At 42.9% G+C, this 72,089-nt stretch overlaps 8 non-coding genes and 2 pseudogenes across 8 annotated transcripts; 4 read left to right on the top strand and 6 right to left on the bottom strand.

Moving 5' to 3' along the window:
* Window positions 1-24,839: 24,839 nt before the first annotated feature.
* LOC148809351 (5S ribosomal RNA) lies at window positions 24,840-24,958 on the bottom strand. The gene has a single exon (XR_016087541.1). It is a non-coding gene; the product is annotated as a 5S ribosomal RNA (ribosomal RNA).
* A 537-nt stretch (window positions 24,959-25,495) lies between these two features.
* Window positions 25,496-25,614, bottom strand: LOC148809350 (5S ribosomal RNA; annotated as a pseudogene).
* A 537-nt stretch (window positions 25,615-26,151) lies between these two features.
* On the bottom strand, window positions 26,152-26,270 carry LOC148809349 (5S ribosomal RNA). Its single transcript, XR_016087543.1, has one exon. It is a non-coding gene; the product is annotated as a 5S ribosomal RNA (ribosomal RNA).
* A 537-nt stretch (window positions 26,271-26,807) lies between these two features.
* Window positions 26,808-26,926, bottom strand: LOC148809348 (5S ribosomal RNA). Its single transcript, XR_016087542.1, has one exon. It is a non-coding gene; the product is annotated as a 5S ribosomal RNA (ribosomal RNA).
* A 537-nt stretch (window positions 26,927-27,463) lies between these two features.
* Window positions 27,464-27,582, bottom strand: LOC148809347 (5S ribosomal RNA; annotated as a pseudogene).
* A 17,886-nt stretch (window positions 27,583-45,468) lies between these two features.
* On the bottom strand, window positions 45,469-45,562 carry trnai-uau (transfer RNA isoleucine (anticodon UAU)). Its single transcript has 2 exons — window positions 45,525-45,562; window positions 45,469-45,504 (listed from the first exon to the last, which is right to left on the bottom strand). It is a non-coding gene; the product is annotated as a tRNA-Ile (tRNA).
* Window positions 45,563-51,349: 5,787 nt separating this feature from the next.
* On the top strand, window positions 51,350-51,421 carry trnaa-cgc (transfer RNA alanine (anticodon CGC)). Its single transcript has one exon. It is a non-coding gene; the product is annotated as a tRNA-Ala (tRNA).
* A 1,318-nt stretch (window positions 51,422-52,739) lies between these two features.
* On the top strand, window positions 52,740-52,812 carry trnak-uuu (transfer RNA lysine (anticodon UUU)). The gene has a single exon. It is a non-coding gene; the product is annotated as a tRNA-Lys (tRNA).
* A 2,672-nt stretch (window positions 52,813-55,484) lies between these two features.
* trnat-cgu (transfer RNA threonine (anticodon CGU)) lies at window positions 55,485-55,556 on the top strand. Its single transcript has one exon. It is a non-coding gene; the product is annotated as a tRNA-Thr (tRNA).
* A 3,968-nt stretch (window positions 55,557-59,524) lies between these two features.
* trnai-uau (transfer RNA isoleucine (anticodon UAU)) lies at window positions 59,525-59,618 on the top strand. The gene is made up of 2 exons: window positions 59,525-59,562; window positions 59,583-59,618. It is a non-coding gene; the product is annotated as a tRNA-Ile (tRNA).
* Window positions 59,619-72,089: the final 12,471 nt, after the last annotated feature.

Here is a 72,089-nt window from a genome sequence, read left to right as displayed (position 1 = left end):
AGACTCAGGGTCTGAGGGAGTCAACTGGGAGAGCTGCTGTCCAACAGGCTCAGTACAGACGGGACAATCACTGCTGAGCTTTTCTTTCTTTTTCATTTAAATTATTGATCACAGTCACACAGCCAGTTCTTATTCAGTCCACCTTGTCTCTGTATTCCTGTGCTGACCTGAGTGACCTCACTGCCACCTTGAGGACAGGCTTTTCTCACACTGTCCTTGACCAGAACCAGAAGACATAACTGTCTGGAGACACAACAACTCTGTGACTCACTGCAGGACACCAGTCACTGGACACTGCCTGACACAGACAGCAAGGCACACAGGACCATATTCAGGACACCAGTCACTGGACACTTCCTGAAACAGACAGCAAGAATCACAGGACCATATATAGATAATTGATTATCTTGATACTGATTTAAAAATATAATACTTATCTACAATTTTTTTTAGTTCAATATCTGATCTCTTCCTGACCCTGCAGCACCTGCAGCCCTGCTGTCTGTATCTGTATCTGTGTTTCCTCCAGTGAGACACAGAGCTGCTCCTGTCTCTCCTCCCGTCCGCACTGCTGGGAATGTCTTCAGGAGAGGAAACAGTGATGTGGCTCTGATATATTTGGAGAAGACTGAAAGGGCCCTGTCTGATTGGCTGTCCCGCCTGTTTGAGAGGTTCCTGCTGTCAGTTGTTACTGGGGGTCCGGGTTGCGGAGCAGCAGCTCAGTTGCCCTGTGGGTTCAGGGGTGAAGACAGGGGTCTCAGCTGCGCTCTGTCCTGATGACAATGGAGAGCTGCCTGTCCATCTTCTCTCTTGCTGTCCTGGTGCTGCAGAGCTCAGCCAGTAAGTGTTCACTCTTCTCCTGTCCAGCTCTTCAGATAAGGCCCTGATTTTTTTAGTGAATTGGAAACAGAATCAGGGGTGTTTAAAGTTTCTTACAGAGTGGATTGATAGTGTAGGATTGTGATTTTTGTTACTGTATGTCTGTGTGTTTCTGGGTGACACAGCAGAGCAGCAGATGTCAGTTGACAGACAGATGCTCCAGCTGTTCTCTCAGTCTTGAGTTCTGAGGGTTCAGTAGGAGAGAGAAGTAGAGAAAGGGCTAAGACTGAGGACCTCAGGTCCCTCCTGAACTCCTGGCATCTGGACCGAGGAATTAGGCAGAGAGCGTTCAGTGTATTTCTTACTGAATCGGGCACTGCTTTGCTGTACATGAGCAGAACATTTCAAAATCGTTTTCTTTTACAATACCTGACCCATAGCCAGGATTAAAAACATTGAACAGCAAGTAATAAAAATGATTAAAATAATGACGCTGGGAATTTTTAAAGGTCATCTCCGATGTTCTAGAACAGGGGTGGGGAACCTTTTTCTGCCAAGGGCCATTTGGATATTTATAACATCATTCGCGGGCCATACAAAATTATCAATTTAAAAATTAGCCTGCTATATTTGGTCAAACATTTAATTAACTCACCCCTAATGTGATGGCTGGAACTGCTTCTCTTTGGTGAGGCGTGTGATGTTAGCTGGTATTGATGATGTTGCTACTCGCAACTGCTTTTCCAGGTTTGGGTCGGTCAGTCTGGAGTGCAGTCGACTCTTTGTGATGGTAAGTTTTGAAAAAAACTGCTCGCAGAAGTAAGTTGTTCCGAACACAGATGCATATTTCAATGCACCTAGCCTTCAGCTCATCATCGCTTTGCAGCTGAATGATTTTGTGTTGTTGGTTATCAGGCACATCAGCTGGTTCCACATTGAGAGATGTAGCAAAGATGTTCAATTCCATTTGTTTACTTTTCACGTCCTTGAATCTTTCATTAAATGCCTCAATTAGTTTTGCACATTCACCAGCATATTCAAGTGAAGTAGAAGGCTTTTGTCCTTCCAGAGTGGGGAAATGCACCGTGTTATTCCTTTCGAGTTGCACTTTCCACAGTTTTTTTTCGGCTTTTTCATTACTGCTAACGCATCGCCACAAACTAGGCACACAGGTTTGCCTTTGACTTCAACAAAAAATAATAATTTGTCCATTTCTCTTGGAAAGAACGACAATCTGCATAAACTTTTCTTTTCTTTGTAGTCGCCATTTGTAGGATGTCACACCACTTACTGTAAGTTTTAATAACTATCCAGCGTGTGTGTCGCCAGCGACGCAATTATTTTGCTTTGATCGCTGTTCTAATCCTCCATCTTGGATTTGGAACATATCCAACATTCGTATCATCGACTCTTGAGGTCTTTTCTGTGTACTGTAATTTCCTTAATCTTCATCTGAGATTCAGTTTTTGCGAGGATTGTTGATCATAGACGTGTGGGTAAAGGTTGGATTGGAGTAATCGTCTGTGTCGACAAAGAAGTCGACAACATCGTTGTCAATCATCAGAGGCAAGGTCATCAAGGTCGCGAGGAATCATCTCATCGCATCTCGTCTCATCATCACCGGATCGCCGTAGTTTCGCCAGTGTGTTAACACTTTCGCAACGTGTACACTCCCAGCCTGACCAGACCAAATGATTTAGTGGGCCTTATACGGCCCGCAGGCCGGATGTTCCCCACCCCTGTTCTAGAAGATGGGTTAACTATTTATGACTGATTATCTTATATGAGTTTTCATTATTTGTTTTATTTCATATAAAATAGTTTATTTAGATATCTACTTTGCTGTTAACAATTAAGACCTAAAATGTCTTCAAATTCATTTCTGTAGTGCCTCACATACTACTATTAATGGTGTTCGTTGTAGCCTAGAGAAATGTAAGGAAACATTTAATAATTTTTTGGTTTAAGTTGTGACAGCTTTTCTTTTCCTAAAACACTTTTAGGTTTTATTCTCAAAACATTTTTCAAATATGACTGGTGTGCATTATATTTATGATACTGTTATATTTGTGAAAACACAACATGTTTTCTTTGCACAGTAGCATGTAACTGTGTGCATCTGTCTGGTTTAATTTAAGGCTACAGGTTACTGCTTAGCTGGTGTTTGTTGCCTTGTAGGCAAACAGAATTCTTGCACTCTTTGCACATATACCTCTGCTGTTATTTATTTAAAAGACTTGGTTTTGCCTTGTGGTTAGCACTGCTGCCTCTATATTCTGAAGGCTATGTGTTTGATTCCAAACTGCGTCCCATTCTTTGTGGAGTCAGAAAATATTTTCTGTTTTTTATTTTAAATTAATTTAGTAAAATGTCTGGATATTTCTTTTTCTTTTACATTATAGAGTACTTTGTGTTAATGAGGGGCAAACATTCTCAGTTAAATACATCATGGTTCCATGCTGTTACACAATAAAATGTGAAAAAGTCCAAGGTGGATGTAGACTTTCTTTAGGCATTGTATGTGGGTTTCAGATGTTCTTGTATCAGACTGGGTGTTCTTGACTTATGCACTTTCTGTGTGGAGTTTGCATGTTCTTCACATGTCTTACTGTTTTTTTGTTTCTGTGGCTGTTCCAGTTTCCTCCATAAAATCATCCAATTACATTAAGAACATGTACCAGTGCTGCAACCTGTAATCCAAATACAGTCCACACAATTCTGATTGATTATATACATGTACTATGCTAGTTTTGGAGTCTTAAAGTCAATTTGAGGTATAGAATTTAAGGGACTGGTCTGAATTATGTACAGTGTGACTATTAACACCAAACCTGGAGGCATTTATATTCTCACTTTGTCAAAGTTGCACTTCTTATTTCGATGGTGTATCGTTTTAATGGTATATTTTGTTTAAAAGTATAAAATTGTCTTTCATGGGAAAAAAAGAATCTGAATTTGGAATGGAATAAGAAATGCCTACTTCTTTAGAAATTTACATTCTAATTGAAACTAGTAATAACATCATCCCTTTGCAATTTTATGATAAGGTACAAAGGTACATTTGGAATACAGTGGCACTCTTAAAAATCAGAATTTACATTTGTGTACAATTTCACACATTCTTTAGAAATGCACGGTTTCATATTAATGATGTTAGTTTAGTCTATGAAAATACTGACTTCTGTAACACAAACAGCTCTGTAACAGCTCTGTTGCACCTGCAGCCCTGCTGTCTGTATTTGTGTGTTTCCTCCAGTGAGACACAGAGCTGTTCCTGTCTCTGGGAGTGTCTTCAGGGAGAGGAAACAGTGATGTGGCTCTGATATATATGGAGAAGACTGAAAGGGCTCTGTCTGATTGGCCGTCATGCCTGTGTGAGAGGTTCCTGCTGTCAGTCTGAAAAGGCGGAGCTGTGTGTGATTGGCGGGGCGGGGAGCTGTGTTGTTGCTGGGGGTCTGGCGAGCAGAACAGAATGTAATTCTTTTTAATAATTAAGACCTCCTAAACTATAATTAGAAGTAGTAGTACTACTACCCATTGCAGTCACTTCAGTAGTAGTAGTAATAGCAGCAGTGTAGTAGTAGTATCTAGTATAGTAGCTAGAGTCCAAATTCAGTGACCAAAACAATCATAAAGTTTACCTTGGTTTACCTTATTAAATAAAATTTGTGGTAAATGATTAATTGTCAACAGTCCAGGAACAAAGCTTAAAACAATTACAGAAGAAGATGGGGGTATAGACTGAAGAAGGAGTAAAAAAAAACAGGTGAAGAGGGAAGGCGAGAGCTCCTTGTCCAGATTAGACAAAAAGATCAGATTGGAATTAATAGTCAGCAATAATTGTGGTGTCTCACCTGTACCTCTACTTGGAAGAAGACGACGTTGTAGGAAGAGGGGTAAACAGGCAGGCGTTCTGGCTAGATTGAGACAGCACAGCAATCGTGGCTTGCTCCCAAGTATAATTCTTGCTACTGGACAATAAGATGGATGAACTGAGAGCAAGGCTTGCTTTCCAATGGGACATCAAGAACTGCAATATGCTGGCACTTACATATGCTGACTTACATTATTAGTCATATTATCACAGCTCCAACACACGGAACATGTGTAGTGGTATATGCACAATTACAGACTACAAAGCGCAACCCAGCTATATCAAACAATAGTCTGCCTCTCTTCCTGATGAGCTAAATTCATTCTATGCTCAGTTTGAGGTCAGTAATGCAGATCCAGCCAGGAGGATTCCAGAAATCCAGGGCGAACACCCACTGATCATACCTAGAGCGGATGTGTGTAAAGTTTTTAAAAAGACCAATCCACTCAAGGCTCCTGATGCTATCCCTGGCCGTGTTCTGAAGGCATGTGCAGACAGCTGGCAGGTGTCTTCTTGGACATATTCAGTCTCTCTCTAGCTCAGTCTATAGTTCTTTCCTGCTTTAAGAAAACCACCATTGTCCCTAAAAAACCAAGAGTCAGTAGCCTGAATGACTATTGCCCCATTGCAGTCACATCAGTTATCATGAAGTGCTTCGAGCGGTTGGTCAAAGCATATTTCACCTCATCACTGCCTGACACCCTAGACCCACTGCAATTTGCGTATCGCCAGAGCAGGTCAACAGAAGATGCTATTGCCACTGCCCTCCATACTGCCCTCTCACAACTGGATAAGAAAGGAACATATGTGAGAATGCTGTTTGCTGATTACAGCTCAGCATTCAATACCATAGTGCACTCAAAGCTTTTCATCCAGGTCCAGGACCTGGGACTGAACATCTCCCTCTGTAATTGGATCCTGGACTTCTTGATGGAATGTCCAAATGTGGTGAGGGTGGGCACCAACATATCCTATACCCTGTCTCTAAACAATGGAGCCCCTCAAGGCTATGTGCTTAGCCCTCTCCTCTACTCCTTATTTACCCATGATTATGTCGCTAGGCATAACTCAAACTCCATCATCAAGTTTGCGGATGATACAACAGTCATCGGCCTGATCACAGATGGTGAAGAGTCTGCGTACAGGGAGGAGGTTGAAACCCTGGCAGCATGGTGCCAGGAGAACAAACTATCTCTGAACATTAGTAAGACTAAGGAGATGATAGTGGATTATAGGAAGCACCAGATCACATACTGTACCTATTTATTTCACAGCTTCTACCTCCAGGCAATACAACTGCTAAAGAGCCAGTTCCTTCAGCAAATCACCGTAATGGCTACATGGTGTAGCTGCAATGGTTGTTAATAAGACAAAATTAAGTGTTGCTGTGCTTTCCCAAATAAGGCTCCATCTCTCTCTTTATCTCTGTGGTGCAGCCACAGAGAAGCTATTCATGCAGGCTGATTTAAAGATGTTTTCTTTTGATAAGGGACAGCTCCCAAAGGGGGATGCACTTAGCTAAGCCTGGCTATCATGATCAATGGTCATCCATTGGCGCCTATCTGTCTAGGGAGTGCCAGATGGACATCTGGACTGCATTCCTAGGTGTCAGGAGTAAGTGACCCATATCTCACCTTGATCAACCAATCAGGGACTGGTAGGGCTGAGTAACCCAGGTGGGACTCTGATGCCCAGGAAACTTTCAGCCAATGAACGAGCTGAAGTTCCTCCAGGTAAAAACAGGCAACACAGGAGAACTATTCGTAGGACTATTCTAAGGAGAATTCCAGGGGTGTGAGACAATTCCAGGGCAGGACGGCCCAGAAGCAGAAGGCTCCCAAGGGCAGGACATTCTCGTAGTGCGCCTCCTGACCATCCTGAGACTCAGCCCGGACCACCACGGAACGGCCAGTGTGTCTGAGTGCCAGAACTTTCAACTGTTCTAAGAGTCTAGAGCGGAGGTTGCCAGAGAGTAACCAGAGGATCCACCCGAGGTTAGCATCAGCAGCAAGCCTCATGAGCAGGTCGGAACTGTGGACAGCTGAATCACTATTCAGAACTAGCGCTTCATCAGGAACGAACCGGTCCTCTTCCTGACCTGCTGGGACCCACAGTCATCTTTTCTCCTGAGCACAACTTTGCTAGTTAAAGCCAACACTAACTAGCCGGTCTTCAGAGAGCATCAGCAGCGCACCGTCGCAAGCCGCACAGCACAGCCTGGCACCTAGCCAGACAGCGTGGATTGGACAGCAACAAGCCTGCAACTGTTTCTTTGAGTCCGCAGGAGATCTGAATCCCCAGAGATTGGATGAGTATTCAACTTCAATGCATTACAGCTAGAGAATTCAATTGTTATCCCAACCAGTTGATATCACTTTAATTCCTAAGAGTTATGTACTTGTTTTGAGCATCCAATGTAGAAGTTATAACCAAGTGCATTTACGAAATGGTCTAAATGAATGATATACTGAACGTATGTCCTCTTGATATATGTAACTCTTCGTAACTGACTGAATATATATCTTTTGTATTCTGATAACCCTCTCGATAAGATCTGTTAGTTTTACATGCATATTCTATGTATTAATAAATGTATCCTCGTGTATTAGTACCTGTGTGTGTGCGTTGTTTGAGTTATATCGCATGGTTGGATTCTAAGGCCATTAAAAGAATCAATTATGTGATTTACTGCTACAATTATTAATTGTCCCAGTAAATGCCCAAACCCTACAGAACTGGTGCCTCGTGAGAGCACACTACAGTACTCTGGGTGAGAGATTGTGTGATTGTGTCCTGTGAGTGTGCTTGTGTTATAGTACTCTGTGTGTGAGGTGGTACCCTGTGTGTGTGTTTGTGTCCTGTGTGTGAGATTGTGTGATTGTGTCCTGTGGGTGTGCTAGTGTTATAGTACTTTGTGTATGACGTGGTACCCTGTGTGTGTGATTGTGTCCTGTGTGAGATTGTGTGACTTGAGTCTTGTGTGTGTGAGGTTGTATGATTGTCCTGTCAGTGTGTGTAATAGTACCCTGTGTGTGTGCTGGTGTTATAGTACTCTGTGTGATTGTGTCCTGTGTGTTGAGATTGTGTGATTGTGTTGTGTGTGCATTACATTGTGCCTTGTGTGTGAGAGATTGTGTGACTGAGTCTTATGTGTGTGAGGTTGTATGATTGCGCCCTGTGTGTGTTTGCTTGATTGTGCCCTGTATGAGAGACTGTGCCCTGCCTATGTGCATGTGTAAGAGTATTAAATGTGCATGTAACAGTACCCTGTGTGTGCATGTGTCTGTGTGATTCTGCTATGTGTGTGTGTTTCTTAGATTGTGCCCTCTGTGTGTGATTGTGCCTTGTGTGCGCCTATTCCCTGTGTGCATGTGTCTGGAATTGTGCTGTCTGTCTGTGTTTGGATTGTGTCCTGTGAGTGCTTGTGGGATTGTGCCCTGTCTGTGTGTGTGATTCTATACAATGTCTATAGATATGTCTGTTTGTAATATTTAATATGCACTCTGTGTACATGTGTGATCCTATTACAGTGTTTGTAGGTGTTCATGAGTGCATATACATGTGTCTGATTGCAATGTATCCTGTGTGTGTGTCTGTGTGTGAAGTGTAATGGGGAGAGATGGAACAGAAAATGTAATATTAAGTACTTTATGTAAGTAACACACACACAACAAACACAGTGTCACAGTATCCCAACTCATTTTACTGTAGTTTGATTAAAAACAAAATCAGAAGCAGAAGCTGCAGGTAAAGAGAGTGCCAGCAGAGGGCGCTGACCCCAGGACTCAGCAGAACTATCAGACTCCACTGTTCTCCTGCGCCCAGGTCCTGTAGCTGGAGACCCGGGTGTAGACCCTAGGGGAGTTGTGCCAAGCGCAACCTCTTCCAGAGCTCACAGTCCCAGCCAAGGCCCGTAACTGGCTCAGTTCAGCCCCTAAGAGCCCCAGTCCTTCAGTGCTCTAGTGTCTCCAGTCAGGGGTTAAAGGTCACTGTGACTCTGGGCTCATGAAGACAGTAACTGGCTCAGTTCAGCCCCTGAGAACCCCAGTCCCCAGTGAGAGTGAGATAAGAATTATTGATTCCCTGAGGAGAGGGATTCACATCAGAAAAAATAATGCTACTGACAGGATAAAGGTCCTCTTGATATGAGCTTGTATTATCAGTCCACCTGGAGTCCTGATTTCTGTATCTGAGCTCTATTAACACAAACCACAGCAGGTGTGTTACGGGAGCCAGATTGGTCTCCCATGTAGAGGTCGGTTACACCTGATGGTTTTTCTGGAGAAAACACTAGACGGACTTCAGGGAAAGACACACTAGGTTTATTTGTGAGGACAGTTTGTGATCCAGTTCACAGGGGAACAGCCAAAGGCAACCGAGCCCAGGCAGATCCAGGTTGGTAGTCAGGGAACAGTCCATAATCCATAACAAGGTAATCCATCCGAGACGAGCACATGATAAAACCCCCAGAAGAGGGAAAACAAGACGAGGAACAGTCACGGAACAGGAACAGGACTGGAATCGCTGGGTCCCGTGCTCAGAGGACAGGACATCTGGGGATAAGGCCTATGTCCTCAGGCTCCTCCAGGTGGTGTCCCACCTGGAGTCCTGATCCCTGAGCTCCACTAACACACAACAGCTACCACTCTCCTCCCTCATGCCCCAACCTGTGGCTATTTCATCACTTACTTTTAGTGTCTAGGATCAGAATTAAAAACAGCAGCTGCAGGAGAAGCACCTTCAGTCTCTGATTCTCTCAAAGGACACAAGACTGTCTCTCCTTCACAGTGCTGGGCACTAGAATAGAGGACTGACCCTCCTCAACTACTGCTGGGCAAAGAGCACTGACCTTCCTCAACTACTGCTGGACACAGAGCACTGACCCTCCCCCAACTACTGCTGGACACAGTGCACTGACCCTCCCCAGCTACTGCTTGGCACAGAGCACTGACCCTCCCCAGCAACTGCTTGGCACAGAGCAGTGACCCTCCCCAACTACTGCTGGACACAGAGCACTGACCCTCCCCAAATAATGCCGGGCACAGAGCACTGACCTTCCTCAACTACTGCTGGAGACAGAACACTGACCCTCCCCAACTACTGCTGGACACAGAGCACTGACCCTCCCCAACTACTGCTGGGCACAGAGCACTGACCTTCCTCAACTACTGCTGGACACAGAGCACTGACCCTCCCCCAACTGCAGCTGAACACAGAGCACTGACCCTCCCCAACTACTGTTGGGCACAGAGCACTGACCTTCCTCAACTACTGCTGGACACAGAGCACTGACCCTCCCCCAACTGCAGCTGAACACAGAGCACTGACCCTCCCCAACTACTGTTGGGCACAGAGCACTGACCTTCCTCAACTACTGCTGGACACAGAGCACTGACCCTCCCCAACTACTGCTGGACACAGAGCACTGACCCTCCCCAGCTACTGCTTGGCACAGAGCACTGACCCTCCCCAACTACCGCTGGACACAGAGCACTGACCCTCCTAACTACTGCTGGACACAGAGCACTGACCCTCCCCAGCTACTGCTTGGCACAGAGCACTGACCCTCCCCAACTACTGATGGGCACAGAGAACTGACCCTCCCCAACTACTGCTGGACACAGAAGACGGACCCTCTCCATTTACTACTGGACACAGAGCACTGACCCTCCTAACTACTGCTGGACACAGAGCACTGACCCTCTTAACTACTGCTGGACACAGAGCACTGACCCACCCCCAGCTACTGCTGAACACAGAGCACTGACCCTCCCCAACTACTGCTGAACACAGAGCACTGACCCTCCTTACTACTGCTGGACACAGAGCACTGACCTTCTCCAGCTACTACTGGACACAGAGCACTGGCCCTCCTACTTACTGCTGGACACAGAGCACTGACCCTCCCCAACTACTGCTGGACACAGAGGACTGACCTTCTCCAGCTACTATTGGACACTGACCCATAGGACTGGGCCTTCACTTTCTATAGGCCTGGCTGCCACACAGTTTTGCAGAAAGACTCACCCCACTCACAGTGGGATTGCAGGTGCTCTGTGATCTAGAGCTCAGACTGCAAGCTTGCTGGAGCTCCCACCCACAGGCACGGTAGGGCTGTCATGAAAGAATGACTCTGGAGGGGCCCCAGAGAGAGACAGGGCCCCCCGCACCTCGTGCTCCAGTCGCACTCCAACCCGCTCCTGCCTGGAAGATCGGGGCAGGCTTTATAGCTGGAGCCATGGGGGTGATCCCGGCGAAGAGCCTTTTCACTTCATTGAGCCCAAGTCTCCGATTTTTCAATCCATTAGGTACTAGATCAGATATATAAGATCATTTATTGGCCATGAGACACACAGACAGGGAGAGAAGCTGGGGGTCAGAGCCCAGGGTTAGCCATTTACACGGCGCCCCTGGAGCAGCTGGGGTTAATGGCCTTGCTCAGGGTCCCAACGGAGTAGGATTCCTCTGCCGGCTGTGGGATTTCAACCGGCAACCTTCCAGACACAGGCGCAGATCCTGAGCCACAGAGCCAGCGCTCTGCCTGATGCCCAGTGGGGCCAGATGGGCTAAATGGCTCCCTGGTGTCTGCAAGCTGTCTGATTGTCTTACTCTCGTGATTGAGGCCAGTCTGGTGTCTCCCTCACTGACCAGCTGGCCCAGTTTCTTACTCAGTTGTAAAGTGTTTCCTGTGGGGCTGTAGAAGAGTGGGAGTACAGGAGTATTGCAGTATTGGAGAGCAGGAGTATGGCAGTATTGAAGTATAGAGTGTGGGAGAACAGAAGCATGAGATTATAGGAACATGGGATTATAGGAGTATGGGAATACTGGAGTCTAGGATTCAAAGAGAATAGGAATGTTAGAGTACAGGAGCAAAGGTGTCCGGGACAATGATGAGGTTAATTAGAGTAAAAAGTAAACCCACAGAAGCTCAGCAGGTGTGAGCCTGGTCAGTACCTGGATAGGAGACCTCCTGGGAAAAACTAAGGTTGCTGCTGGAAGAGGTGTTAGTGGGACGAGCAGAGGGCGCTCACCCTACGGTCTATGTGGGTCCTAATGCCCCAGTACAGTGACGGGGACACTATACTGTAAACAGGTGCCATCCTTCGGATGAGACATAAAAGGATGAGAGGTCCTGACTCTCTGTGGTCATTAAAAATCCCAGGCTGTTTCTTGAAAAGAGTAGGGGTGTTACCCCGGCATCCTGGCCAAATTTCCCATTGACTCTTACCAGTCATGGCCTCCTAACAATCCCCCTCTATGAATGGGCTTCATTACTCTGCTCTCCTCCCCACTGATAGCTGATGTGTTGAGAGTGTACTGATGCACTATGGCTGCTGTCGTATCATCCAGGTGGGGCTGCACACTGGTGGTGGAGGAGAGTCCCCATTACCTGTAAAGCACTTTGAGTGTCCAGAAAAACCCTATATAAATGCAAGCAATTATTAATTATTATTAATTCTAAAGAATTATAGGAGTATAGAAGTAATGGAGAATTGGAGGACAGGCATATGGGAGTATAGGTGTAGGGGAGTGTGGAAGTACACAATTATAGGAGTTTGGGAATATAGGAGTACTGGAGAATGAGAGTATGAGAGTATGGGATTAAAGCAGTATGGGAGTCTGATAGTATGGGAAAGCACACCCCTTTTTCATCCCTGAAGAAGAGTGGATCTCCCTGTCCGGTAATGAATGGGAGTCCTTTCTGTGTGCCCTGGTACCTCAGGGGGACCAGAACTACCACCCCATGGTGGTGGGAGGGGTCCAGGTGGCAGAAGTGCAGGTTGATGATGTAATTCTCAGCCTCAGCTCTGAGAAGTCCATAATCAGTGAAGGTCTGTTCGAGGACCTGTCGCGAAGCCGTCAGGTGACCCTGGTGATGCAATCACAGGTTCTGTGGTGGGCACCCCCACCTCATAGGTCCATTTGGAGCAAAGGAAGCTGTGCAGCTTCCATCTCCATCGGAAAAAGGAAGTTTGCTCACTACTTCCAGGTAGCACCTCAGCCACGGCTGGTCCTGACAGTGCTGTGGATCGCCTCGACACAGCCCCTTGAAGTTGTGGAACCCGGTCCTCCTACCGGCATAGTCCTGCAGGACGCTCCCGGATTGTTGTTAACAAATTGCAGAACATATACTCAGCGAGTGTATGTGCGGCTGGACCCAAGTGATGTGTTTCGGAAGCACATCAACATGAACAGTAGGGTGTCCTATCATGGCAGGCAGTGGGCTAAGGATGCTGTATGGCATGCCCAGCTAGACACTATACACATGCTCCGCCAGCTGAGGAAGGCAACAGTCAGCCAGGAGGAGATGACAGGCCTCAGCCGCCCCAAAAGGTTCTTGGGGGGTCTGATTGCTGCGGCCTCCGCTGTGGGTTCGCTATTTTCAGCTGGTCTGTTTGCTGCTAACACTGTCACCCTGACCACCCTGAGAAGGCAGGTGTCTGGGTTACGTAAGGAAATGCCAGAAATTTATGAAAGACTGTATCAACAGCAGCAGCGGCTGGAAAGCCTAGGGAAAACTTTACAGGGCACAATTTTAGCAGTAAACCTTCATGCAGCAGTGTTAAATAACACCCTCCACACTGTGGGCAGGATTGTCGACGTGTTACAGTGGGACTACGCTTATGTGCAACAGGTCAGAATGCTGATGCAGGATCTGCTTAGGGAGCTTAGTGCCACGGCAACTAGCCTAGCCATGGGACAGATTCCAACCTACTTGGTTCCACTGTCCTTAGTAGAAGAAGTACTGAAGACAACCACTTCCGAGATGGTGCAGCCATTGCAAGTACATCTTGCATACAGTCTAGGCAGTGCCATTCCCATACATGTCAACCCCGAAGCCAAGGAAATAGGTTTCCTGTTGAACCTTCCCATCGTGAGTAGCAAGGATATCTATAGACTCAAGTCTATATCAAACGTTGGCTTCTGGAGGGGGAACATGCATGTGAAGTTGACCACCCCACCGCTCGTAGCTTACCAGGAGGATGATCCAAATTTGTATCTTGTTCCAAACCTGGAACTGTGTATATCAACCAAGGATATCCACTGGGTATGCCCGAGTAAGCCATTCCTTAGGGACACAACTCAGAGGTTGTGTGGTATCAGAAAGGGGGCTGCCACTGAAAAGTGTAAAGCCACAGTGACGAGCAAAAGTGAGGTTAATGAACCCCAGGTTGAGCAGGTGGGAAAGAAATGGCTGGTCAGCACACCACAGTTAACGGTTACAATAACATATGACAGGCATGATACAGCTACTGAAGTGCAGCTACCCAACCAAACAGTTTATCTACAAGTTCCTGAAGGAGCTATAGTGCATCTCAACGATTTAGCACTGTATCACCTGGAGTCAGAACTGTATGAAACGGAACTCGAGATTGTGGACGCTTTCAGAGGACACAGCGTTGACTTGGATGAGAGAATCCAAGAGACAGTAAGTCTTGAGGGTGTACAGGTAGTCGAATTTGTTCTTAACGACACAAACTTAAAAACTACACTGGTAGGTCCCAAGCACAGTCGTTGTGGATCCTCTGGGGCGCTAGGAACAATAAACGTGGTCATCTTGACACTGCTGCTGGGTAGCTGGATCATGGCTGGGGTAATGTGTTGGATGCTGTTCTCTCGTATCAAAGCCTTGCGGGGTAGTTTGAATGAGACAAAGGGAGCAATGCTTTATCACCGAAATCAGGTAACCACTCCCAAACGTCTGCCTGCTGCAGATCTATCCGATACTGATAGTGAACTGCCGGAAGTTTAAGGTCTAGGGCTAATGATGATGCCCAATGCCTCATTCCTAGGTACCTTATAACTGAGAGCAGGTATACGCAATGTTCTTTCCAACACTATTTCCTGTACAAATTCTCGAGAGGTAATGTGAATATTGGGTGGTAGAATCCACCGTGGTACAACAAACATCACTTAACTCTGTTTTTGTTTTGAAGGCAACAACGCCTCAGGACCTCGTGACCTTCAAAAAGGGGGGATATGTAGCGGCAATGCTTGTTAATAAGACAGAATTAAGCGTTGGTATGCTCCTAAAGGAGGCCCCATCTCACCCTCCATCTCTGTGGTGCAACCACAGAGAAAGAATTCATGCAGGCTGATTTAAGATGTTTTCTTTTGATAAGAAGCAAGCTCCCAGACGGGGATGCAATTAGCTAAGCCTGGCTATCATGATCAATGATCATCCATTGGCGCCTATCTAGGGAGTGCCGAATGGACATCTGGACTGCATTCCTAAGTGTCAAGAGTAAGTGACTTATATCTCACCTTGACCAACCAATCAGGGACTGGCAGGGCGTGGTAATACCACGTTGGTCTCCAATGCCCGCCAAACTCTCAACCAATCAGCACACATCTGGGTCTTGATCAAAAAGGGAGCGCAAGCTCAGTTCTGAGCTCTCCTTGGCCATTTTCGCGCATCCTCAGAGACAATCACGTGACAACTGCTGTTGTCTGCAAAAGGACTTGGACTTTGTTCAAAGCGCGAGGCCGAGGATCCCGTACGTACTCAGAATTCTACCAACGTGAATGCTCCGCTTGATCAACGGCAGCCTACAGTTGGACCCTCGTCGACAACCTGAATAGCTTATTCAGAAGCAGCGCTGGACCGGGAACGAACCAGTTTCTTCCCAGGCAAAAGAGTGACTTGTGAGGACTCGCGGTCACACTCTGTGCATAGAGACTTTCTACTAGCCAGCCGGACTGCTGGTGGATCCCCTCAGAGCAACGACTGCCCTGTGCGCCACAGTCAGATTCCTCCGCCCGTCCTACTCCGAGCTGCACCTCGACTGGTTGGCCGGTAGCCAGAGGACGCCGACACAACGCCCATTGGACAACCTCTGGAACAGAGGCTGCAACAGAGCCTGTCAGCTGGCTTGGTGTTCGTGCCGGGAAATTCCAAATCCAAACACAGTGGATAAGTAAACCCCATGTTCTTCATTGCGTCTTGAGAATTTAATTGTACCTCAACACAAGTTGTTATCAATTTAATTCATGAGTAATGTATTTACTTCCGAGTTTAGAGTAACAGTGGGTAATAACACTGATTAGCGATTTGGTAACCGAACGATATATATTGACATATATTCTCTGTTGTGTATCTCTTTGTGTTTGCATCTCTTCGAGATTATATACCTTGTATATTGATAACCCTCACAGTAAGGTCTGCTGCTCGTATCCAGGCAGACTAGTATATGTTTGGTGCACAGTTTATATTAATAAATGTATCTCGTGTATTGAACCCGTGTGTGTGCGTTGTTAGTTGTTCTGACGATTGATTTTCTAAAAGCCCCAACGAACAACCTCGTGATTACTGCTACAATTGATAATTGTCTCAGTAAACCCATCAAACCACTACAGGCTCCTTATCCAGGAGGCAGGCTCAGTGTTTTTCACGAGCATCAATGCACAGTTTTTGTGCAGGTTCATCTGAAAAGAAAAGACATCTCATGTCTCCCTCTGTCATCTGTGAGCTTCAGCAGTTGTCTTTGTGATGACCTTGCCGTTGTAATCACACACCACCTCTCCCTTCTGGAAACACCTGGAAGTCACAAACTTCTTCCCCTTCACAGGATCGTCAGTGATGCTCAGGCCTTCCCAGATTTGATACTTTATCAACTTTTTAATTTGCATGCCATTTGGTGGCAGTCCTGTGTTGGGCTTCCACTTCTCAAGCACTTCAGACGCTGTTGATACATTGGCTGACCAGTCCATCTTCTCCGTCTCCTTTCACAGCTGCTGACCTGGGCATTACAGCGCAGTTTAGTGAAGTAAAGATGAAATGGCTGATAAAACACAAATAAAATGCAATTAAGGTACATTCCAGATTTTCTTAAATACTGTACATGATTGGAGCTATGCAGGTGGAGGTCTTTTGTTCGGTATTAACATGGATTTTAATTGGCTTCTATGAAAATTGGCCATGGTGTGAGTGAGTCCTGTGATGGACTGGTGTCACATTATGGGTGATACAGTACTTTGCATCCACTGCTTGCCAGGATGGTTCCAGTTCTACCACAACCCTGAATTGAGTGGATGGGTATATCAATGTAGCCATCAACTTGCATGTTCCTCTTCTTCACTCAATGCAAAGGAAGCCAGCTGTTGTTTGAGGTTTTGTGCTCTTTAATAGGAATTATGAACATTTTTGTGCCCACTTGTTGAAACAACACTTTCTTTGCACCCATTCCTCAACCTGTAATAATGAGAAAATAAAAATGAATACACCAAACTGTAAAAATCCCATATATGTAATTTCTTACTTTTGTTGTATGAAAGTATTCTTACTGTCATGTTCTTTACCACCCCGGGATGCTACAGGTGCTTCAGCTGGAGAAAGGCCTGCAGGTAATACAGTACAAGAAGCTGCTCAGGCAAGGTGATGTCTTGCCCAGTCTGTGCAACACATCTCTCTTTGCAACCATCAACACCTTCCAGCAATCCTTCGTACTTGGTTCTGGACTCTGCAACTGTCTATATCTGTGGGAGAAATTAATACTCATCAACTTTTTTTGTATTCAAATTAAAAGTACAACTGAAAGAAGTTTTAAAATGAAAATGACCTATTTTTAGTAATCTCTTGGCAACATTCTTACTGTTCTTCTTCTGAATATCCTTTAGGATACTTTGGAAGTTGATGATGAGGTTAGCCAGGCTGGGATCCTCTACTTTCACACTGATATCATTTAGGATGTAGCCCGGAAAATGGTTTATGTTCTTAATATAATTAGCAATGATTTGGTGAGACAGTCCAGTGGTCTTCATTTGGTTACAATAATTGTTGTTTTGGATAGGCCCTTTACAAAGTTTAAGGAAGATGCAGATGGATCCATAAAAACAGGAATCTGGAAACATTTTCTACCTGACAAATGTAGAGTCACTATGTTTATGGCTGAGATTTCACATGGGTGAATTTTAAGCTAAGGAGTAAAAACATGTGCTATGGAAAGATCACTGCTCAATTTTAAATGCCTTTAAAAAATAAATACCTCCTGAGAGCAATCTGCCACTTCAAGATCCTTGGTAAGGTCCTGTTTAAACCCAGCCAGGTGAGGAGCATCCAGGGAGTGCGTTCTGTCCAGTCCAGCCTGGGTCACCGTCTTCCTGAGAGCCTGCTGATGGCTTTTAAGAACTGGGGGACAGTAGGAATACAAAATACACATTTAACATTTTTACTTCTAAGACAAACTAGAATACAAGTATAAAACAAAAGATACATTTGGAAAAAATAGAAAGTTCTCCAGAACTCACATCTTCCCCTTCCTCTTCCACTTCAGTCTCTGGCATCTCTTCCTCCTGGACAGCAGCCTCTTGCTCAGGGCATCTGGACCACTGGTATATCATTTTAACATACCCTTACATAAAGGTAAAGGTTAGAAATGAAACAGAAGAACCCTTATAAATTATAAATATCTTACCTTGCTGATGTGTCTTCAGGATTCCACATAAAACAGTCCATGGACTCCCCCAGTCTCACATTCTCACCACACATGAGCCCTATGCTCTTGCAATCCCCGACCTGCCCATTCCTCAGGTGATTCAACAAGTCCTTCCTGGCCTGGAGAAGGAACTTGCTGATCTCCTCTGCTGAGGCTCATTTCATACACACCCTCTTTAGGTGAAGAGGAAACTGGTCAAATGTCTTCAGGCAGGTCTTGCACACCAGAGGACTCCTCATGGGTCTCTCTTGAAAATAAATAACTTTTGTGTAAAGGAACAAGTCAAGACTGTTTCAGTTTCTTAACCGAGCCTTAATTTTCTCTCCAATAGCTTCACCATATTGTTTATTGTATTTTTATCAGAATTATACCTTGCTCTAAAATAATGACTTTATAAAACAACTTAACTCTTACTTGGTCTTGTTCGCAGTCTTTCCAGTAGAAGTCGTTGTAGAATTTAAAAACTGCTGTGATAATTTGATCTGCCCGAGTGTCCTTCCCTAACCCAGTATTGATAGCTTGTGTACTGTAGGGTCCAAAGGTGGTGTTCTGCAATTTCCTCCCATAATGTTTCTTTGATCAGTTGGAAGCAAGTGTGAAAGCTTCCTCCCAGTGGGGAAGCTCAAGATCCTCTAGTTGTATGACAGATTTTGCTCTTCGAGGATCTGCAGTGTGGTGTGAAGCCAATTTTTGGCATTGCTTACCAGCTTCAAATATGTGAGTTTGGGTGGCTTGGCAGGTTTTATGAGTTCCTCGGTCTTCCGTCGTAGGCTGGCAGGTGCTCGGTTCTCCCGTCCAATAGAACTGCTGTGTTTTGTAAATGGTGGACTGTTTGGATCATTTTGTAGATGATCCTGGTTCCTTGTTGGAAGGTATCCTGTCTGTTTGACATGTTTGTTGTGTAGGCAGTGTGGAGGGTGACCGTATGGTTGCGTGCGTTGTCAACTCTGGATTGATCCATACTTACCATTTAAATGCCTAAAGCTTCGTTGACACCGTTAGGTTTCCACTGTTAGTGTGTTGTAGTTCCTCCTAGGGGGCTAGTTTGTATCCTATGGTCTGTGTTCCTTCTGTACGTTTCTGTATGAGTAGGTGCAGTTTCAGTTGGTAAATGGGTTTCTGCTTTCCCTGGTGGGGATTATGCATGGACCATTAACACCTCAATAGGCAATCAGGGTCTTTTGTTTTCCTCCCTAGTAGGACTGTGGAAGCTGTGCGAGTTTCCATAGCTGATTGGTTTCAGTTACTCTTCTGTTTGTTGCGTGTTAGTATGGTGAAGAGTTCCAGTCCCTGTAGGATCTGGCTAGTTAGGAGAGGGGAACAAAGCTCCTTCTCCCAGATTTTATCCGAGAGGGGACCATCTGGGACAAGGAGAGCACTCTCCTTCCAACGACTAAAACCCTCCCGGTTTTTCTGATGTTCAGGTCTTGTGTAAAGATAGTATTAAGTCTTTTGATCCACTCCCTTTCCTTTTTCTTTCTTTCTATCTCTGTCCAGTTGGGGTTGCTTTCCAGTCCCGTGGTTCCTGATGTACCTGTGTTGTGTCAGCTGGGTTCGGATGGAGTTACCCGTTCCCCCCACATAGGTCACCCCGCACTTTTTGCACTGGATGCTGTAGATGGCGTTATTGATGTTTTCTGAGAGTGCCCTTTGCAACTGGAAGATTTCTTTAGTTTCTTTGTTTTGGATCATTGTTTTCTGTTATGAAATGTTTGGCTCTTGGTGTATATGATCTGTTTTGTACAGGTTTTAGCCTTCTTTGGACTAATTAATGCTGAAGGTTTTTGTTTTTTTCTGTGTGCAGATTTTGTGCTCCCTTAGTATGTTTGTGTTTTCTAATATCATGGTTTTTGGTTGGTTTTTATGCCGAGTTGAGAATATGATGTGTTGAGGGGTATTTTTCTGTCATCTGGAGTTTTTCTATTTAGAAATGTTTGTGCCACATTTTTGAGGAAACTTTGTGTGTATCTTCTCTGGCATAAAGCTTGGAAGAGTGTGTATTTGGCTTCCTCAAAGTCTTGTTGTTGTGTACAGATTTTGTGGAAGTGTAGGAGTTGTGATTTTACCAGTCCTTTTAAAGTATGTTTTGGGTGGAAGCTATCCTTGTGCAGTAACCCGTGTGAATGTGTCTTTGAAAAATACCTTGATGTCCAGTTTGTCTGTGTTGTTGAAGGAAGAAACCTTGTATGTGGTGGTGTCTAGGAAGTCTATCAGGCTACCATGCTTGGTGTATTTGAGTTTAATGGACCTGTGGTGTGTGTTGAGGGTGTTAATGATTTCTTGTAAGGCTTGATATGTGCTGCCTATATGTTTATTTTTTATATCTTTGCCCTGGGATGGACTGGTGTCCTTTCCAGGGTGTAGCCTGCCATGTGTCTATTTCTTGCCACGTTTTAAAGTGGAGTTACAATCTTACTATTTTTACACTTTTAAATTGACATTTACAAATGTATATTGAAGCAGCTACCCACCTGAACTAAACTATGTCAGCATGTGTAGTCTGCAAAGGAACAAGTAATAGGTTTATTCCATACTGAAAAGAGAAGAGAGAAAACTCAATGTTTCGGCTGTGAAGCCTTCTTCAGGTGTGAGAAAGACAGGGCAGTTTACAAAGATTAAATAGCACAGAAGAACAAAAGCTGGGAGAGGGGAGTAGGCAGGAGCAGCAGAGAGGCCACACAGGAAGTGCAAAATGGAGAGAGGTGAAGAAAGGTGTGAAGTCAAAACCTGCAAGAGAATAAAGAAGATTACATTAAAATAAGTCAGTCATTGAGAGATCCTGGCTATTTGAGGTGAAAAGAAAAACTATGGCCTTGGAGAAATCTTTAACCTTCCCAGCCCTAATATGTTCTCTGAAGCATTCTCCTAGTCTCCTTTCGGTTTCCCAAATGTAGATAGCTGGGCATTTTTTGCAAGAGATACAGTAAATGAGATACAGGATGTTGTCAGGGTTATCTGGAATTGTCCTGTGATGCCCTGAATGTCGTTAGATATGTATTTGCCAGTGATGCAGCGAGTGCTATTGCAGGGGAAGGTGCTGAGTGTGAGGGAGCTGTGAACAAGAAGCTTATGTGGTGGTCAGCGATAAGAGATGATTGGGCGGTCGGAAAAAAGAGTACCAATGGAGGGATCGTCCTGTAAAATGTAGTCATTGTTAATGATGGTCCTGGGGATAGAAATTGGGTTAGGGTGGTAGGGAAGCACCGAGGGAATGCAGTTGTGAGACTGGGAGTTCCTGATTGAGTTGATGATCCGAGGGCTGTTTTTGGCCCGGGAGTAGAATAAAGCGACACCTTTCATCAAACATTTTGACAGGTACCACGCCCCCTTTTTCAGCCAATGGGAGGCCGCCATGGGCAGATGTCCTGCCTCCTTATCGGCCAATGGTGCAATGTTATGGGCGGATGTCCCGCCCCCTCGAGAGCCAATGGTGTGTCATAATGAGTGTTGTTGTCCCGCCTTCCACCCCTAGCAGCCCCAGGCCTCAGGGTCCAAATGCCCACCACCGCATCCCCTTCGATTTATAAATAAGTGTGTGAAAGAGCGTATTAGCAACGAGGGATGGAAGGTGATCATGTCTGCTGCAGGTTTGAATGCAATCTATTATAACCCTAGGGAATCGGCGGTGTGGGAAGTCTGGTGAGTGCCGCGAGTTTCTGGGATGTGAGCGCACGCACGCACGCACACACGCACACTGACTGACTGACTGACTGAGTAAAGTGTCACAGAAAGAACTCGCAGGACAAATAGCATGTGAAATGTGAACCACTTTATTTCATCAGTAGGTTTTAAATTACAGAAACATCCCAGTATACACTTTTAAACTTTTCACACACATTACAGACTACTGCTTGCAATCGCCAATTAAATGTTGGTGCAGAAAATTAGTTGTAGCTATCGCCCCAACATTGTTCAGAAACTCAGCAGCATCTGAAAAAGCATTCATAACGCCCTTTCTCTCGCCATTTCTATAGCCGTGAACACCGAACTGGGCGACCCTAACAGAGCAAATAAATTAGCCTGAGTGATCAGAGGGACGGTGTTACCACAGGTTCTATGTAAAATACGTTGTAGTTTTGGAATACACACCGCTGAATCCGCCAGGCTTCAGTTTCTGATCTGAAAACATCAGAATCGCAGTAATTTCACTCATGTTCTTTACATGCACATCTATCTCTTTAACAAATTCAAGGACATTAGCATTCAGTTAATTGATTTTTATTTCAAGCTTTGCAGAAAGAAGAGTGTAAAGCACTTTTTGTAAGAATTCTTACATATACATTCGAAATTTTTCATTCTTCTCACGATGGCACACCTGTGTCTGTAAAACAGAGTGAAAGCTCTATTCACATTGCGAGTATTTCACAGCCCTGGTTTTACATAGATCTTTTTTCTTTTCTGTAAAAATAAGTATAAATAAGTATAAAATAAGTTTTGCAACGCACCAAAAGTCACGTGTAGTATTTTTCCATCTACCTTTACAAGTAAGGAGCGTACATACTCATATGGCGAGCGGTCGTCAATTATTTTTCTCAGCAAGTGCATTATACTCCGCTCAGTATCATCTGTAAAAGTATAGGCACCCAGGCCACTGGCGATGTACAGAACAGCCGATAAAATTCGGGCTAAACTGAGACACTTATAAATTTCTAATGCGGCAAACAACACATCTTTGTACTGTAACATGACCAGGGGAAGGGTCATTCATAACAGGTATTTTCGGAATGACCTACTTAAAATACTAGATATGGACCTTAGCAAAATGGCTGCCAAAAAGAATCAGCTGACCGGTACATGGAAAGGGTCTACCCTGAGAAACAATGAGACACAGCTGAGCCGCATCAGGAACCAAAATATAAGTGCCCCGGAGGCAGTGAACAGGGCGGAAGCCGATAAGGTGAATGCGGTTTGGAGGAAAAGAGAGGAAAGAGGTGTATGTTAAAGATCGGGCTAAAGAATAACGGACTACTGAAAGGAGAAAAGGTTTATGGTTTTTGGATTACGGACACTGGATAAGGATACATCGCGGATTGGCTTTATTACGGACTTTTGGAACTCGGATAGGATCAGGATTAAGGGAACGGATTACGGACTGTATTTGGAAGATAGTTGGAGGAAGAAAAGCCACGAAACTCAGGAAAGAAAAGTGTGGTGTGAGTACTACTTTCATTTACATAAACTTTCCCCCGGAGACACCACAGTACCCATCCGCGCACCCGACAACTAGGCATGTGTGACCCCGTTGACCTGGATGATTAATCAAACGGGCCGCGCATTCGTCAACCACAACCCCCTTTAAACAATGGTTGAAGGTGCAAAATACCACCGACTTTACAATCTGATCCATAGCATCGGGCTCATTAGAGCCATCGTTAGCTAAACTAGGTTGAACATCATCATTAATCACATTTTGGCGAACACACATGAACAGACACGAAACATTCAAGCTTGATGGTAGTTTGAAGATTGATGCGTCGACCTCTTCGTTATTCTATTAAAGGAAAAAAGAAAAGGAAGGCTTAACAAAATAAATAGGCATGCTTTTTACCTAAAATATTTACAATTGTAATGCCTCTTTTGTGTTAGTTTTTCATTTGCTTCGAACTTGCTGTGGTTTAATATTTACCATTTGTAGCAACTCTTCATCAGTCGTTGACGGACCCCCAACACCTGAATCACCGTCAGAGTTCACATGACAGCCACTGTCACACACCACTGAGTGCTGGGTCAGCTTTTGCTAAAAAGAAGACAAAGTGTTGAAAACGAAATACGCTAAACGCAGATTGAAACGACAATTCCACTATCAGAAAAAATATTTTAGCAACCTACTTCTTCAGTTTGCATAGCAGAGGAATCCGATGATTCACTACTCAAAGAAGCCATCTTCGCAGCAGTCAATATCGGGGCCTGACAGCTCAGGTGTCACACTTCAAAACCGGCAAGTCGGCTAATTTAAGCATAAACTCCACATTTGTAACCATGCCTACATAGCTCAAGACATTTTTCAAATGGTTGTGATGTTTTAGAACGCCCCACCATATCCCTCCGCCCCAAAATCACACGTGTTTTATCGAGAGTGAAAAGTAATCACTTTGAATTAAAATATGTAAGCTTATTTCAATGACAAATTCTCAACAACTTTTCAAAAGTTTGAAATGATTTTCCACGTACCGTGAACGTAAAGTCTTTAAACCTTAAAAATATTAACATGCAACCCAAGCCTCAAATGATGTGTTTCTCTAGAAAAGAAATTACATTGAATCAAAAAATGTAAAACTTATTTTATCTTTTGAGAAGAGCGTTGTAGGGCAGGTTTTTATATTTTAGTGGATAGGTCATAAAAGTGTTAAAATAATTGAATAAGACACATTTAGCAGCGATAAATTATAAGCACAAGCAAAAATTGATATTTATAACGCTTATAGATTTTAACAATATAACAGACTTTACTAAAATGTTTACTTATTTAATAAATTAAAAATTAAATATTACATCAGAACATGTCCACACCCAGGCACCTGCCGTTAAAGGTTATGGGATGTAGAGATACAGTATATAAGGTTCATGATGAGAATAAAAAACGCTCACGCTAATACACAAGCACCCGTGTCTCGCCAAAGCTGACAAATAAACAGACGGACAAGCCGCACTGCACGTGTGAACAGGGGAATGAGCGAGCGAGCGGGGATAGGGCGCCTCCTGCGCTTAAAAGCTTACAGCACCTGGTATTCCCAGGCGGTCTCCCATCCAAGTACTAACCAGGCCCGTCCCTGTTTAGCTTCCGAGATCAGACGAGATCAGGCGTGCTCAAGGGGGTGTGGCCGTAAGCGAGTGCAAGGCTCGCTGGCACCCTTCTTATAGAGAGGACAGCTCCGTCACCTCTTTTACGACGCTGCTTTATTTCCCTTGCGTTTTTCTCTTCTTCCCACGTTCTCTCTCTTCACTGCCTTCGTCCCCGCTCTATTTCACTTCAGCCTTTCACTCTTGCTTCCTTCCAATGAGGACGGAGCTGCGGGAGAAAGGGCGCTATAGAGGATCGCTGTAGAGAGCTGCTGCTGTGCTTTGACATCTGAGCTCTGTGGAAAACGATCTCAATACAATTCTGAAAAACGCGACTCCCCGAACGCCAGCCGAACAAGTCTCCACAGCCGAAGCGCTGTGTCTCTTTTCAGCTGGCGATAAACCTTTCCTCGATCCTTTGCGGACTTGTAAAACTGTTCACGATCAGAATAAAAAACGCTCACGCTAATACACAAGCACCCGTGTCTCGCCAAAGCTGACAAATAAACAGACGGACAAGCCGCACTGCACGTGTGAACAGGGGAATGAGCGAGCGAGCGGGGATAGGGCGCCTCCTGCGCTTAAAAGCTTGCAGCACCTGGTATTCCCAGGCTGTCTCCCATCCAAGTACTAACCAGGCCCGTCCCTGTTTAGCTTCCGAAATCAGACGAGATCAGGCGTGCTCAAGGGGGTGTGGCCGTAAGCGAGTGCAAGGCTCGCTGGCACCCTTCTTATAGAGAGGACAGCTCCGTCACCTCTTTTACGACGCTGCTTTATTTCCCTTGCGTTTTTCTCTTCTTCCCACGTTCTCTCTCTTCACTGCCTTCGTCCCCGCTCTATTTCACTTCAGCCTTTCACTCTTGCTTCCTTCCAATGAGGACGGAGCTGCGGGAGAAAGGGCGCTATAGAGGATCGCTGTGGAGAGCTGCTGCTGTGCTTTGACATCTGAGCTCTGTGGAAAACGATCTCAATACAATTCTGAAAAACGCGACTCCCCGAACGCCAGCCGAACAAGTCTCCACAGCCGAAGCGCCGTGTCTCTTTTCAGCTGGCGATAAACCTTTCCTCGATCCTTTGCGGACTTGTAAAACTGTTCACGATCAGAATAAAAAACGCTCACGCTAATACACAAGCACCCGTGTCTCGCCAAAGCTGACAAATAAACAGACGGACAAGACGCACTGCACGTGTGAACAGGGGAATGAGCGAGCGAGCGGGGATAGGGCGCCTCCTGCGCTTAAAAGCTTACAGCACCTGGTATTCCCAGGCGGTCTCCCATCCAAGTACTAACCAGGCCCGTCCCTGTTTAGCTTCCGAGATCAAACGAGATCAGGCGTGCTCAAGGGGGTGTGGCCGTAAGCGAGTGCAAGGCTCGCTGGCACCCTTCTTATAGAGAGGACAGCTCCTTCACCTCTTTTACGACGCTGCTTTATTTCCCTTGCGTTTTTCTCTTCTTCCCACGTTCTCTCTCTTCACTGCCTTCGTCCCCGCTCTATTTCACTTCAGCCTTTCACTCTTGCTTCCTTCCAATGAGGACGGAGCTGCAGGAGAAAGGGCGCTATAGAGGATCGCTGTGGAGAGCTGCTGCTGTGCTTTGACATCTGAGCTCTGTGGAAAACGATCTCAATACAATTCTGAAAAACGCAACTCCCCGAACGCCAGCCGAACAAGTCTCCACAGTCGAAGCGCCGTGTCTCTTTTCAGCTGGCGATAAACCTTTCCTCGATCCTTTGCGGACTTGTAAAACTGTTCACGATCAGAATAAAAAACGCTCACGCTAATACACAAGCAACCGTGTCTCGCCAAAGCTGACAAATAAACAGACGGACAAGCCGCACTGCACGTGTGAACAGGGGAATGAGCGAGCGAGCGGGGATAGGGCGCCTCCTGCGCTTGAAAGCTTACAGCACCTGGTATTCCCAGGCGGTTTCCCATCCAAGTACTAACCAGGCCCGTCCCTGTTTAGCTTCCGAGATCAGATGAGATCAGGCGTGCTCAAGGGGGTGTGGCCGTAAGCGAGTGCAAGGCTCGCTGGCACCCTTCTTATAGAGAGGACAGCTCCGTCACCTCTTTTACGACGCTGCTTTATTTCCCTTGCGTTTTTCTCTTCTTCCCACGTTCTCTCTCTTCACTGCCTTCGTCCCCGCTCTATTTCACTTCAGCCTTTCACTCTTGCTTCCTTCCAATGAGGACGGAGCTGCGGGAGAAAGGGCGCTATAGAGGATCGCTGTGGAGAGCTGCTGCTGTGCTTTGACATCTGAGCTCTGTGGAAAACGATCTCAATACAATTCTGAAAAACGCGACTCCCCGAACGCCAGCCGAACAAGTCTCCACAGCCGAAGCGCTGTGTCTCTTTTCAGCTGGCGATAAACCTTTCCTCGATCCTTTGCGGACTTGTAAAACTGTTCACGATCAGAATAAAAAACGCTCACGCTAATACACAAGCACCCGTGTCTCGCCAAAGCTGACAAATAAACAGACGGACAAGCCGCACTGCACGTGTGAACAGGGGAATGAGCAAGCGAGCAGGGATAGGGCGCCTCCTGCGCTTAAAAGCTTACAGCAGCTGGTATTCCCAGGCGGTCTCCCATCCAAGTACTAACCAGGCCCATCCCTGTTTAGCTTCCGAGATCAGACAAGATCAGGTGTGCTCAAGGGGGTGTGGCCGTAAGCAAGAACAAGGCTCGCTGGCACCCTTTTTATAGAAAGGGACAGCTCCGTCACCTCTCTTACGACGCTGCTTTTTGTCCCTTGCGTTTTTCTCTTCTTCCCACGTTCTCTCTCTTCACTGCTTTCGTCCCCGCTCTATTTCACTGCAGCCTTTCACTTGTAGCGGCAATGGTTGTTAATAAGACAGAATTAAGTGTTGCTGTTCTTTTTCTAATGAGGCCCCATCTCTCTGTTCATCTCTGTGGTGCAGCCACAGAGAAACTATTCATGCAGGCTGATTTAAAGATGTTTTCTTTTGATAAGGGACAGCTCCCAAATGGGGATGCACTTAGCTAAGCCTGGCTATCATGATCAATGGTCATCCATTGGCGCCTATCTGTCTAGGGTGTGCCAGATGGACATCTGGACTGCATTCCTAAGTGTCAGGAGTAAGTGACTCACATCTCACCTTGATCAACCAATCAGGGACTGGTAGGGCCGAGTAACCCACGTGGGACTCTGATGCCCATGGAACTTTCAGCCAATGAACGAGCTGAAGTTCCTCCAGGTAAAAACAGGCAACACAGAGGGCCTGAGAGACTATTTCCTGGACTTTTCTAAAGGGAATTCAAAGGAGAATTCCAGGGCAGGACGGCCCAGGAGCAAAAGGCTCCCAAGGGCAGGACATTCTCGCAGTGCGCCTCCTGACCATCCTAAGACTCAGCCCGGACAACCACGGAGCGGCCAGTGTGTCTGAGTGCCAGAACTTTCCTTTGTTCTTAGAGTCTAGAGCGGAGGTTACCAGAGAGTAACCAGAGGATCCACCTGAGGTAAGCACCAGCAGCAAGCCTTGTGAACAGGTCGGAACTGTGGACAGCTGAATCACTATTCAGAACTAGCGCTTCATCAGGAATGAACCGGTCCTCTTCCTGACTTGCTGGGACCCACAGTCATCTTTTCTCCTGTGCACAAACTTTGCTAGTTAAAGCCAACACTAACTAGCCGGTCAGTGAGCATCTGCAGCACAGCACAGCCTGGCACGGAGCCAGAGAGCCCGCAGGAGATCTGAATCCCCAGAGATTGGATGAGTATTCAACTTCAATGCATTACAGCTTGAGAATTCAATTGTTATCCCAACCAGTTGATATCAATTTAATTCCTAAGAGTTATGTACTTGTTTTCAGTATCTAATGTAGAAGTTGTAACCAAGTTCACTTTATGAAACGATCTAAATGAATGATATACTGAACGTATGTCCTCTTGATATATGTAACTCTTTGTAACTGATTGTATATATACCTTTTGTATTCTGATAACCCTCTCGATAAGATCTGTTAGGTTTATATGCATATTTTATGTATTAATAAATGTATCCTCGTGTATTAGTACCCGTGTGTGTGTGCGTTGTTTGAGTTATATCGCATGGTTGGATTCTAAGGCCATCAAAAGAATCATTTTGTGATTTACGGCTACAATTAATAAATGTCCCCGTACATGCCCAAACCCTACAGAACTGGTGCCTTCAGAGAGCACACTACATTTATTGGCGTCCCTGGACGGGCTATGGTAAGACTGAAATGAGACAACCAAGCGGAATAATTCAATATAAAACACCGCGGGTTTCATACTCGACAATACAGTGTGCTGAAAGCCGAAAGGAAAAAAGTTCCCCTTGCTCTTTAAGCAGTGCTTGATTGTTTTGTGATCTTTTGCAATCTACTGGGTTGATTGCATACTTGATCTTGTGGTTTTCTGTGGTAGAACTGTGATTTCGTACTGAAAAGTAATACTCTTTAAGTTTAACGATGGTTGCTAAAAGGTCTGAATTCAAGTCGCTATTAAGCACTCTCTCTAGCAGTGACAGGTCTGACCACGATCTCCGTCATATCTCCGTCAGCGGAGAAGCTAGGAGAATAAACCTCCATTCTCTGAGAGAGCTAGCGAAGGACATGGAGAGATTTGACCCTGCAGTGTCAGAGAATAATATCGAGAGTTATATTCAAGACCTCAGGTATACCCTGCAGTACCTGCCAAACGCTACAGAACAGGAAAAAGTGTTTCTGGTCAGGAAAACTAGCAGCAGAGCTGTACATGAGTGGATGGCTAGGCAGATGAAGAAAGTCTGTGATGACTTTGAAGAGTTGTGTCAAGCACTTATCAGAATACAGTGCGTTTATTGACCCGACTGCCGCGATAGCCGCCGCCCTTAACATTAAGCACGAGAGAGCAGAGTCCCCTCGCGAATATTACGAGAGACTTAGATGAACTTATTTTGCAGGGCGAAATGATGAGGGTTGTGAAGAGAACACACATTTCAAGGGTTAATTCATTGCGAATCTCCACCCGTCAGTCAGAAAGATGATCTTAATGCATACAGATGCACAGACCATGAAAATGACTGATATTAAGAGATTCGTGCAGAAAGCCTGGGAGTATGATGTCCAAAGTCGCTCTGAGCAAAAAGCTGTTAAAGCGACTGTGTTCGCCGTCAGAGCCAGCAGGGTTAATTCCCCCCTGCTCGAAGGAGCACAGGCTCCTGAGCTGGCTAAGCCCCGTTCCAAAGCAGGCACACAGGACCGCACCCAGCGTCCTAAGTTCCATGAGAACACCGGGGAAGAGAAAGGGCTAGATAAAGCTGAACAAAAGGATTCATTAGCCGCCCGCCTGGCCAGGCTTGAACAAGTTTTATTAGGACAGAGACAACCGCTCCCCAAGGCTGCCGGAAGCGTGAATGAGCTGATACTCTCCACTGGAGGAGGCGGAGACCCGCCCCCTCTCCCTCCCTCAGTCTATCTGATTGAATGGAAGGGTTCCTGCCTGGATGAGGTCAGCCACTCCCAAGCGAGTGCTGACTCCACCCCTGAAGTCACAGAGCAGGCAGTAAAACAGAGAGGAAAAGCAGGAAGCTTTTACCTCAAGGCTGCCATGGGAGATGTCTTACACAGTGAGACATTGATTGACACTGAGGTTGAAAGGTGTTTGATGTCATACAGCAAGCTCAAACGGGTAGAAAAAGAAAAGGGCATGCGACTCAGAGAGGAACCTTTGGTGGATCACCAGAAAGGCAAGGTGTGGAAACAGGTCAAGGCTCCTAAGCCTTTTGTACAGGAGGAAGGGGGGCAAAGAGGCAGACTGTGCTCACACAGTGCCCACCGAACACAGAAGCCTATGTGGAGATTTCTTCTGTTCCCTCTGGACAAGAAATAAAAATATTTTCTTGTTCCCCGGATATACAGGGAAGTCGTGTCCCGGCTGAGGTCACAACAGCCTCCCTGCCACAGGAGCGGTGCTCCAAGCAGCCGCCTGATCCACCAGGTAAAGCACACACCTTTTACACCCCTAAAGAGGAGCAGATCTCCCCACCTGGTGATGAAAAGGAGCTTTCCCTGTGCACCCTGGCACCCAAGAGGGGTCAGGACCACCACCCCGCAGTGGTGGAAGGGATCCAGATGGCAGGAGAGCAGGTTGGTGAGGTAGCCCTCACCCTTAGCCCTGAGAGATCCTCTATTAATGAGGATCTGCTTGAGCAGCTGTCGCAGGGCCACCGCCAGGTGCCCCTGGTGCAACATTCACAGGTTAGTCAGGAGGTCCAGCTGGACGCTGAGACTACTGCGCTGTGGACACACCTGATCCCAGATGCCGATTCCCTCTGCTGTGACCCAGGGAACCTGCAGTCAGGTAACATTATTTCTCACAACTACCAGGTAGTGAGTGAGACTGACCTGATTGTTCCTGCCTCAACGGCAGGGTTGCCAACACACCCAGTCCCCCAGAAGGGACAGGGAATGAAAGCCGAGCCGGTTTTCTTACAGCCACCAGCTCAGTCTGTCAGTCTGAGTCTGACCAACAGTGGTTCAGCCAGACTGGAGCTGGATGGTCAAGTCACTCGCCTGCCAGTGCAGGACATCGCAAAGAGGGGTGTCAGAATCCCCGCCTGCACTGACATGGGCCTGGTGGGTGATAGTAAGTTCAAAGACAATTAACTAGCTATCCCAGTGCTGGGGCAGCTCCCTGAACCCCTAGCGAGGGAAGGGGGGAGCGAGCACGTGTCCTACACCTACCCAGCGTACGATTGTAAACATGCCGATAGAGGGATTCCTCAATCAGGAAGTGTGCAGGGTGGACCTGAACAGTGAGAATGGGATAACAATCCCAGATCACTCAGGTGCTCCAGATGACCACTCAGCCGAGGGTCAGGCATGCTCCACCGCTGCACCACCCCCTGCAGGGTTCCTAGAGCACAGGCATGAACAAATCGAAAAAGCAGATGCCCTGGAAAAGGAGGAGCAGCATCAGCAGCTGCGTCAGATCTCCCCAGATTTCCAGGATGTTGGTGCCCAAGATGCCACATGGCATACTGAGAAAGACACCATGTACACGCTGCGCCAGCTTAGAAAGACAACAGTCACTCAGAAGGAGATGACTGGGGTCAGCCACCCGAAAAGACTTTTGGGAGGACTTATTGCTGCCGCCACTGTTGCACGTTTGCTTTTTCTGGTAGGTTTGTGTGCTACTGGCACTCTCACCCTGACTGCCCCAAGAAGACAGGTGTCAGAGATGCCAGAGGGTAGTGACAGACTGTATCAACAGCAGCAAAAGTTGGAAAGCTTAGGGAAAACCCTACAGGCAACTTTCTATGCAACAGGGTTAAACCTTATTCCCCAACCAGTGGACATGATTGTTGGTGTTATACAGTGGGTTTATGCTTGTGTGCAACAGGCCAGAATGCTGACACAAGACCTGTTAAGGGAGTTTAGTGCCACTGTAGCTAGTCTAGCCACGGCACAATTCCCAACCCACTTGATTCCACTCTTCTTAGTAGAGGAGTATGTGACATTAACCCCATCGCTCATAGCTCACCCAGAAGGCAATCCAAGATTGAATTCGGTTCCAAATCTTGAGATGGGTATGGCTACCAAAGCTATCCATTGGCTGTGTCTAAACAATTCACCAATGAAGGGTGTAAAGCTACTAACGAGCAGAGGGAGGTTAATGAACCCCATGAAGAGCAGGTGGGAAGTAAATGGCTGGTCAGCACACCACATTTAACTGTCACCATGATTTGTGACAGGCATGATACAGCTACCACAATGCAGCTACCTAACCAATAGTTTTCCTGCAAGTTCCCGAGGAGGCCATAGTACAGCTTGAACTTAAAACTGTACGGTCTAGAACCAGACAACATAAGACCAAACTTGAGGTCTTGGATGCCTTCAGGTGCCACACTATTGAATTGGATAGAAATCCAAGAAACAGTAAGCCCTGAAGAGGTACAGGTAGTTAGTTTGCTTTAATGGAACAAACCTCCAAACCAACCTAGCAGATACCCAACACAGGTGTTGTGGTTTATCGGGGGGGCTGGGAACAGGAACTGTTGTTATTGTAACACTGCTGCCGGGTAGTTGGATCATGACTGACAGTGTACTCTGAATGCTGTACTCTCACATCAAGATGTACTCCGAGTAGCACGAATGAGTCAAAGGTAGCATGTCAAAAGAAAGGAAGTTACTTCTTCCCAAATATCTACTACAGAAGTATCAGATATTGACAGTGAACTTCCTGATGTGTAACTCCTAGACTTAGATAATGTCTCCTACCGTGTTTATACATACTCCAGATGTTATTCATCCTGTTTGCATCCAATGCTGGTTCTGGTATGAATTCTCGAGGAGTAATGTGGACATTTAAGGTTAATGTTCTAATGACAAGGGACATCACTTAACTCTGTTTTTGTTTTGAAGGCAACAACGCCTCAGGACCTCGTGACCTTCAAAAAGGGGGGATATGTAGCGGCAATGCTTGTTAATAAGACAGAATTAAGCGTTGGTATGCTGTCCTAAAGGAGGCCCCATCTCACCCTCCATCTCTGTGGTGCAGCCACAGAGAAAGTATTCATGCAGGCTGATTTAAGATGTTTTCTTTTGATAAGGAACAAGCCCCCAAAGGGGGATGCACTTAGCTAAGCCTGGCTATCATGATCAATGGTCATCTATTGGCGCCTATCTGTCTAGGGAGTGCCAGATTGACATCTGGACTGCATTCCTAATTGTCAGGAGTAAGTGACTCATATCTCACCTTGATCATCCAATCAGGGACTGGTAGGGCTGAGTAACCCACGTGGGACTCTGATACCCATGGAACTTTCAGCCAATCAACGAGCTGAAGTTCCTCCAGGTAAAAACAGGCAACACAGAGAGCCTGTGAGATTCAGAAGAGACTTCGGTGAGAATTCTGTGAACTTTTTCGAAGGGAATTCTTAAGGAGAATTCCAGGGCAGGACAGCCCAGGAGCAGAAGGCTCCCAAGGGCAGGACATTCTCGCAGCGCGCCTCCTGACCATCCTGAGACTCAGCACGGTCAGTGTGTCCGAGTGCCAGAACTTTCCTTTGTTCTAAGAGTCTAGAGCGGAGGTTGCCAGAGAGTAACCAGAGGATCCACCTGAGGTAAGCACCAGCAGCAAGCCTTGTGAACAGGTCGGAACTGTGGACAGCTGAATCACTATTCAGAACTAGCTCTTCATCAGGAACGAACCGGTCCTCTTCCTGACTTGCTGGGACCCACAGTCATCTTTTCTCCTGTGCACAAACTTTGCTAGTTAAAGCCGACACTAACTACCCGGTCAGTGAGCATCAGCAGCGCACCGTTGCAAGCCGCACAGCACAGCCTGGCATGGAGCCAGAGAGCGCGGATTGGACAGCAACAAGCCTGCAGCTGATTGTTTGTGCCTGCAGGAGATATGTATCCCCAGAAATTGGATGAGTATTCAACTTCACTGCATTACGGCTCGAGAATTCAATTGTTATCCAAACCAGTTGATATGAATTTAATTCCTAAGAGTTACGTACTTGTTTTGAGTATCTAATGTAGAAGTTATAAACAAGTTCATTTACGAAACGGTCTAAATGAATGATATACTGAACGTATGTCCTCTTGATATATGTAACTCTTCGTAACTGATTGAATATATACCTTTTGTATTCTGATAACCCTCTCGATAAGATCTGTTACGTTTATATGCATATTCTATGTATTAATAAATGTATCCTCGTGTATTAGTACCTGTGTGTGTGCGTTGTTTGAGTTCTGTCACATGGTTGGATTCTAAAGCCATCAAAAGAATTAACTTTGTGATTTACTTCTACAATTAATAATTGTCACAGTAAATGCCCAAACCCTACAGAACTGGTGCCTTCAGAGAGCCACTACATTTAGGCTATGGCAACGTTACAGGGTGCTGTTCTGTTCTTGCTAATTGTTTCCTGCCCGTCGCAGGCAGGAGTCCATGCGAGGAAGATGCGCTGGACAGAGCTCAGAGGGCGCAGCTGGGTGGCTTTCCTTCTGAGTGACGTTCCTGCAACACTCTCCCGCTCCTCTGGGTGCGCTCATGCCGCAACACAGGAAGGCTGGAGCAGGTGGCTGGGGGCTTTGTGCACCGCCGAAATAGGTCAGTTGGGAGAGCGTTAGACTGAAGATCTAAAGGTCCCTGGTTCGATCCCGGGCTTCGGCATTTTGTTTCATCGCGCCCTTTGTTCCTCTCTCCAGCGCCCCCTTCCTAAAGTGACGCTTCCCTTTCTCAGCCCGAAACGCAAGCGAGACACCAGCAGCGGTCCCTGCAGGTTTCCGTAGTGTAGCGGCTATCACGTTCGCCTAACACGCGAAAGGTCCCCGGTTCAAGACCGGGCGGAAACAGCCTCTTTTTGCACGCTCCTGTACTTCACAGAGGTCTTGAGCGACCGGTCATTTGTTCCCAATGTATTTCCAGTGCCTTCATGCACTCTTGTACCAAACGCACGTTCCTTCTGTACGTGGAGCCGATCATTTGCAATTGGGCTGTGCCGACAGACCAGGACGAGCTCTGTCGGCTCAAAAGCAGCGCAGGACCTGCAAGAACAACAGAAAGATTAGCATCCAGTGGGGGCCTCTTAGTGAGCCCAAGATCTCATCAAGAATCGGCTCCAGCAACAGGGCTGGGCGCATTGTTCCATTCTCCGACCACTCTCGGTGTAAACAAGTCCCTCCTGGTCTCTGCTTGAAATGCACTTTCCTGCGTTTGCTTTGGTGTAACTGGCTTACCCTGCATGGGCGAATGTGAAGAAGATCCTTAGTAAGTCATTGAAGAAAACCGAGAAGAGGTCGGAGTGGCCTCTGTCGTTCATCAACGATCCAGTCAGGAAGTACTCCTCTGTAAAGCGCCGTTCGTTCACATCGATTGGCTTTTTTTTGCCTTCATTCGCGCAAGTAGTAAAAGCAGACGCCCCTATTCTGCCATGACCCGGATTCGAACCGGGGTTGTTGCAGCCACAACACAAAGTACTGACCACTATACGATCACGGCGAGTTACCGAGACACACCTGGCAGGGCGGAAAAGGCTGTGCTCTCTTCGTGTGACCCAATTCGGAAAAGTCCTGACGTTGCATTTCAACTGAGCCCCAGTATACATCGACCCTTCGACACCCTGAGTGACAACTCTTTTGCGTCTTTTCTCATATTTATGTAGTTTGCCCCACTCCTCCTCACTGTGCTGCTGTTCAAGAGGAGCCCTTTCCCCAGCATCAGGGAGAGCATTGGCCTCTGAGCCTGTAAACACAGGACAAGAAAACAAGACCTTTATAATAATAATAATAATAAACTTCTCAAAGTGCTTTACATAATGCCAACAACAACAAAAAAAACACAATATTAGCATGATGGGAATACACTGTTTGAGGAGACATCAGATTGTGGTACATAATACAGTAGGAGCAGATGGGTAAAGAACAGGTAAATAAAGGCTCTTCTAAAGAAGAAAGTTTTGAGTCTGGATTTAAAGGAGTTTAGAGAAGGTGACTCTCTGATATCCGTGGGGATAAAGATCCAGAGCTCTGGGGCAAAACAGGAGAAGGCCCTGTCCCCCATAGAGTGTAGATGGACGGGGGGACAGATAGGAGACCAGAATTAAAAGAGCGAAGGTTGTGAGGTGGGGAGTAGGGCGATAACCCAGACAGGTACTGAGGTGCCAAGCCATGGAGAGCCTTATAGGTGAGCATGAGGATTTTGAAGTTGACAGGAAGCCAGTGCAAGGACTCCAGGACAGGAGTAAAGTGATCACAATCCAGCACTAATTTCTTTCTTGTGGCTGCTGGTTCATTTTCAACTGTGGACTCTTAAGAAGTCCTTTATTTGACTTGATCAACACTAATCCCTAGAGGATTTTGAAAGGTTGAATCAAAATGATACATGACTCTGGTGGGACTCGAACCCACAACCTTTAAATGACTTCATTCTATCAAGGCCTAGAAGTCCAATGCACTCACCATTGCACAGCGATGTAAAACAGCTACAGAAAGCTGTAACTCATGCTTCTCCCGTTGTCTTTAAATTAAGCTCCATAAATATTGACAATGAGTGGCTTGTTGTCTACGAATAGATACCGCTGGGATTCGCACCCAGGGTCTCCTGGTTTTTAGTGAGGCGTCTTAACCAGCTAAGCCTCGGCGCCAAACCTGCTAAATGTTATCCACAACTTCAAACACCTGTGAGAAACGGGCACCTGCAGTGTTACGTCTGCTGGCTCAACAGATAATCCTTTTCGAAGTTTAAGGAGAGGATTTCTTTGTCAATTCAATTAAACATTTTAGAAATGCTGAACGATTGATGTGTTTAACGCGCAGAAATATTTTATCGTTACGTACTTTTTCTGTGCAGTTAGTTCTCCTTCAACTCCGCCCAACAACAGAGGTCGTTTTTAATACAGGAGTAAAGGCACATTGCACATCTGCAAAACATCACGTACAGGTTTAGGGAGAGCGACATCAGTGATTGGAAGGTTGGACATTTGGGGTCACTTTTTTATTATAGATTCAAGCAGCCCTGAATACCTTTTCAAGAAACATTTCAGAATCCCAGTCACGTCCAGTATGATTGCTACACAGGTCTACAGTATACAATCAGAATACTGTTTGTGCATTATATAAAACACACCGCCCAAAGCATTTCTAAAACAGGAATTACATGTTTCTGAATGCGCCCTCCTTTATAAATAAAATAAAAGGTCTGAAGCCTGCTCCAAAGAAGCACTATATTCAGAGCTGACAAAGATGTGATAGGAAACATCTCGGAAAACGAAGATGCAGTCATTTCCACGCATCGCACAACAAGAGCTGAACCCACCCGACGTTCTCCAAAAGAGTAAGGTGTTGGGAGTGTGGCTGGGTGGTCTAAGTGCTGGGTTTGTGCTCCATTTTCTTCGCTGGGTTAGGTTTGAATCTTGCCGCTGCTAAGTGTTGGTGGGTTAAGACCTTCCTTCTATTGCGACTTCAATGGGTAAAAGCTTTGCTTGACAGTCTGTCGAGAGACTGAACTAGGTGTTTCAAGATAGTCTTTGTCAGCTTAACATCAAGGCATAAAAAAGCCTCATTTTGTGTTCCCAACAGCAATGCTCTTTGGTCCCTTCAGCATTATGCAGGGAACAACATCTGCCGTGATCACTTTTGAGTCAGTGTGAATCGTAGTGTGCCGCAATTGTTTTTAAAATTGGTTTTGTAGGCATGGTGCATTTGTCTGTGAAACTTGAATGCTGTGCTTTTTCACGCAGAATCATCGGCAGGAGCAAAGCTTATTCAATCTTTGCGCACAGCGCTCCATCAGAAATACTTTGTCCAAGTTTTGAAGAGATTGTGGGATTCTCTGCACACGTTCACATCTCGTACCTCAGACAACACCACCATTCGATGGGAAATTGATTCTGCTTCTTGCAGTTGTTCCTGTGGTTGCAGTAGTTACAAAGTTGCACTTTCCTCCACCTTCTGCTATAGTATTCACTGGGTGAGCTTCATCATTTGGCTCAGAAAGGTCAACTGTGCTTCGGAAAAAATCAGCTACAGTGTCGTTATTTTGTCGGTGAGTATGGTTCTCTTTTAAAACACATGTAAAACACGAGTTTGTGGATTTCTCCAAATAGCAACGAATTCAGTTGTGCAGTGCTTTACTGCTTTCAGAGGGTCTTTTATCGACGAGTATTAAGCTTTTTCAACTATCACATGATTTTAACTAATTTAACATCATCTCCAGGAGAGCACCTCGCACTGCTCACTGAGCTGATGTACAGTATGTGCCCATTTCTCAAAAATTAAATATCATCTGAACTGATTTTTTCTATTTTAAATGCTTTCCTACTCTTTTAATATTTCAGTTAAATCTTGAAGTACTTTCCATTGATATTAATCCTAGTCCCGATGAACGATTCTGGGACATGGTGTACCTTGAATAATGTTCTTATAGGTTTCAGTTTGGAAAAGTGCGCTCTCCAGAAGCTACCGAAACCTCTAATGGTCGCACAAAGCTTAATGCAATAGCAACGTTTGGGGTTGAAAAAGAATATTACTTGCTATGAATACGAACACTGTTACAGGAGGCGCGTAAGGACTATTTTAGCTCAGATCATCAATTTATCTTACATTTCTACTCTATTAATATCGCTATTGAGTGCTAAAGGTAGGTCCTGGCAATACTTCATGAGATCTTCTTAAGAAAACTTAAAAAAATATATTTCCAGTGCTGAACAAAAAGTAAAAAATACTGATTATGTGCAACTGATAAAATCTCTCTTCCAGGGATGTTGTAGCCACATGCAAATTACTTTATCAGCTTTAAAAGTTTCTTTTGCATTTATATATTTATATTTATATCAGCATGACACTCAAAACATACCTGTATTCAGTAAGCGCTGAGCAAGTTGCCTCCTCACGCACAATAGCAGCCCCGAAGCTAATATAAATGAAGAGAAATTGCTTTTATTGGCACTTTTCATATCCGATGAGCTTGACATCTCCCAAGGGTGACGGAGTTCTTTTGCGACACTGCTTTTCCCTTTTTTCTTCTTTCTGTACTCTGATGGAAAAAAAACGAGAAAGCATGTAAGGGAAAAATGTATTTTTCTCATGGAGAAAACGTGCACCAGGAAATGTTTTGTTTTGAAGAAGTGATTTAACATGATACATGACCTAATTTACTGTAGCAAATGCTCACACTGCAAGGTCTGCTTTACTACAAGAGAGAAGTAGAGTGAAGATGTCATAATTTCACTGCCTTGTTGAAGAAAACATTTTTTCTTTGAATTCTAAATCAATCAGAATTTCAGAGTGACACACAAACCCTTTGTCTGTTTTAAAGATATGATATTTTAAAACTGATAAAAATGTAGAAAACACGTTTCTCACTTAGAAATTTTAGATGGGGTGGTGTATTACTAGTTGCAGCGCTAAACTCACTATGGTGCAATTCAGTTACATGATTGGCCAGTGGTTTAATGGATAACGCATCTGATTTTGCATCATGAGATTGTAGGATTGACTTCTACCGGATTCGTGCGATTTTAAAACAGGCTCCTCAGAAATAGATGTCCATTATGTGAATGAACCGCACCTGAAAGCAAACGTTGGGTCGGGTTTTCTTGCATGAAATAGCAAATCGTTACAAAAAGCACCAGCCAATGTCCAATAGCGTTGGTCATTTTAATTAACATGAATATACTGTAAGGTCTTGGTACATGGGAGTGGATTTCATCCACAATTTAAAAAAGGGCAAATAATATTTATTTTATTTAATACAAAAGTGACCTAAAACTCTGTAACTTTCAGGTTAGCTTGAACCTGTAATAAAAAAGGGGCCTGAAACTTCCATTCTGTGATGTAACTGTCTTTAAAGTCGGATGTGATGTTTCACGGATGTGCAGTGTGCCTTTTCTCTTGTCGTGTTCAAAATGCTTTGCTGTGTAATTTCCTGAATGCGTGTTCTGTACTGCTCTGTTATTTCATTTAGATTATCTATGTGGTGTACAGATAAAACTGGATACCACCAGCTGAACCTGAAAATACATCAGCCAATCTCAACATGATTTGAACACACAGCCTTTTGATGTGGTGTCAGATGCGCTACCGTTGCACCACAAGGTCACTCCCTAGAAGTGCTTTTAATTCCCCCAAGGAGAAAAATCAGCGTCCCTGAAAAAGTTTTTTTTTCATTCTCTCCTGTGAGGAATGCCGCTCTTCCAACGAGGGTCTCTTCTTCCCAGACCACAGATTATTCCTCCTGTCCGGCTCTCACACAGAGAACAGACACACCGTCTCCACTAATGTGTTTACTACATCTATAGATCTGACCCCCTACAGCCCTGATATTCCTGGACAGGATCCCATATTGAGCAGTATTTCTCGCTTTGTGAACTTACAGTGTGTACACAATGCACTTTATACACAAAGTAAGTGTTTTTGTAACTCTAGGACGTTTTGTGAAAATGTTACTGGCATGCCAAAATCACCCCCTCAACTGAACAGTTCCACCCCCCTCAGTTTTGGATAAAAGGTTTGGATAAAAAGTTTTTGAACACTTTCACTTACTTAACTTGCGCCGTAAAAAATAGTTGTACTTTGTCAATGGTCAGATAACTACACTAACCCCGAATTCGCAGTTACTACATCGGACTGTTTGATGTGCACGAGGGCTATCTGTCCAGGAGCAGCATGTTACATAGTGTCTGTGTTTTGGGATGTCAACATTATTACGACCTTATTTGCTCAGGTGGACCAATGGCTTGCAGTAGTTTATCCTTATACTTACAATCGTTATATAACTAGGACTGTAGTTATAGAAGTTTGTACTTTCTGTTGGTTTTACAATGATTTCTTAATGATTCAGAACCTCGTTACTGTTGATGTTGTTGCAAAAATGAACACATATGGTTGGTGCTCCAGGCAAAAATAATCACGTGAGTTCTGATGAACGTGGAACTGTTCTTCATCGCTAAATACCAGATTGCTTGTCGTTATCTTCTGACATGAAATACTAATCAGTGGCATGCTTGCGAGAATTCACTTGGATGCTTGCAACGGCTCTGTTTAAACCAAAATATCACTGCCCCCCTCAGGATTTCAGATGCCCCCCTACAGATCATTCACCTGGCGCCAGTCCTGGGTATAATGATGAACATAGCTGCCTTGAAAGCAGTGAATCCGGGTGTGATTCCCACCTAATCAATCGACAAACCTTTTCCAATGAATCTTCGATCGATTTAAAAAAGTCTTGAAGCTGGTAGGCTAGGGAATAAGCACTGAGGAAAATGTGCTACTGTGCTGTGTTGCTCCAGTAGCGCGATTGGCCAGGTTGGGGTGCTTTTAAAGCGGAGTTATGCTGAGGTTGTGAGTTCACTCCTGACGTGAAGTAGTTTCTGTTTTCAGCTACAGAAACTCGCTGTTGAATTTAAGTCGGTTCTTGTGTTACTTTTTCGGCTCGATGGAGCTGTGTTAATGCAGGCACACCTGCTTCCACGTCAAGTTATTTTATTGTTGCTCACAAACCAACACACTGCAGACACCTCTGATATTGTCACTGCTTCCTGCTGTTCCTGCTGTCAGCCTACCATGGTCATGCACATCTAGAAATATTACTGTTACAGTATAGGAGCGAATAAATGATACGAAAGCACACCAAGTTTAAAAAGGTCAAAATGTGTCAAAGCCCTTCCTCGACAAGGATGGGGTTCAAACCTACTTGTGCAGAGCATAATGTATTAAGAAGTTATTGCTTTAACCACTAGGCCACCTCCATACACACTTTAGCCCCTTCCAGACATGAGTTGGCTTCTTTCCCCATACTCAAGGGTAATTTTCCTCTTCCACCTACAATTTCAACATTTACCTTGGGAGATGTCAAACCACAGAGCCTGTGCTGCGCTTCAGTGCCGGCTGTAGTGGACACCCCATTGAACATAAAAAGCAAATTGAGCTCCTTGGACATAAGCCATTTCTCGTCACTTGCTCAGCAAGCAGGCTCAGCGCACACTGAATGCAGGTGTCTCAGAGCAATTGAGATGTGTCCAAGTGGCTGTAAAAGGGATATTTGATGCCAGTGCCGTGGCTTAGTTCTCCGACAGCAGGCAAAGCAGCGCGCCGGTTGGAGTATTCTCGGTCGCATTTAATGGGAACGTCATGGCAGCGTCAGCTCAAACCACCAAATGGAGACAGGCGTGCCGACAAGCTGACCCTGCTGATGCGGGATTAACAGTAGGGTGAGAGAATGCTGTGGCTTAGTTGGTTAAAGCACCTCCTACTAAACAGGAGATTGTGGGTTTGAATCCCACTGGTGCCTTTCTTCCTCTTTTGCCGCACAGTTTATCATTATGGACAGCAACATGGTTCTACATTAAATTTAATGGAAGTGTTCATTTAATTTTTGGAACAACTTGTTTTTAAAAAAATCCATACAAATTGTGAAAGATAAAATACTCATCTGTTTTGTCAGTGCAGAGGAATTACTGCCAGCTGGCAAGGAAACGAAAACGATTTTTTTGTCCTTAGCCAAAAACCTGTGAATGTAGAAAAAAGGTGATGTGCGTTAGTTTCTATGGCACAGTCAGTCAGCGTATCCTTCAGTTAAACGTAACGTTGGTAAATCAAAAGTCCCCAGAGACGCATTTCAAATTAATCCGACCTCAACACCGTCTCCCCTAAATGTGATGGGGTTTCTTTGGATGTCCTTAAGCATCCTGATAGTTGCACAGATTTCAAACTTTTGGCACAAGTCAAACTACAAGAAGTTAATAGTTGAGCGCCTAAGTCAATATCACCGAGAATGTGACTATGTAAACTTAAATAGTATTCAAAATATTGCAATTTTATTGTAGTTTAAAAAGATATTTTAGCTGGGGATCCTCAAATGATGAGGGTAGAAAAGAGAACTATTCAACACCATCAGGAGTGCTTAACGTGTGATAAAAGTGTTTTTTAATCACAAAGTGAAAATAGTGAATTTGTCTTTCACTTAGGCGTTCATCAAAAGCTCGTTAAACAATGAAGGAGAGGCTCGTGTTCCGAATTCTCTTCGTGTCTCATTGTCTTGCTTTGATTTTTAAAATGTACACTGTTGGCTATTCACTTTTCCTAACACGATTAAAGAGCCGAGTTTAGTTCAGAGGTAAAGCATCTCATGCATCGTATGAAGCTCTGTTTTCTATCACCAGCGTCTCCACTCTGGATTTCTTTTTAAGCGCGATATCTTTTCTGTGATTTCTTTCGTTTGAATTCCCTCATGTGTGAATTTCAGCACGACACATAAACTCGTTTGTCTGTTTTAAAGAGATGCAATTTTTAAAACAGACAAAATGAAAGACTTATTAACTAAATACACATAGAAAACGTGCACCTAATTGAGAAAATTTGCACCGGGGCGATGTATTATTGTAGCGGCGCAAGCTCACAGTGGTGCACTTGAGGAATGCGGTACAAGGGCCAGTGGCGCATTGGATAACGCATCTGATTACGGATGAGGAGACTGTAGGATCGTAATGCTCTTAAACCCAATACCATAACCGCAGTGTGTTGAGTCCTACACAACCTTTCTATCGACTGAATAAGCCTCCTGTTCCATCTCCATCTTCTTCCCGCACATTCCGGCTATTTCAGCACCGTTATTGTTGGACCACAGTCACAGATACGTAAGGGACACTATTCCGAAGAACCGTCTTAAATAAATAACATTGCAAAAGGTAACAAAAAGGGTTTCTTAACGTAACCTTACATTTGGCCATACAATACAATTTCTGTACCCTCAAATAAAAAAAAAATCGTACTGCTTTCTCCTGAGAAGTGTAGTGTAGTGTCAAATACAAGTGTAGTGTCAAATCACAATAAATAATACATCAAATATACTAAATTAACACCCAGATATGACAGATGTGATAACACACAGCTATGACAGAACACATTGAAGACTTAAGCCCTTAAAATTTTTATTTCCTTAATTTCCATTCTCTTCCCTCCCCAGGATAACTGAAAACTAACTGTAATAAAGACTGTATATGCATTACTTGTAATACAGCTACTAATAAAGATATACATGGAACTTAATTATTAATAAATAACACTTGTATTACTAAAAATGTGTTATGATAACATTCATTGTGAATATTTGTGGTGTCTGGAAAGCAATTTTAGTTAAATATAATAATAATTTTCAAGCAAGTGGTGCATAAGCTTGTTAATTAATGAGTACATTATTTCCATTACATTCAAGACAGTTCTAATGTGATCAATTGTTCTGCTTAGTCCGCTACCGAGTTGCTTAAAACCTATGAAGAGGTGGTTTAAGCTAGACTCCTAATGGCGTAACATCTAGTGGGCAGCAGCTGTTATTTTAGGTTTGTTGCAATCGAGAACAGGTTTAGTACAGAGCTGCTGACAAATTTCAGCGGAGTTTATTGTATATAAGTTTATTGCAATTGACCCATTGTAGCTACCAATCAGCAGCAAGGAAAAACAAACTTCACTTGTGCCTTTTAAAAAAAGGGAAACAGAGTAGTAGTTTATGTGGTAATTTCAGGTACTGTACAATGTAAGAACTAAAGTTAACTACTCCCATAGTAATGCGTGGGGTCCTATCAATAGAAAAAAAAATTGTTGTAACCCGAAAACACAACAAACACAAAACGAGAAGTCTTCCAGGAACCTAGGTAAATCCCTGTAGTAGTCTAACAACTATGAAAAAAAAAAACCAAACGCAACACCTTCAAAAGAAAAAGAACATTAAAAACAAATCTGGGGAACAACAAAAACACAGAATCTAATGCGAGAGCTTTTTCAAGTCTTCAGTGCTCCTCTCGTCTCAGTAGACCTCTCTCATATATTTGTGTACAGGTCAGTTGGAGGTACACAGCTGTGTAATTTTAGTAGGGAGCTGCGTCAGCATGCATGGGCTTCAAAGGAAAAGTCAAGGTTTATTCCATGCTGAAAAGAGAAGGAAACACAATGTTTCAGCTGTGGAGCCTTCTTTGATTGTGACTCAAAATAAGCCTTTATTTGTTCATTTGATGTTAGTTTATCTCCATCAAATACCTAAGAGTATCTAAACTCGACAGTTGCTTTCAGTAGCTAAAGACACTGCTCCAGGTGAGGCTTGAACTCACAACCTCGGCATAACTCCGCTATGCACTGCTGTATAAGTACCGCGCGCTGACCGATTGCGCCACTGGAGCTGTGCGAGATGTGATCCTTATACAGACTGACGCTGCAGAAACACAGGGTGAAAACAGTTTCGGTTGTGGATCCATCTCCACATGGGGAACACTAAAATAGCAAGGAAAATACAAGAAAAGAAACTGAAAGAATTGTGCTAACAGCAAAGGGGGACGGAGGGAGGTGGTCGAACAAGTAAATCAGCCTGGCAGATTATTTGTAGCGACATTTTTTGAGTCAATCAGCACACTGATTTCTCTTCATGTGCCTTAAACTGTGCAGTTTGTATTTTCGTTGTAGCTAGGTTTCTTCAGAAGTCCAGTAAATTGACAATAATGGAGAACTTGCTGACGCACCCCGTCGTGAAGACCCTCTGTAAGGTGATTACACGTTTCATTTTCAAGTCGCCTCCTTTACAGCAATTGCAGCTCCGACACTGAGAGAAAGCATGAGAAATGGCAGTACAGGCTCGATGGCTTCACATCTCCTATCAATCACATAAAATTGCAGTAAAGCGCTCTAAATATGACTCTGAAGTACTGGGAAAGATGATTATTTTGAGCGTGCCTCCCAGGGTCTGCTACAAGGCTGAAGTTGGCATCTTATTCGCGTTTTTCGTTCCGCCTTAAATGCTGCTGCTGTGATGTTATGTCGCCTTTCGCCTGTAGATGGCTCTCTTCGATCAGTACTAATTCGGCTGGAATACTGTAGACATCCTCAGTGAAAGGGAATATCCAAATAAATAGCGACTGTCCAAATTATATTTTTGTATGGAATATATTTTAGAAAATCGCAAACCAATTTTAAAAACTCACCATAACATGGACTTGCAATGGGAAAAAGGTGATTGTGCTTTCTGCTTATTGCTACGGCCCTCCCCCCTGATTATAAAAACGTCTCACAATTCTGACACCGAGGTGTGAGAGACAATGTAATCGACTATCAAAATCCTGAAGTACAAGACATTTTAATGCACCATTTTTCAAATATGACCCTCTGATCTTGGCTTGTCAGAATACATTGCGAAAAAGTATGGCACGAATTGCACGAATTGCAATGGCACAAATTGTTGAGAATATCACTGACCTTGCCGATATTTGCAGGGGATATGAGTGTTTTGCGCACGTTGAACTACAGCACGTAAGAATTGAGCTCCTTAGTCAATATCACCGGGGATGTCCAATAATGACGAACATCTGTAGCTTCAAGGAAACTTCGACTCGCACATGGAGTTTTATCTTCGAATGGAGGGTGGGAGAATTCATTTTTCTCTCGTTGCTCATTAGCTAAACTATTTTAAAAATATGACGCAGATTTGTTCGAGAAACTTCTAATCGCCTTAAAGAGAGTCTTCTTGAAGACGTGCACCAGGTAGCTCTCCACTGTTAATTGACAGGACTTTAGAATAAACTGTTCTCATACAACCACCATACAAATTACACATCTTAAGGAACATGAAGAGAAATCTGTGTACTAAATAACATAAAACTGTCGCTGCAAATTATCGCCAAGCTGTTTTACGTGTCCTAACACCTCTTTCTTTCCTACTTTGCAGCGAGCACAATTCTTTCTGTTTCTTCATCGCTATTTTACTGTCTCTTTCCCCCACGTGGAGATGGATCCACAGCAGAAACTTTTGGTCCGTTCCTGTTACTCTGTCCGATTGAAAGAGCTGTATTAAAGGCACTCCCATCTCTGCAGGAAAGTTATTGCTGCTCTCAACACAATATACTGCAGCCAAATGTGATAGCGATACTGTCACTGCCTGTGGGCCACGTGTTCCTGCTGTCAGCCTATTATGTCATGTCCATCCACACCCAGAAACATTACTGCTGTAGCACAAGAGTTATATAGGCGCAGTCAATAGAGCATGACTCTCTTAATCTCAGAACTGTGGGTTCAGCCCCCACATTGGGTCCCTCTGTGTCAATTTGATCCCCCCAATCCTCCTAGCATGACCTGATGGCGTAACAGTGATACCCAGTGCCTTCTATGACCTTTGCGTAATTCAGCTTTCTTTCCACTTGATTCAGATTTTGATCTGAAATCATCGGCCAAACAAGAGTTTGTCTAAATCGAGGGAGATCTGCTCACAAGCAAGTATTAAACACTTCAGCATTTAATGTTCGAATACCACACTTTGTCAAAACACGTCCGCTTCTTAAGCTAATAAGTAATAGTTTTTGAGCACGCATTGTATTGTTAATGCTTATATTAAAAAAGCATGAATTCACATAATGGAATTTGGACTGAACAAAGTAGTCCAGCCCCTTTACAACATTACATACCCACTGATTAAAGCTTAAAACTACAGCAGCAGGAGTAACAATAATGGCAACAACATGTTTGGAGTTCGGCATTTCATTTATTCTGCGGAAACATCGTATCGGAATGAACTGCCCGAGATAAAAGAGTAATTGCGGCTTCAGATCGTTTTTACAGAGCATTGCGTTGTTCTGTTCATACTGAGTATACGCTTTAAATTTGTCATTTACTGCAAGCGTTGCTTTTCCAGGCTTTTCGGAAATTCCTCGCATTTGAGCCAGCACTAAAATATTTCATTCCCGTCGCTGAATACATCGTGGAAACGGTATTTGCAACGGAATGCTGTCACACATGAAACCTTTTTGTTATTCGGTTCTGAAGTTTGAAACTGAAAATAAAACGGGGGTCACTTCATAGGCTTGAAAGAAGTCCAAGCAGCATAAAAACCCGCGAATTCTCACAAAGGCTGCACCTTTCTTCTGCTGCTTTTATAAATCAGCCTTAAACATTTGAATGCATACCTTACTGCTGCTAATCACATTCACGTGTTTACGAAGCTTTTTTCTCTCCGTTATGTTTTTGCTAAGTAGTTTCTCCGTTTTCCTCGTACTGTGATTGTCAGCGAGCACAACAAGACTGAAACAGTGTAAAGGCAGGTAAAAAAGACAGGGTAAAACGCCTGACTATCGGGAGTGGGATTTGAACCCGTGCCTCTATTTGGAGAGCGAAACACAAAGCTTAAAAGACACGAATCTGTGAATTTGCTGTTTTAAAACGCTCGACTATCCTGAAGAAATGGGTGCTGATTGCACCAGTTGCATCCGATTTTCAGTAACTTTAGGACGATTGATACGACTGGACGAACAAAATTTGTGGCGTTTAGCATGACATGGAAAACGGTACCGGATCATTCGGGTCCGGACTACCAGACTCAGAAACAGTTTTTACCCCGCACTATCAAACTATTAAACTCCCAGCCTCTCTCACTCTCACATCACCTCTCACCTATGATCTGAACCTCATAGTGCCTTCTTTCTTACCAAAAACCCAAACACACATTGAAAATCTACCTCTACCATACATGTCAAAAGTTCACTCCCCATAATTTCTATCCCTTTATTTCATTCTTTTGATGCATGTTTTTGCACATAACCTGTTACCTTTTTGTTGTTTTGCACACTGCCTGTTGTTGTTTTTTGCACATCGGCTGTTGTCTCTGTCTCTGTGTTTTTTTCTTTGTACTACTTATGTCCGAGAGCTAGCTAAATAGCATTTCGTTATACCATATACCTGTATATGAGTATAATGACAATAAACTTGAATTTGAACTTGAACTTGACATAGTCTTGCAGGCAGTATATTATTTTATCGTTTACTCGTTAAAAAAACACGGTCTTCTTATTCCAAAGTCAGATTTTTAGTGCTTTCGAATGTTACTTCCAACCTGGACTGACAGCTCACCCGATCTGTTTGTGATCAGACCATGGAGTCGGGGGCTGTACCAAGCGCACGTTCCTTCCCAATGCTGAGGCGATCATTCGGAAGATGTGTGTGAAGAGAGACAAGCTTTGTCGACTAAAAAACAAGGCAGGATATGCAAGAATACTAAACACTGGCGACAGTTATGTTCTCTTACTATTGAGACTCCTACATTGGGAGTTTTTTAAAGACTTTGAAACTAAAGGAAAGCGGTGACAAATGAAACAGGCACAGGTGGGGTTTGAACAAACGATCTTCAGTGTACGAGACCGACGCCGTACCACTTGGCCACCGCGCCTTTAAGTAAACATGGGAATAATGTTTTTCAAATTATTTTTTTCTGAATCTGGTTTCCATCGCCTGGAGGCAGCAACAACAATAACACGGATACTTAACAAGGAGAGACACTGTAGCAGTGTGACTCCAACAGATGCTCCTGAAGAGACTGGAGGTTTAAGTCAGCTCCTTAGAACGCTCGGCTGCGTTACTCTCAACAGCGGCTCTTTAGCTCTTGTTGTTTGACCTAGTGGTTTTATAACGCGTGGAAACGACCGCAACTTCTTTTTCTGAGATGCTTTCTCTCACGTGGTGAAATCTCGACCTCTTTGGCATCTCTGGCTTTAGTTCTTCTGTAGAGCAGGCTTTCACACCTCTGCTTATAGTGCCCTTGAAGTCATTTTATTTTTACAGGAAGACGCATTCCCTAACGACCTCTCCTGTTTTAGAAATGCTTTATAAGGCGTGTTTGATTCAACGGAGAAACAGTATACTAATTGTACAATGCAGATCTATGCGGCATTCGTACTGGATTTGACTGGGATTCTGAAATACTTCTTGCAAAGGTATTCAGACTTTCTAGAACCTATAATACAACCACAGACCTGAAACTCCCTAGCTTCCAATCTCTGATGTTGCTGTCCTTAAACTCGGACGTGATGTTCTGCAGACGTGCAGTGTCTCTTTACTCTCGTTGTTTTCAAAACGACCTCCATTGTCGGGCGCAGTTGAAGTGGAACTGACCTGACTGCACAGGAAAGTACGGAATGATAAAATGTTTCTAAGGCTCAAAATGTCCTTTCAGACCCTCGTCATGTCTCTTTGAGGAACGGGCAGGTAGAGAGGTTTAACAGATGCTCATGATGTTTCACACGGGGTGTTACCTGTTGTAGTGTTTCAAAAGATGTGTTAACGGACCACAGATTATCTTGAAAAGATTTGGGTTTGTACTGGCTGGGATTCAAACCAGACTTAATTATTTGGAAGGCACCTGTACCACCAACACACTTCCGAGAAGCACCTGCAAATAATCACAATCCTCTCTCTCACCTACAAAGTTAAGGAGACACAGACGTCCAATGAAAACTAATTTTAATTCACTCAAGGCTCCACTCTTTTGTTGTGATGTCATTTTAATTAATATTAGCTTTGATAAGGTGTCGTTTTTGCCTCTTAAAGTAAAAGTCTGCTCCTTTCTTCCTGGTATAGAAATAACATGTTCCATCTTTGTTTAAAAACACCACTAAAAGTAAATTATTCAGCTCTAACGCCTGTGTGCATTGACAAGACATCTCAAAAGGACTTATCAAATAAGAACACGATCCTTCCTGTTACCATTCCTGTGGTTGGGGCGTTACAACATTTGCAGACAGGGCTTTATCACTCGAGTTGTACAGAACAAGTGTGCATCGGTCCATGAAAATCATCAGTAGTGCTGTTTTTCTATGCATAGTTTAATCAAGAGCACATAAAAGATGTAAAAAGCTTTCAAATAAAACAGAATTGAAAGACAGTCGAGTAAGGAGGTAGAAAAAAAGCACTCCCCCGTCTGGGAATTAACCACCGTCGCACGTGTGACTGGATACAAAAATAATATATTAATTTTTGCCCAGTCTCTTGAAGCTTCAATGCGATTATTTTTCCTTCCTTATTTCTTCATTCCCATTAATTTACTCTGTAGTAGAGGAAACGCGAAAGTAGGAAACTGCAGGCATTCTTCATGAATGGTGGATTGTGATCAGTGAGCATCTGCACATCTCTAAGTCTGTTCCACTACCTTTTCCATCGGGGATGTAGCTCAGTGGTAGAGCGCATGCTTCGCATGTATGAGGTCCCGGGTTCAATCCCTGGCATCTCCAGGTGCTTTATATTACAGTACTCACATTGCAATCTTCTGTTGAGTGAGAACTCTTTGCTCGTGTTCAGAGAGAGCCAGGTTTACACAATTAAACTCGACGTGCCGCAGAGTTGCGCTGCTGTTTTAAATGTACCTCATTTAGTTCTGTTAAATCCTAAATTATTTGAACTAGTAATTTAGTTCAAATTCAGGAAATCCAGAGATTGCTTCACACTTGTCGTGACTGTTGCAGAAAACACCTGTTGAATCTCACCCGGGATTTCTTGAGAGATCATTCAGCGAGCGAATCCTCCTTCTGAACTCCGCACTAAACTGAAAGCTTCACGAACTCCTCACTGCGTGTCCTGTACTGTTACAAATGCTCTCGTCTAGATGTGAAGCACAGCCATAAACACACTTTGAACTTTTTCCGTTTGTTTAGGTAAATGCAAAAGAGCATGACAAGTATTGATCGAATAAAATATCCATGGCACAACTCGAGAAAGTACTGAAGGACTACACATCGACTTTTGATGATTACAAGAGATTCAAGAAACACAACCGTCCGCACCTGGGTTTGGATCCTGAACGCTAGAGTTAAAAGAACATAAGCGACGGATATGACCTATAAACTCTCTTAATTGTCTTATAGTTTATGAAATAAAACAATTTCTTAATAATTTCTTACTGTTGATAGACGATTTATTGAATTTTAACAAAATCACAATTACAAACTTTTTCGGTTAAACTGTTATTCACATACTCTAACGTAAATAAACGTTAGTGTCTTCCGGTGTGTGAGCCAATTTCTCCAAAAAATATTTGTTAGTCTGTCAGGAGGCTGTGCAAGGTGTTAAGAAATAGAATTTCTAAAAGACAGGCTCCCTAAGCTTAACATCAAGGCAGAAAAAATGCTGTTTTCTCTACAGAAATGCTCTTTAAATTTCAGCACTGTTGCAACTCCCTTTATAAAGGGTGTGCACACATATACAACCAAGGCATTGAAAGTTTTTTTTTAATTATTGTTCCAAAAAATGTTCCATTTGTTTTCTTTTTAATGTTGTTGATTAAAAGATTGTATTAAATGTGAAAAAAAATCTGAATGTGAAAAAAGGTCAAAATGCTATTGAAAAAATCAGTAATGTGAGGAAAGATTAATTGCGGGAGCCCCTTACCTCCCCATGTCATGCTGTATTTCTCACTCATTCTACTGGGAGTGGTGCCGTCGCTTCTGGATAAAGTCTGTCAGTGGTCATTCCAGACGGGTCAGGTATGACTGCTCTTCGGCACAAGAGACACGTAACTTGCGAGGATCCCGACAGTGTCGACTTTCTTTCAGAGCCCGTATAGCTCAGTCGGTAGAGCATCAGACTTTTAATCTGAGGGCCCAGGGTTCAACTCCCTGTTCGGGCGGTTGTACTGTTCTTAAGTCTATTGTGAATGTCATTCTAAATAGTCTTTTATCTTTCACTCTTCTAGCTTTACTGTGGTTATTTTAAATGTCCATTGCTTGTATTTTCTTTAGTGTTTCATTTCACAAACCGAAAATGTTCAAGTAGATCATGTTACTACACTCCACATAGATAATCTAATTGAAATCACAGTAGAGTACAGGACACGCAGTGAGGAGCTCACACAGTGAGTACTCTTGAATACGACAAGAGGAAAGGCACACTGCACATCTGCAGAACATCACGTCCGAGTTCACAGCGACAGCAGAGGTTGGAAGCGAAGTAGTTTTTTATTACTCGCTCGCTGAACGATCTCTCAAGAAACCTCGGTTGAGATTTAACGGGTGTCTAATAATCACGTTCAAAAAGGTGACGATAAGTGTTGTTTTTAACTAGGTAGCCTTAATGGCAACACGGTGTGAGTAGATATTAAAGCAGCTGCAGACAGAGTACCCGTAATGGCAACACATTTCTGCTTTGAGTTCGGCTTTTCTTATTTCTTCTGCAGAACCAGTGGTATCGGAATATACTGATCCGCATAAGAAGGCTTTCGGGTTCTGATCATTTTTATTAAGCGCTGCTCTAAACTTTACATTTGCTCGGGCTAGTTTTCCCCATGAAAAAAGGACATATCCCTAATTACATGATTTCACTTTTCTTATCAACGAGTAGAAATAAAATATATACTTCATTATAAGTACCACAGGCAAGATGGCTGGTGGTCTAAGGCATTGCGTTCAGATCGCAGTTACCCCTGGAGACGTTTGTTAAAATCTCACTTCTAATAAAGAGGTCTTTCTCGTTAGAGTAGAAACGATAGAAGCCTTAAGCGGGAAAAAAATCACAACATCTCGCATTTCACGTGTTCAATGTTAACTGTCTCAGTGGTTGCCTCGGTGATTGATGGCTCTTCTCCCTCGCAGGGTGACGGCAAACTTCTTCAGAGAGGGAGTCTCCCACGCACGGCTTTTCTTTATCAAGAGCTGAGACAACAGAAACAGACTTCAAACTGACATGAATTACTTCTTGAGCGTTTATGATCGTCTTTAAAAGCTGAGAGCAGGTGAAAAAGTCTTTGGAAATGAGGAAATGACTGCTGACAGTAAACAGAGCTGACGCTCAGCTGCAGACAAGCGCTCCTCGTTAGTATAGTGCTGAGTACCCCCGCTTGTTGTGCGGGAGACTGGGGTACGTTTCTGTGACAGGGCGCTGGTTTAATTTTTTAATAACCTGACTTTACTTAAAAAGTGTGTACTGTATACTACGTTTCGGACTAGTTACTGCGGTAGAATATGGAGATCATCTCCAGCTTTGAGCTCAACTGCAACAAGAAGTCATGCTAAATGTAGTATTGTGAGTAGACATCGTGAGACAACAGAACGAGAGAGTAGAAGGCGGGAATATAAGGTGTAAGGGCGTGATCTGTGTAGTTAATAAAATAGTTAAAATAATATAAAAACGTCTCTTTATTAAGATACACAACATTTATGGCGACGAGAGATGAGTGCTTGACGGACTCAAAGCGAGCAGAACACTGCAGATTTTAGTTCTCTTGCTGGTAGAAACGAGCTTCTGAATTTTCGGACTTTTCGTTTAGCTTGCGCCATGGAAGATATGGCAACCGCGCCGAGAAGCTTTGCTTATGCCCAGCTTTTTCCACCGCTTCTACTGAACCTCGGAGCTGCAGGAGGAAGGGCTGACTTTAGAAAGAGCTCTTAAAGTCGCTAGAATTCATGAAGCAGCTCAAGCAGAATCAAGAATGCTTTCTGACCACAGTGACAAAGTGACACTGAACGGGGCGCTCGCTCAAACTTTACAAACAAAAGCCGAGCAGCAGGACGCAGTCATGCTAGAGATATAGAAGAACAGGGGACGGCTGACATTACATGTTACAGGTGCGGACTAACAACGCACAAAGCAGATGAATGCGGAGCGTGAACAGCAAAATGTCTACACTGTAAGAAAACAGGACATTATGCACACGTCTGCAGAACATCACGTCCGAGTTTAAGGACAGCAACATCAGAGATTGGAAGCTAGGGAGTTTCAGGTCTGTGGTTGTAATATAGGTTCTAGAAAGTCTGAATACCTTTGCAAGAAGTATTTCAGAATCCCAGTCAAATCCAGTACGAATGCCGCATAGATCTGCATTGTACAATTAGTATACTGTTTGTCCGTTGAATCAAACACGACTTATGAAGCATTTCTAAAACAGGAGAGATCGTTAGGGAATGCGTCTTCCTGTAAAAATAAAATGACTTCAAGGGCACTATAAGCAGAGGTGTGAAAGCCTGCTCTACTGAAGAACTATAGCCAGAGATGCCAAAGAGGTCGAGATTTCACCACGTGAGAGAAAGCATCTCAGAAAACGAAGTTGCGGTCGTTTCCACGCGTTATAAAACCACTAGGTCAAACAACAAGAGCTGAAGAGCCGCTGTTGAGAGTAACGCGGCCGAGCGCTCTAAGGAGCTGGCTTAAACCTCCAGTCTCTTCAGGAGCATCTGTTGGAGTCGCACTGCTACTGCGTATCTCCTTGTTAAGTATCCCTTTTATTGTTGTTGCTGCCTCCAGGCGATGTAAACCAGATTCAGAAAAAAAATAATTTGAACAACATTATTCCCCTGTTTGTTTGAAGGCGCGGTGGCCAAGTGGTAAGGCGTCGGTCTCGTAAACCGAAGTTCGTGGGTTCAAACCCCACCTGTGCCTGTTTCACTTGTCACTGCTTTCCTTTAGTTTCAAAGTCTTCAAAAACTCGCAATGTAGGAGTCTCAATAGTAAGAGAACGTAACTGTTGCCAGTGATTAGTATTCTTGCATATCCTGCCTTGTTTTTTAGTCGACAAAGCTTGTTTCTCTTCACACCCATCTTCCGAATGATCACCTCAGCATTGGGAAGGAACGTGCGCTTGGTACAGCCCCCCACTCCATGGTCTGATCACAAACAGATCGGGTGAGCTGTCAGTCCAGGTTGGAAGTAACGTTCGAAAGCACTAAAAATCTGACTTAGGAACGAGAAGACCGTGTTTTTTTAAAAGAGTAAACGATAAAATAATATACTGCCTGCAAGACTATGTCAAGTTCAAGTTCAAGTTTATTGTCATTATACTTATACACAGGTATATGGTATAACGAAATGCTATTTAGCTAGCTCTCGGACATAAGTAGTACAAAGAAAAAAACACAACAACACAACAACAATACAATTGTATTACAAAAGAAAGACAGAGACAACAGCCGATGTGCAAAAAACAACAACAGGCAGTGTGCAAAACAACAAAAAGGTAACAGGTTATGTGCAAAAACATGTATCAAAAGAATGAAATAAAGGGATAGAAATTATGGGGAGTGAGCTTTTGACATGTATGGTAGAGGTAGATTTTCAATGTGTGTTTGGGTTTTTGGTAAGAAAGAAGGCACTGTGAGGTTCAGATCATAGGTGAGAGTGAGAGAGGCTGGGAGTTTAATAGTTTGATAGTGCGGGGGTAAAAACTGTTTCTGAGTCTGGTAGTCCGGACCCGAATGCTCCGGTACCGTTTTCCATGTCATGCTAAACGCCACAAATTTTGTTCGTCCAGTCGTATCAATCGTCCTAAAGTTACGGAAAATCGGATGCAACTGGTGCAATCAGCACCCATTTCTTCAGGATAGTCGAGCGTTTTAAAACAGCAAATTCACAGATTCGTGTCTTTTAAGCTTTGTGTTTCGCTCTCCAAATAGAGGCACGGGTTCAAATCCCACTCCCGACAGTCAGGCGTTTTACCCTGTGTTTTTTACCTGCCTTTACACTGTTTCAGTCTTGTTGTGCTCGCTGACAATCACAGTACGAGGAAAACGGAGAAACTACTTAGCAAAAACATAACTGACAGAAAAAAGCTTCGTAAACACGTGAATGTGATTAGCAGCAGTAAGGTATGCATTCAAATGTTTAAGGCTGATTTATAAAAGCAGCAGAAGAAAGGTGCAGCCTTTGTGAGAATTCGCGGGTTTTTATGCTGCTTGGACTTCTTTCAAGCCTATGAAGTGACCCCCGTTTTATTTTCATTTTCAAACTTCAGAACCGAATAACAAAAAGGTTTCATGTGTGACAGCATTCCGTTGCAAATACCGTTTCCACGATGTATTCAGCGACGGGAATGAAATATTTTAGTGCTGGCTCAAATGCGAGGAATTTCCGAAAAGCCTGGAAAAGCAACGCTTGCAGTAAATGACAAATTTAAAGCGTATAGTCAGTATGAACAGAACAACGTAATGCTCTGTAAAAACGATCTGAAGCCGCAATTGCTCTTTTATCTCGGGCAGTTCATTCCGATACGATGTATCCGCAGAATAAATGAAATGCCGAACTCCAAACATGTTGTTGCCATTATTGTTACTCCTGCTGCTGTAGTTTTAAGCTTTAATCAGTGGGTATGTAATGTTGTAAAGGGGCTGGACTACTTTGTTCAGTCCAAATTCCATTATGTGAATTTATGCTTTTTTAATATAAGCATTAACAATACAATGCGTGCTCAAAAACCATTACTTATTAGCTTAAGAAGCGGCAGTGTTTTGACAAAGTGTGGTATTCGAACAGTAAATGCTGAAGTGTTTAATACTTGCTTGTGAGCAGATCTCCCTCTGTTTAGACAAACTCTTGTTTGGCCGATGATTTCAGATCAAAATCTGAATCAAGTGGAAAGAAAGCTGAATTACGCAAAGGTCATAGAAGGCACTGGGTATCACTGTTACGCCATCAGGTTCTGCTAGGAGGATTGGGGGGATCAAATTGACACAGAGGGACCCAATGTGGGGGCTGAACCCACAGTTCTGAGATTAAGAGATTCATGCTCTATTGACTGCGCCTGTATAACTCTTGTGCTACAGCAGTAATGTTTCTGGGTGTGGATGGACATGACATAATAGGCTGACAGCAGGAACACGTGGCCCACAGGCAGTGACAGTATCGCTATCACATTTGGCTGCAGTATATTGTGTTGAGAGCAGCAATAACTTTCCTGCAGAGATGGGAGTGCCTTTAATACAGCTCTTTCAATCGGACAGAGTAACAGGAACGGACCAAAAGTTTCTGCTGTGGATCCATCTCCACGTGGGGGAAAGAGACAGTAAAATAGCGATGAAGAAACAGAAAGAATTGTGCTCGCTGCAAAGTAGGAAAGAAAGAGGTGTTAGGACACGTAAAACAGCTTGGCGATAATTTGCAGCGACAGTTTTATGTTATTTAGTACACAGATTTCTCTTCATGTTCCTTAAGATGTGTAATTTGTATGGTGGTTGTATGAGAACAGTTTATTCTAAAGTCCTGTCAATTAACAGTGGAGAGCTACCTGGTGCACGTCTTCAAGAAGACTCTCTTTAAGGCGATTAGAAGTTTCTCGAACAAATCTGCGTCATATTTTTAAAATAGTTTAGCTAATGAGCAACGAGAGAAAAATGAATTCTCCCACCCTCCATTCGAAGATAAAACTCCATGTGCGAGTCGAAGTTTCCTTGAAGCTACAGATGTTCGTCATTATTGGACATCCCCGGTGATATTGACTAAGGAGCTCAATTCTTACGTGCTGTAGTTCAACGTGCGCAAAACACTCATATCCCCTGCAAATATCGGCAAGGTCAGTGATATTCTCAACAATTTGTGCCATTGCAATTCGTGCAATTCGTGCCATACTTTTTCGCAATGTATTCTGACAAGCCAAGATCAGAGGGTCATATTTGAAAAATGGTGCATTAAAATGTCTTGTACTTCAGGATTTTGATAGTCGATTACATTGTCTCTCACACCTCGGTGTCAGAATTGTGAGACGTTTTTATAATCAGGGGGGAGGGCCGTAGCAATAAGCAGAAAGCACAATCACCTTTTTCCCATTGCAAGTCCATGTTATGGTGAGTTTTTAAAATTGGTTTGCGATTTTCTAAAATATATTCCATACAAAAATATAATTTGGACAGTCGCTATTTATTTGGATATTCCCTTTCACTGAGGATGTCTACAGTATTCCAGCCGAATTAGTACTGATCGAAGAGAGCCATCTACAGGCGAAAGGCGACATAACATCACAGCAGCAGCATTTAAGGCGGAACGAAAAACGCGAATAAGATGCCAACTTCAGCCTTGTAGCAGACCCTGGGAGGCACGCTCAAAATAATCATCTTTCCCAGTACTTCAGAGTCATATTTAGAGCGCTTTACTGCAATTTTATGTGATTGATAGGAGATGTGAAGCCATCGAGCCTGTACTGCCATTTCTCATGCTTTCTCTCAGTGTCGGAGCTGCAATTGCTGTAAAGGAGGCGACTTGAAAATGAAACGTGTAATCACCTTACAGAGGGTCTTCACGACGGGGTGCGTCAGCAAGTTCTCCATTATTGTCAATTTACTGGACTTCTGAAGAAACCTAGCTACAACGAAAATACAAACTGCACAGTTTAAGGCACATGAAGAGAAATCAGTGTGCTGATTGACTCAAAAAATGTCGCTACAAATAATCTGCCAGGCTGATTTACTTGTTCGACCACCTCCCTCCGTCCCCCTTTGCTGTTAGCACAATTCTTTCAGTTTCTTTTCTTGTATTTTCCTTGCTATTTTAGTGTTCCCCATGTGGAGATGGATCCACAACCGAAACTGTTTTCACCCTGTGTTTCTGCAGCGTCAGTCTGTATGAGGAGCACAACTTGCTCAGCTCCAGTGGCGCAATCGGTCAGCGCGCGGTACTTATACAGCAGTGCATAGCGGAGTTATGCCGAGGTTGTGAGTTCAAGCCTCACCTGGAGCAGTGTCTTTAGCTACTCAAAGCAACTGTCGAGTTTAGATACTCTTAGGTATTTGATGGAGATAAACTAACATCAAATGAACAAATAAAGGCTTATTTTGAGTCACAATCAAAGAAGGCTCCACAGCTGAAACATTGTGTTTCCTTCTCTTTTCAGCATGGAATAAACCTTGACTTTTCCTTTGAAGCCCATGCATGCTGACGCAGCTCCCTACTAAAATTACACAGCTGTGTACCTCCAACTGACCTGTACACAAATATATGAGAGAGGTCTACTGAGATGAGAGGAGCACTGAAGACTTGAAAAAGCTCTCGCATTAGATTCTGTGTTTTTGTTGTTCCCCAGATTTGTTTTTAATGTTCTTTTTCTTTTGAAGGTGTTGCGTTTGGTTTTTTTTTTCATAGTTGTTAGACTACTACAGGGATTTACCTAGGTTCCTGGAAGACTTCTCGTTTTGTGTTTGTTGTGTTTTCGGGTTACAACAATTTTTTTTTCTATTGATAGGACCCCACGCATTACTATGGGAGTAGTTAACTTTAGTTCTTACATTGTACCTGAAATTACCACATAAACTACTACTCTGTTTCCCTTTTTTTAAAAGGCACAAGTGAAGTTTGTTTTTCCTTGCTGCTGATTGGTAGCTACAATGGGTCAATTGCAATAAACTTATATACAATAAACTCCGCTGAAATTTGTCAGCAGCTCTGTACTAAACCTGTTCTCGATTGCAACAAACCTAAAATAACAGCTGCTGCCCATTAGATGTTACTGCATTAGGAGTCTAGCTTAAACCACCTCTTCATAGGCTTCATAGGCTTAGTCCGCATCTCAGTAGCGGACTAAGCAGAACAATTGATCACATTAGAACTGTCTTGAATGTAATGGAAATAATGTACTCATTAAGTAACAAGCTTATGCACCACTTGCTTGAAAATTATTATTATATTTAACTAAAATTGCTTTCCAGACACCACAAATATTCACAATGAATGTTATCATTACACGTATTTATTAATAAAAGTGTTATTTATTAATAATTAAGTTCCATGTATATCTTTATTAGTAGCTGTATTACAAGTAATGCACATGCAGTCTTTATTATAGTTAGTTTTCAGTTATCCTGGGGAGGGAAGAGAATGGAAATTAAGGAAATAAAAATTTAAAGGGCTTTTAAGTCTTCAATGTGTTCTGTCATAGCTGTGTGTTGTCATATCTGGGTGTTAATTTAGTATATTTGTTGTATTATTTATTGTGATTTAACACTACACTTGTGTTTCTCAGGAGAAAGCAGTAATATTTTTTTTTATTTGAGGGTAAAGAAAATTGTATTGTACGGCCAAATGTAAGGTTACGTTAAGAAAGCATTATTGTTACCTTTTGCAACGTTATTTATTTAAGACGGTTCTTCGGAATAGTGTCCCTTACGTATCTGTGACTGTAGTCCAAGAATAACGGTGCTGAAATAGCCGGAATGTGCGGGAAGAAGATGGAGATGGAACAGGAGGCTTATTAAGTCGATAGAAAGGTTGTGTAGGACTGAACACACTACGGTTATGGTACTGGGTTTAAGAGCATTACGATCCTACAGTCTCCTGAGCCGTAATCAGGTGTCGCGCTGAAATTCACACATGAGGGAATTCAAACGAAAGAAATCACAGAAAAGATATCGCGCTTAAAAAGAAATCCAGAGTGGAGACGCTGGTGATAGAAAACAGAGCTTCATATGATGCATGAGATGCTTTACCTCTGAACTAAACTCGGCTCTTTAATTGTGTTAGGAAGAGTGAATAGTCAACAGTGTACATTTTAAAAATCAAAGCAAGACAATGAGACACGAAGAGAATTCGGAACACGAGCCTCTCCTTCATCGTTTAATGAGCTTTTGATGAACGCCTAAGTGAAAGACAAATTCACTATTTTCACTTTGTGATTAAAAAACACTTTTATCACACCTTAAGCACTCCTGATGGTGTCAAATAGTTCTATTTTCTACCCTCATCATTTGAGGATCCCCAGCTAAAATATATTTTTAAACTACAACAAAATTGCAATATTTTGAATACTATTTAAGTTTACATAGTCACATTCCCGGTGATATTGACTTAGGTGCTCAACTATTAACTTCTTGTAGTTTGACTTGTGCCAAAAGTTTGAAATCTCTGCAACTATCAGGATGCTTAAGGACATCCAAAGAAACCCCATCACATTTAGGGGAGACGGTGTTGAGATCGGATTAATTTGAAATGCATCTTGGGGGACTTTTGATTTACCAACGTTATGTTTAACTGAAGGATACACTGACTGATTGTGCCATAGAAACTAACGCACATCACCTTTTTTCTACATTCACAGGTTTTTGGCTAAAGACAAAAAAAAAGTTTTCTTTTCCTTGCCAGCTGGCAGTAATTCCTCTGCCCTGCAAAAAAGATGAGTATTTTATCTTTCGCAATTTGTATGGATTTTTTAAAAAACAAGTTGTTCCAAAAATTAAATGAACACTTCCATTAAATTTAATGTAGAAGCATGTTGCTGTCCATAATGATAGACTGTGTGGCAAGACAGACACCCCAGGGATTCAAACCCAGGATCTCCTGTTTACTAGGTAAGCACTTTAACCCACTAAGCCACAGCATTCTGTCATCCTAATGTTAATCCCGCATCAGCAGGGTCAGCTTGTCGGTACGCCCGTCTCCATTTGGTGGTTTGAGCTGACGTTACCATGACGTTGCCATTAAATGCAACCAAGAATACTCCAACCGGCGCGCCGCTACGCCTGCCGTCGGAGAACTAAGCCATGGCACTGGCATCAAATATCCCTTTTACAGCCACTTGTACACATCTCAATTGCTCTGAGACACCTGCATTCAGTGTGCGCTGAGCCTGCTCGCTGGGCAAGTGACGAGAAATGGCTTATGTCCAAGGAGCTCAATATGCTTTTTATGTTCAATGGGGTGTCCACTACAGCTAACACTGAAGCGCAGCACAGGCTCTGTGGTTTGACATCTCCCAAGGTAAATGTTGAAATTGTAGGTGGAAGAGGAAAATTACCCTTGAGTATGGGGAAAGAAGCCAACTCATGTCCGGAGGGGGTTAAAGTGTGTATGGAGGTTGCCTAGTGGTTAAGGCAATAACCTTTTAATACATTATACTCTGCACAAGTAGGTTCGAACCCCATCCTCCTCAAGGAAGGGCTTTGACACATTTTGACCTTTTTAAACTTGGTGTGCTTTCGTTTCGTTTCTTCGCTCCTGTACTACAGCAGTAATATTTATATAGGTGTATGATCATGGTAGGCTGACAGCAGGAACATGTGGCCCACAAGCAGTGACAATATCAGAGGTGTCTGCAGTGTGTTGCTTTGTGAGCAACGATAAAATAACTTGACATGGAAGCAGGTGTGCCTGCATTAATACAGCTCCATCGAGAGGAAAAAGTAACACAAGAATCGACTTAAATTCAACAGCACGTTTCTGCAGCTGAAAACGGAACCTACTCCACGTGATGATTGAGCTCACAACCTCGGTATAACTCCACTATAAAAGCACCACAACCTGACCAATTGCGCTACTGGAGCAGCACAGCAAAGTAGCACATTTTCCTCAGTGCACTCAAACAGTGCTTCTTCCCTAGCCTACCAGCTTCAAGACTTTTTTAAATCGATCAAAGATTCATTGGAAAAGGTTTGTCGATGGGTCAGGTGGGAATCACACCCGGATTCACTGCTTGCAAGGCAGCTATGTTCATCATTATACCCAGGACTGGCGCCAGGGGAATGATCTGTAGGGGGGGGGGTCTGAAATCCTGAGGGGGGCAGTGATATTTCGGTTTAAACGGAGCCATTGCAACCATCCAAGTGAATTCTCGCAAGCATGCCACTGATTAGTATTTCATGTTAGAAGATAACGACAAGCAATCTGGTATTTAGTGATGAAGAACAGTTCCACGTTCATCAGAACTCACGTGATTATTTTTGCCTGGGGCATCAACCATATGTGTTCATTTTTGCAACAACATCAACGGTAACGAGGTTCTGAATCATTAAGAAATCATTGTAAAACCAACAGAAAGTACAAACTTCTATAACTACAGTCCTAGTTATATAACGATTGTAAGTATGAGGATAAACTACTGCAAGGCATTGGTCCACCTGAGAAAATAAGGTCATAATAATGTTGACACCCCAAAACATAGACACTATGTAACGTGCTGTTCCTGGACGGATAGCCCTCCTGCACATCAAACAGTCTGATGTAGTAACTGTGAATTCGGGGTTAGTGTAGTTATCTGACCATTGACAAAGTACAACTATTTTTTACGGCTCAAGTTAAGTAAGTGAAAGTGTTCAAAAACTTTTTATCCAAACATTTTATCCAAAACTGAGGGGGGTGGGACTGTTCAGTTGAGGGGGCGATTTTGGCATGCTAGTAACATTTTCACAAAACGTCCAAGAGTTACGAAAACACTTACTTTGTGTATAAAGTACATTGGTACACACTGTAAGTTCAGAATGTGAGAAATACTGCTCAATATGGGATCCTGTCCAGGAATATCAGGGCTGTAAGGGGGTCAGATCTGTAGATGTAGTAAACACATTAGTGGAGACAGTGTGTCTGCTCTCTGTGTGAGAGCCGGACAGGAAGAATAATCTGTGGACTGGGAAGAAGAGACCCTCGTTGGAAGAGCGGCGCTTCTCACAGGAGAGAATGAAAAAAAATCTTTTTCAGGGACGCTGATTTTTCTCCTTGGGGGAATTAAAAGCACTTATAGGGAGTGATCTCGTGGTGCAACGGTAGTGCATCTGAAAACACATCAAAAGGTTGTGTGTTCAAATCATGTCGAGATCGGCTGATGCATGTTCAGGTTCAGCTGGTGTCGATCCCAGAAATTAGACCATGCAGTTTGGTTTTATCTGTACACCACATAGATAATCTAAATGAAATAACAGAGCAGTACAGGACACGCATTCAGGAAATTACACAGCAAGTCATTTTGAACATGACAAGAGAAAAGGCACACTGCACATCCGTGAAACATCACGTCCGACTTTAGAGACAGTTACAGATGCAGCCATTCAAAGTGCGCGTTACAGATACGTACCGCAGGTGGCGTCGCGCATTGTGACGCAAGATGACGCGCGGTACCGTGGTATGTGATTGGTTGACCGACAGGGGCACTCGTGGTCCGTTGGTCTGTCGTAGAAAGACTTACAGTAAACGTCTTTGCTGTGCCCGTTGTAGATATTGAATTTTACCACTGAAGGGAAATCTTAGTAGCTGAGCATAAAAAGAATAGGAGCATACTGTAACGCGTGTGAAGGCCATAAACGATATTAATTTTGGAACATAAACATACAGTATATGGCTGGTCTTGGTACTTTAAAGAAAAAATACACACCAGTATTCCATTTCTCCCTAAACATTTTAAGCATCATAGTCTTTAACTAAAGAGATACCGGAGTCAACAAGCATACTTTTAGAATTTGATTAAAAGGGAATATAATATGGAATCGCGTATCTAACGAAATTAATAACGATATAATTATATTCATGTACCGCAACACAAGAATAGTACACGCTGTACATTGTCTGTCGATAATGTTTCTGTAGTGCTTTTTCAGCACTCTGCATGTGACTGGGTTAGGTTCCTGACTCCCATGTCACACGGTCTGTGATCGAATCCCATGGAACTATGACTTTATTTTTTAACAAACATTTCTTTGAAAAAATGAAACGTTTCCCTTGGTCAGAGATTAAATAAAACCTCACTCGCACCAAACAAATTTATATTTCTACATATCACAACATGATCGGATTTAAGTCTTTTTAATAACAATGAATAGTCACCTATGCGTTACAAAATAAACATTTATATTGATTTGAATCGCGTTTTGATTTAAATCGTAAACGCGTGTTTAAATATATGTGTTTAAAGGCGATATATAAAAGCGCTGATTCTTATGGAATGTGTTCCGCTGGGGATTCAAAAATTTTTTTTTTTAATCGCGTATCTAAGGAAAATAGCAGTATAACTTTGTTCATGCACATCATTATACAGTATCTCATTTTGTATTTCTATAAAAAAAATCGTTTTCCCAAGCCAATATTGTTGTTATTGTTTTTATCCTGTAAAGCGCTTTGAGGAGCGAAACTTTCTCACCACTTAGATTACTTTTTGAAACCATCCTTACACAAAGCAGAAACTGATTGTATTTTCCGATGACATACTGTACAAGTGCAAAGATTACAGATTTTAATCGTCTTTTTTCTGAACCAGGGAAAATCTGATCATGTTTCTCTATAACAATAATAAAAAACTTTATTTTACATATCACCTTCAAAAGTGGCATCTCAAAACAATACAGTAGATGTAAACCACAGATTACAAGGTAAATACCCTTAATCGTTTATTAAATTTAATCGTCTTTTTTCTGAACTGGTTTCACAGCGAAAGACACCTCCCCCCCCCCTCAAAAACCCAGTAAGTACAGTGCTAGTTAAGAAAGGCTAGGCTCCTCAATGAAATCGCTTTAACATGCTAATACGTTGGTGTAACAGTCCGGGCGTGGCAAGCTTCTAATTTCAACCCGACCACGGCGAAAGGAACCCTTCTTTCATTTGAAGACAATGAACATATTTTAGCCCTGAATGAATTAATAGCAAACATGGTTTACATAAAAGACATTTTTCCAAGAAAGTTTAGCCTTTGTCACTAATGAAACCACTAAATAAAGACATAAATATAAAACTCTTAAGAGTTTTAAAATACATGACTTTGCTAAAATTTATTTGAAAATAAAAACTATTACAAACGCCAGGGAAGAGAGAGAACAGGGGAGGGATGTTGGTTTTGCATAAGGGGCGGGGCTATGGAAATGAGGTCTGTTTGGGAATGTGGAGTTACATGTTCTGGCTGTTTGTGAATTATCGTTGTTGAGTATGGTGTGTTGAGGTATTGATTTTGTGTAATGCTTTATGTTGAAAATTGAGGTGGATTTTGTTTATGATAAAGAGGATAAACTGGGATGGGAGGAGGGTTTGGTTTTGCATAAGGGGCGGGATTATGATAATTGGAGGAATTTGCGAGAGTATAATGGTTTGATATATTTGATTTTGTATTGTGGTTGTTATCTATGTTTTTGGTTGGTATTATGTTTATATGGTTGTTTTTGTTGGTTGTTTGTTATTATGGTTATTAATAATACGATCTATAGTTGAAATCTGAGCCTAAATAAAAAGAAAAAGCAAGTGATTAGGTTTATGAGCAATCTAATTACTTATTCGTTTAAAACGCTATATAAAATAAAGTTTATTATTAATTTGCTGGACAGAGCGGTGAACATTATTATGCATAAGACAAAGATAACGATCCTGATCAGTTTAGAAATCTGTGTACGCTGTAAGGTTTTTACTTCTTAAACTTTTAAAATACACGTTTCAAATAGAAAGAAATCCTCTTCCTGGTACAGTCGCATGAAGAGAGAGGTGAAACAGCCCTACACAGCCCTGTCGCAGTACACGAATATAATCATATCGTTATTAAATTCTTTAGATACGCGATTCCATATTATATTAGCAGAAAAGCTTAAAACTACCACTTTTTCACACGCTATTTCACATGTTAGTTAAATACTTCGATGCTTAAAATGTTTAGGGAGAAATGGAATACCGGTGTGTATTTTTCCTTTAAAGTACCGATTCCTGGAATCTGACTGGCTGACACCCTTCTGAAGTGGTTCCATAAGATCTGGTATACGGAAAAGAAAGCGTTGATAAAAAACCCTGGATTCCCATGTATCTCAGAGAGCGAGTGATCAGAAAAAGGAACAGCTGTTACACCCAGGTTTTACGCTCTCTCTCTGTTGAATGAATAAAAGCATTTTATTAAAAACGCGTTTGCGGTTGTCTGGGTATTTACCTTGTAATCTGTGGTTTACATCTAATGTATTGTTTTGAGATGCCACTTTTATAGGTGATATGTAAAATAAAGTTTTTTATTATTGTTATAGAGAAACATGATCAGATTTTCCCTGGTTCAGAAAAAAGACGATTAAAATCTGTAATCTTTCCACTTGTATGTCATCGGACATTAACAAGTACAACCCCCCCTCTCTGCAGGAGTGCTGGCTGTGACGAATTAAACCGGTTTCACAGGTATTTTCAAAGTAGGAAGTACAGTGTTAACTAGTAGCTAGGCTCCTCAATGAAATCGCTTTAACATGCGTTGGTGTAACAGTCCGGGCGTGGCAAGCTTCCAATGTCAACTCGACTCGATTGGAAGACAATGAATGTATTTTAGCCCTAAATGAATTAATAGCAAACATGGTTTACATAAAAGACATTTTTCCAAGAAAGTTTATAATAATACGATCTATAGTTGAAATCTGAGCCTAAATATAAAGGAAAAGCATTTTCAGAGAGCAATCACGCTGTGTTTATGTAGAAAAAGCGATTAGGTTTATGAGCAATCTAATTACCTATTCGCTTAAAACGCTATATAAAATAAAGTTTATTAAAGGTGAATGATAAGTGTCGCAGTTTAAATAATTTTCGTAGTAGGGCTTGGACAGATTCCAAGTGCATTTTTGCAATTTACGTTGCATTGTCCAATGTGCTGTTGTAATACAGTTTAGAATACAGTAAGTCTAAACTGTATCAGCTTTATTTATGGGTTGCAATTTAGAAAAAGTCAAAAAACGCACTCAAAATGCAATTTAGAGCTTTCTGGCAAGAGGAGACACCCAAATTATAATGTAACATGCCACTGTTTGTGCATGAACAAAGTTATACTGCAATTTTCCTTAGATACGCGATTAAAAAAAATACATTTTTTGAATCCCCGGCGGAACACATTCCATAAGAATCAGCGCTTTTATACAGTATATCGCCTTTAAACACATATATTTAAACACGCGTTTACGATTTAAATCAAAACGCGATTCAAATCAATATAAATGTTTATTTTGTAACGCATAGGTGACTATTCATTGTTATTAAAAAGACATAAATTTGATCATGTTGTGATATTTAGAAATATAAATTTGTTTGGTGCGAGTGAGGTTTTATTCAATCTCTGACCAAGGGAAACGTTTCATTTTTTCAAAGAAATGTTTGTTAAAAAATAAAGTCATAGGTCCATGGGATTCAATCACAGACCATGTGACATGGGAGTCAGGAAACTAACCCACAGCGCCACCAGCACGGTCACATGCTGAAGGCTGAAAAAGCACTACAGAAACATTATCGACAGACAATGTACAGATTTGATAAAGCTATAAAATAATGTAATTAGGCACAGAACAAGTTTACAGCACAGTACAATAATAAATGCTGACCATGACTTTAGAAGCATAAATTACCTTACACTCAATTTAAACACAAGCTGTCTTTAGCCCTCTAAGCTGGTTCATACAGAAATGTAGAGAACCAGGCTCAGAACACACAGCTTCATTAGCGAATACATATGCAGGATAACTGGAGAAGAAGTTTTACAGTGGATGGATTTTTAGAAACATCCCATCAGTGACATCACTGAAGTCAACTCCTAGGTAACTGTCGTGTGGATAGTTTCACAAGAATCAGACAAAGGTTTAAGCATCGCTTGTTCTAGATAAAACTGCAAAAAAAAACAACAACCCATAATGTACTTCTTTGCGGCTCTGTTTGCCCAAATCATATATTCACAACGTGAAATTAGAAAATAATATTACGTAACCAAAATCCGCAATATGGAAACAGAACCTGTGTAATTGTTGACAGATGATGTACTCGTAACATTTTTACAAGACGAACTACAACATTTAAAAAATGACTTGTATGTACTTGATATCTCTAATCAATCCACGGCGATATAGTTAAAGCAGTCCCCGCACAAAACGAAACTAAAACGCCCTGGGCCTACCGTTTCGCGCTTCTTATCAGTTGCTCAAAAGTAATTTGACCGTATGAAATGCATAATATAAACCTAGAAACATATACGTGAGCAGTATTTACGTAGTATCGGTGTCAAGACATACCTCTCAAATACTGTAAATCAAGTTAAAAATATCTCAAGACCGATTCTGGTCATTATGAAACCATGTTTCGTGCATGTTTTCTTTAAAGTACCGAGACCAGCCATATACTGTATGTTTATGTTCCAAAATTAATATCGTTTATGGCCTTCACATGCATTGCAGTATGCTCCTATTCTTTTTATGCTCAGGCACTAAGATTTCCCTTCAGTGGTAAAATTCCATATAAATATTCAATACTTAAACGGGCACAGTTAAGACATTAAATATACATATACATACTGTATACAGTACAGTTTGCATACGGTAATATGTTTATGTTCTTAAATCAATCTCTTTTATGAGCATGTGAAAGGCATGGTGAATCAATTCTCAAAAATTACTGTACTTTGCATGATTGGAAAAAAATGCGTGATTGCGAAATGCTGTGGTGTTACTTTTACAAAGACGGTCAATGAAAAAAAGAATGTGGACCAGGGCAATACTTTGAGTTTACAGCTTGTTCAAGGTCATTTATTATTAATACTATTAGTAATATCTTCGTTAAAGACTTTGATAGCTACGGCTCAAACATGAGAGGTTGAGCTTTATTAGCTCCACCTTGCGGAAATTCCGGATACTATTATTTTGCTAGCGGTATTTACCGGTAACTCGCGGTAGACTGCGTACAGTGTACTGGAAAATAATGCGGTATCGCCCGCGCATTTTGAATGGCTGCATCTGTACATCACAGAATGGAAGTTTCAGGCCCCTTTTTCATTACAGGTTCAAACTAACCTGAAAGTTACAGAGCTTTAGGTCACTTTTGTATTAAAAAGTGTCTGAAGCCTGTAAATATAATTTGCCCTTTTAAATTGTGGATGAAATCCAATCCCATGTACCAAGACCTTACAGTATATTCATGTTAATTAAAATGACTAACGCTATTGGACATTAGCTGGTGCTTTTTGTAACGATTTGCTATTTCATGCTGGAAAGAAGGAAACCCGACCAACGTTTGCTTTCAGGTGTGGTTCATTCACATAATGGACATCTATTTCTGAGTAGCCTGATTTAAAAACACACGAATCCGGTAGAAGTCGAACCTACAATCTCATGATGCAAAATCAGACGCGTTATTCATTAAATCACTGGCCAATCATGTAACTGAATTGCACCATGGTGAGTTCAGCGCTGCAACTAGTAATACACCATCCCATCTAAAATTTCTAAGTGAGAAACGTGTTTTCTACATTTTTATCAGTTTTAAAATATCATCTCTTTCATACAGACAAAGGGTTTGTGTGTCACTTTGAAATTCTGATTGATTTAGAATTCAAAGAAAAAGGTTTTCTTCAACAACGCAGTGAAATTATGACATCTTTCACTCTACTTCTCTCTTGTAGTAAAGCAGACCTTGCAGTGTGAGCATTTACTCCAGTAAATTAGGTCATGTATCATGTTAAATCACTTCTTCAAAACAAAACATTTCCTGGTGCACGTTTTCTCCAAGAAAAAAAATACATTTTTCCCTAACATGATTTCTAGTTTTTTTTTTCCATCAGAGTACAGAAAGAAGAAAAAAGGGAAAAGCAGTGTCGCAAAAAAACTCCATCGCCCTTGGGAGATGTCAAGCTCATCGGATATGAAAAGTGCCCAATAAAAGCAATAAAAGCTTCATTTATCTTAGCGTCGGGGCTGCTATTGTGTGTAGAGGAGGCAACTTGCTCAGCCAGCAGACTCAGCGCTTACTGAATACAAGTATGTTTTGAGTGTCATGCTGATCGTCTTATAAATGCAAAAGAAACTTTTAAAGCTGATAAAAGTTTTCCATTGTAATTTGCATGTAGCTACAATGTCCCTGGAAGAGAGATTTTATCAGTTGCACGTAATCGGTATTTTTTACTTTTTGTTTAGTACTGGAAATATATTTTTTTAAGTTTTCTAAAGAAGATCTCAAGAAGTATTGCCAGGACCTACCTTTAGCACTCAATAGCGATATTGATGGAGTAGAAATGTAAGATAAATTGATGATCTGAGCTAAAATAGTCCTTACACGCCTCCTGTAACAGTGTTCGTATTCATAGCAAGTTATATTCATTTTCAACCCCAAACGTTGCTATTGCATTAAGCTTTGTGCGACCATTACAGGTTTCGGTAGCTTCTGAAGAGCGCACTTTTCCAAACTGAAACCTATAAGAACATTATTCAAGACGCACCATGTCCCAGATTCATTCATCAGGACTAGGATTAATATCAATGGAAAGTACTTCAAAATAAAAGATTTAACTGAAATATTAAAAGAGTAGGAAAGCATTTAAAGTAGAAAAAAATAAGTTCAGATGATATTTAATTTTTTGAGAAATGGGCACATACATCAGCTCAGTGAGCAGTGCGAGGTGCTCTCCTGGAGATTATGTTAAATTAGTTAAAATCATGTGATAGTTAAAAAAGCTTAATACTTAGTGAAACAGCCAGCACAAGT

Source organism: Atractosteus spatula, unplaced genomic scaffold, assembly GCF_055471065.1.
Source record: "Atractosteus spatula isolate fAtrSpa1 unplaced genomic scaffold, fAtrSpa1.hap1 Scaffold_145, whole genome shotgun sequence".
NCBI classification, from domain to species: Eukaryota; Metazoa; Chordata; class Actinopteri; order Semionotiformes; family Lepisosteidae; genus Atractosteus; species Atractosteus spatula.
The sequence above is the reverse complement of the archived record's forward strand: the minus strand, read 5'-3'. Positions and strand labels throughout refer to the sequence as shown.